General features: G+C 43.1%; 10 non-coding genes across 10 annotated transcripts; all 10 read left to right on the forward strand.

Moving 5' to 3' along the window:
• The first annotated feature begins 12,069 nt into the window (after nt 1–12,069).
• On the forward strand, nt 12,070–12,142 carry trnak-uuu (transfer RNA lysine (anticodon UUU)). The gene has a single exon. It is a non-coding gene; the product is annotated as a tRNA-Lys (tRNA).
• Nucleotides 12,143–13,860: 1,718 nt separating this feature from the next.
• On the forward strand, nt 13,861–13,933 carry trnak-uuu (transfer RNA lysine (anticodon UUU)). The gene has a single exon. It is a non-coding gene; the product is annotated as a tRNA-Lys (tRNA).
• A 1,705-nt stretch (nt 13,934–15,638) lies between these two features.
• On the forward strand, nt 15,639–15,711 carry trnak-uuu (transfer RNA lysine (anticodon UUU)). The gene has a single exon. It is a non-coding gene; the product is annotated as a tRNA-Lys (tRNA).
• Nucleotides 15,712–17,430: 1,719 nt separating this feature from the next.
• Nucleotides 17,431–17,503, forward strand: trnak-uuu (transfer RNA lysine (anticodon UUU)). Its single transcript has one exon. It is a non-coding gene; the product is annotated as a tRNA-Lys (tRNA).
• Nucleotides 17,504–19,222: 1,719 nt separating this feature from the next.
• Nucleotides 19,223–19,295, forward strand: trnak-uuu (transfer RNA lysine (anticodon UUU)). The gene has a single exon. It is a non-coding gene; the product is annotated as a tRNA-Lys (tRNA).
• A 1,719-nt stretch (nt 19,296–21,014) lies between these two features.
• trnak-uuu (transfer RNA lysine (anticodon UUU)) lies at nt 21,015–21,087 on the forward strand. The gene has a single exon. It is a non-coding gene; the product is annotated as a tRNA-Lys (tRNA).
• Nucleotides 21,088–22,806: 1,719 nt separating this feature from the next.
• On the forward strand, nt 22,807–22,879 carry trnak-uuu (transfer RNA lysine (anticodon UUU)). Its single transcript has one exon. It is a non-coding gene; the product is annotated as a tRNA-Lys (tRNA).
• Nucleotides 22,880–24,598: 1,719 nt separating this feature from the next.
• Nucleotides 24,599–24,671, forward strand: trnak-uuu (transfer RNA lysine (anticodon UUU)). Its single transcript has one exon. It is a non-coding gene; the product is annotated as a tRNA-Lys (tRNA).
• Nucleotides 24,672–26,390: 1,719 nt separating this feature from the next.
• trnak-uuu (transfer RNA lysine (anticodon UUU)) lies at nt 26,391–26,463 on the forward strand. The gene has a single exon. It is a non-coding gene; the product is annotated as a tRNA-Lys (tRNA).
• A 1,711-nt stretch (nt 26,464–28,174) lies between these two features.
• trnak-uuu (transfer RNA lysine (anticodon UUU)) lies at nt 28,175–28,247 on the forward strand. The gene has a single exon. It is a non-coding gene; the product is annotated as a tRNA-Lys (tRNA).
• Nucleotides 28,248–72,089: the final 43,842 nt, after the last annotated feature.

A 72,089-nucleotide genomic window follows, 5' to 3' on the forward strand; every position in this document is an offset into this window, starting at 1 on the left:
TGGCCAGTGGGGTACCACAGGGATCGGTGCTGGGTCTCTTGCTGTTTGTGGTCTACATTAATGACTTGGATATGAATGTAAAAGGTATGATCAGTAAGTTCACGGATGATACAAAAATTGGTAGGGTGGTAAATAGCGAGGAGGGTAGCCTCAGTCTGCAGGACGATATAGATGGGTTGGTCAGATGGGCGGAACAGTGGCAAATGGAATTTAACCCGGAAAAGTGCGAGGTGATGCACTTTGGGGGGACTAACAAGGAAAGGGAATAAACAATGAATGGAAAGGCCCTAGGCAAGACGGAGGGTCAGAGGGATCTGAGTGTGCAAGTACACAGATCCCTGAAGGCGGCGGAACAGGTGGATAAGTTGGTAAAAAAGGCATATGGGATACTTGCCTTCATTAGCCGAGGCATTGAATATAAGAGCAAGGAGGTTATGATGGAGCTGTATAAAACACTGGTTAGGCCACAGCTGGAATACTGTGTGCAGTTCTGGTCGCCACACTACAGGAAGGATGTGATCGCGTTAGAGAGGGTGCAGAGGAGGTTCACCAGGATGTTACCAGGGCTGGAGCGCTTCAGCTATGAAGAGAGACTGGGCAGATTGGGTTTGTTTTCCTTGGAGCAGAGGAGGCTGTGGGGGGACATGATTGAGGTGTACAAAATTATGAGGGGCATAGATAGGATGGATGCTGAGGAGCTTTTTCCCTTAGTAGAGGGGTCAATAACTAGGGGGCATAGATTCAAGGTAAAGGGCGGGAGGTTTAGAGGGGAATTGAGAAAGATATTTTTCACCCAGAGGGTGGTTGGAGTCTGGAACTCACTGCCTGAAAGGATTGTGGAGGCAGGAACACTCACAACATTTAAGAAGCATTTGGATGAGCACTTGAAATGTCATAGCATACAAGGCTACGGACCAAATGCTGGAATATGGGATTAGATTAGACAGGGCTTGATGGCCGGCGCGGACACGATGGTCCGAAGGGCCTCTATCCGTGCTGTATTACTCTATGACCATGTCTAGGCACACGTGCTCTATCTGTGACAATACTCCTCTGGTAAATTTATTTTAAAGCTGAAATTAAAGAATAGAATGATTATAACCGGACAACTGAATTCGTTATTACTCAAGTGGACAAAGAGAACTTTGTTGAAGTCAACAATTTTTCAATTGACATGGTGTGTGCTTCTGTCAAGCTACTTTGAGTTCTTTATCCTGGAGCTTCAGCAAATCTTATAGCCGTCTGGAAAATTGTGGAATAAGCCCACCCACGCAAAATAGATCGCAAGGCTGTCATAGCAGCAGGCAGGGGCAGTCACTTGCTCACGTCTACTTTATGTTGATCAAGGCTGCGTCGTTCATCCGTGTTGTTAATACCGAGAAAGGGAACAACAGGTTGCAGGTAGTTTGTCTTTCGAGTGTTAATTTCAAGACCAGCCTCTGTCAGCAGCTGCAACAACTAAGAGCAGAAAGAACAGGAGCAGATCTCGGCCATTCGGCCCCTCGAGCCTGCTCCTCCATTCAATAAATCAGGGGGGAACCTCTACATCAAATTTCTTAAAGAAACAGATTGGTGTATAAGAGTAAAGAAGTATTACTGCAATTATGTAGGGCCGTGGTGAGACAACACCTGGGGTAATGTGTACAGCTTTGGTCTCCTTAACTAAAAATAGATACACTTGCCTTAGTGGAAGTGCAGCAAATGTTCGCTGAACTGATTCCTGGGATGAGATGATTTTCCTATGCGGTGATATTTTGTAGAATAGGACTATATTCCATACAGTTTAAAAGAATGAGAGGTGATCTCATTGTAATATATAAAATAATTAATTGCTTGACAGGGTGATGCTGCGAGTATGATTCCCCTAGCTGGCGAGTCAAGAAGCAGGGGTCACAGTCTCATGATAAGCGGATGACCATTTAGCCATGGTGTGGAGATGCCGGAGTTGGACTGGGGTGGACAAATGTAAGAAATCACACAACACCAGGTTATAGTCCAACAGCTTTATTTGAAATCACAAGCTTTCGGAGCGCTGCTCCTTCTTCAGGTGAAGTGGAGAAATGCATAAAGACACAGCTTATATAGTCAGGGAATCATGTCAGGTGTTTACAGGTAACCTTTCCAACTGCCATTTATCACACCTCGGCAGAGAGATAATCACAGCACTCAAAGGTTTTGACCCCTTGTGACCCCACCTCATTGTTCTTTCATGTAATGTTTCCCTGACTGACCTGTTTGGACAACATTCACACCTTTGACTGCTGTGATTATCTCTCTGCCGAGGTGTGATAAATGGCAGTTGGAAAGGTTACCTGTAAACATCTGACATGATTCTCTGACTATATAAGCTGTGTCTTTATGCATTTCTCCACTTCACCTGAAGAAGGAGCAGCGCTCCGAAAGCTTGTGATTTCAAATAAAGCTGTTGGACTTTAACCTGGTGTTGTTTGATTTCTTACAGATGGCCATTTAGGACTAAGCTGAGAAGAAAGTTCTTCAATCACACGATTGTGAATCTTTGGAATTCGCTTACCCAGAGGGCTGTGGAAGCTTAGTTGTTGAGCATATTCAAGACTGGGATCGATAGACTTAGGGGACAAAAGAAATCTAGAGAGATCACGATAGGGCAGGAAAGTTGAGTTGATGTAAAAGTTCAACCATGACATTATTTAATTTCAGAGCATAATCTAGGGGTCGTCTGGACTGCAGCTCGTATTCTTTATGTTCTGATGAGAGGAACAGAGAGTTAGAGAGACAGACAAGGAAAGGTCGAGAGACAAGGGGACGGAAATGGAAAAGGAGAAAGACAGAGGAACAGACATGGATAGAGCGAGATACAGTGGGACAGAAATGAAGAGAGTGAGAGAGAAATGAGATATAGGGACAGACGTGCTATGGGAGAAAGAGAATAACAGGGACAGATATGTACGCTACATTCATCCTCCCTAACAAACCACCCCAATCAATTCACTCCATTTAGTTGCTCCTGGGGAAGACGAGGGAAAGGGAATTGGGATGAGATGGCAGGGAGGGAACGGGAGGGCAATGAGGGGGGTGATGGATCTGGAAGGAGTGCGTTCTATGTCCACACTTTGCTCCTTCCAGCTCCAGCGTGCGTGTTTGGTGTGCACTGTGGTTCCAATCGATGTTATTCACTGGGGCATGTTCTTTGCCCCCAAGGGGCTGAAGTGACTAGTTTCTGGGGAACAGTGCGATCAGTGTTTTTTAACTTTTTAGAACAGCAAGGATGCTCACAACAAGGAATTAGAGAGCATCGAAAGTGTATGAAATCAGCAAAAACAAGTCAGTGGGAATATGTCACGTCCCAGCAAAGAGGGACCATGATTTTCTGGACAATTCAGTTCTGATCCCCCATGGGAAGCCTTGGTTATCATTACTCTGAGCGGGACCCTTCCCATGCAGTAGAGAAGGCAACCAGATTGAACCCAACCTGGACAAAGACTCAGGGAAGAAGCTCTAGCCTGCAGTCTACAAGCTGCTCACCTGGGAGAGGCAGGGTACATCAAGTCCCAAACACGTCCCCTTTCTCTCCAGTGAGGGGGCACATCTCCCTCAGACTGTGGTTTTCATTATGTGCTCAGGATCTTTCTTTCTCTCTCAACTTGGCTCTCTCTGTCCTCTGTACATTCTTTGTTTTGTTGTATAGCTGCGATTTGTTTGTACATGCTGTTGCGAAGAGATTCGCCATGTAACCGACTGAGAGTGAGGGATCCAGTATCTCGCTGTTGTTTTTAAGTACTTTGATTTTTTTTGTCCATTTTTTTTCTCCCATTCCTGAAGAATTTTATTTTGTCGAAATGCTGCTATTACACGATGCAGAGAGAGATGAATCGTTGGACGAGGAATCACTAGATAAGAAGTTTTCTCTCCATCGTAGACTGGCCGAGGCCATCCCCACAGGCTGCACCAAACATGCACACCTGAGTTTTGTCTCTTTATTTACACTGGTCCTAGTTTTCTCTCTGGAGCCTGGCTTCGGGGCTTTGGTTAAAATGTTCTTGTTAGACTATAATTTCTCGAACTATTAATAAAAGCGCTGGATTTTCTGTTGGGTATGACGGTGTATGCCATAGTGTGAGGGGGCACCCGAATTGAAAAAACAATGCTTTTCTTAATTAAAAGATATCCATGAACATTAAAAGATTTAATGAGAAGAAATCCTACAGATTTTTTTCTATAAATAAAGTATATATTTCACAACATTCAGCACAGTGTGCAGTATTGCAGTAATTTAAATGAATGAATGAAAATCAGTGTTCTGATTGGAGAACCAGGCCCAGGTGATCCCAGGTAAGCTTCCGCACAGGCTGAGTACCTGGGATCTGTGGGCCATTCATTACCCTCCTACTCACAGCGTCAATGCGCAAGTTTAAGCAGGAGGCCCGGCATCAGGTAGATGCCTATACTTTTCGGAGGTAGACCGCCCACCACCAGTTCAATTCAATTACAATTTCAATTCAATTTTATTTGTCATATATGCAGCAGACGTGTGTACTGCAAAATGAAATGTTCATTTTTACAAGTCCTCCCAACATTGGAATAAATATGGCATAACAATGATAAAATACTAATAGAAATACAGTAATAATAAAAGAAAACAACAGTAACAAAAAATAATAAATTACACGTTCATGAGTCTTATGGCCAGAGGCTAGAAGCTGTTTCGAAACCTGCTGGTGCGAGACCATACGCTTCGGTATCTCTTACCGGATGGGAGCAGGGCGAAGTGGTTGTGGCTTTGGTGGCTCGTGAATGTATTTATTCTAAGGGCCTTCCTCCAGCTCCTCTTGGGGTAGATATTCTGGACAGCAGGTAGATTAATTCCTATAGTATGTTGTGCAGCTTTCACCACCATCTGTAGAGCCCTGCGGTCTGTGGCAGTGCAGTTGCCATGCCAGATAGTGATGCAGCCGGACAGTATACTTTTGATTGTGCACCGGTTGAAGTTGGTGATAATCTGGGGTGTCATTCCAAATTTCTTCAGTCTCCTGAGGAAGAACAGGCATTGGCATGCCTTCTTCGTTACGACGTCGATGTGATTTGACCATGTTAAGTCCTCCGTAATTAATACACCCAGAAATTTAAAGCTGCTGACCCTCTCCACCTCAGCCCCTTCGATGTAAATTGGGGTGTGTCCCTCCCCCTGCCGCTTCCTGTAGTCCACGATCATCTCCTTTGTTTTGCTGATGTTGAGGGAGAGGTTGTTGTATTTGCATCATTCTGCTAGAGCTCTTACCTCCTCCCTGTAGCCTGTCTCGTCTCCATCTGTGATCAGGCCTACAACGGTAGTATCATCAGCAAACTTGATGATGGAGTTGGATTTTTAGCCCATAATATGTTTCAGGGACGTAGCGAAATTTGTGGGGGGTGGGGACAGGTTCCTGGAGCTCCAATTTTCTCCACCCCCACCATCCACCACAGGCTCTTGTGATTGAAACAAGTTAAAGCCTGAGTTTAAAGCAGCATGGTCTGCAATTTTGTAAAAACACGGTAAACAGCACTTTACAAACAGGGGCCGTGAGCTCTTTGAACTCCTAAACGTGATCCCGTATAAAGGCTCCGCTATAGTTTCAAAATAAAGCTTGTGTTTCCGGGCAGTTTGTCATCTGGTGGAGAAAGTGCGACCATTTTCTGTCAGTGTCTGGGTCGCCCTTTTGTTCTGCATCACTTACTGGAACGCCAGTTTCAGTAAGACACTGGGAGATCATTTTGTTTCGTGTAATAGTGGGATGCCATTTCGATTAAGTTCCTGAGCCGTCATTTCCTTTTGTGGTAGGTAGTGGGACGTCATTTTGCTACATTAATTAGGAAACCATTTTGTTTAAGATACTGCGCCACCATTTTGTATCATGCCGTGTATTGGGACACCATTTTGATTTGTTTCAGATAATAGGACGTTATTTTGAGACCTAGATCTATAAACGGATCATCCGGGTTTAGGAGACAAATTAGAGGAAAACGTATTCAAAATCTGAAAAGCATAACACCAGTTCTAAACAAGAACGAGATCAGGACATAGCTGAACCAAGCTGTCACATTTTATATACACAGCACAGGGCCACGTGTTACAGCGACCGGCCCCTCACTGCGAGAGACACACACTGTATACAGGGACACATAATTACAGAATCTGACTCCTCACTGGGAGAGGCACACACTGTACACAGGGACAGATATTTACAGAGTCCGACTCCACACTGGGAGAAGCACACTCTGTAATCAGGGACACATATTTCAGAGTACAACTCCACACTGGGAAAGACACACACTGTACACAGGGACAGATATTTACAGAGTACAACTCCACACTGGGAGAGGCACACTCTGTACACAGGGACACATATTTCAGAGTACAACTCCACACTGGGAAAGACACACACTGTAGTCAGGTCCAACTGTTAAAGAATCCGACTCCTCACTGGGAGACACAGACGGTACACAGGAAGACTTGTTACAAAGTCCACCTCCTCACTGGGAGAGACACACACTGTACACATGATTACTTGTTACAGAGTCCGACACCTCACTGGGAGACACTGATTGTACGTAGGAATATTTGTTACAGTGTCCGACTTCACATTGGGAGAGACACAAATTGAAGACAGCGACACTTCTTACACAGTCCGATTCCACACTGGGAGACATGCATACTGTAGACAGGATCATTTGTTACACAGTCCGACTCCTCACTGGGAGAGATACACACTGTACGCAGGAACATTGGTACAGAGTCCGACTCCACACTGGGATAGATACATATTGTACACAGGTAATTTGGTACAGAGTCCGACTCCACACTGGAAGAGATACACACTGTACACAGGGACATTGGTACAGAATCCGACTCCACACTGGATGAGACCAAAACTGTACACAGGGGCACTTGCAATACAGTAGGACTCTTCACTGGGACAGATGCACACTTTACAATGGAACACGTGTTACTTACTCCGTGTCCACACTGGGAGAGCAGCATAAGATACAGAAGAACACTTCTACATATTTCGATTCGTCACTGGGGCAGACACATTCTGTACAGAGGGACTCCAGTGACAAGAGAGCAGAGAGAAAGTCAGAGAGAGAGCCGTCACCTTCAATCTGTGTGCCGACCTTCTTTGTCTCTCTTTAGTTATCAGGTAGACAGCCCACCCCGATTTTAACAGTGCCTGACCAGTGAGTATGGATGATCGTAAAATGCGATGAACTCGCAGTCTAATCTCTTACATCTCCTGACCGCTCCGTGACCAGAATTCACCGATTCGCCTAACCCGGGGGTTTAGACAGAGCTGTGATTTGAAGTGTTATCTCTCTGTTTGCGCTCACAAGGCCAAGCAATGAAGCAGTCTGATTATTTTTTGTACAAGTAGAGTGTTATTTTCTCGACACTGTTCTACTTCTGGACTTGTGGAGAGATGGGCTGGATTCTGTCGTCTCTGCACTGAAGGAGGGTTCTGATCTTTCACCTTCCCTACATACTCTTGGAACCCGAGGAGTTTAGAGGGGAAACTGGAGTTTGAATCTTTGCTAAGTTCCAAAATGGGAGACAGGCAGCGAGGTTCCCTGGGTTGAATATGCACAAATCTTCTCACGATCGTCCAATGTAACCCCCGTATCTGCCTCTCTACATCTTCAACTCGTTCCTCTTACTGCTTCCTCCATAGCGTTATCTACATCCCCAACTCTCTGCTTCCACAACTCCGTCTATCTCTCAGCATTTACATCTTTCTACATCACTCACTAACTCTTCTTCCACCCCTCTCTATCAGTTCCTTCATCTCTCTCTACCTTTCCCTCCATCTCTCTCTACAACTTCATCCATCTCTCTCTACCTCTTCCTCCATCTCTCTCTACTTCTCCTTCCTTCTCTCACTACCTCTCCCTCCATGATTCCCTAATCCTGCCTCCATCTCTCTCTACCTCTGTCTCCATCTCTCTCTACCTCTCCCGCCATCGCTCTCACCATATAACTCTACCTCTTTCTGCATCATTATCTAGCACATCCTCCATCTCTCTCTACCAATTTCTCCATCTACCTCTAGCTCTCTCTCCATCGCTATCTACCTCTTCTACCAGCTCGCACTATATCTTTATCCGCCTGTTTATCCTCTCCATCCATTTCCCTCTACATCTTCCTCCACCTCTCTCTATCTTTTTCTCCACCTATCTCTACCTCTTTCTCCATCTCTCTATACCACTCCCGCCATCTCTCTCTACCTCTTCCTCCATCTACTTCTTCCTCTTTCTCCATCGCTATCTATCTCTTCCTCCATCTCTGTCCAACTGTTCCTCCACCTGGATCTACCACTGTGTCCATCTCTCTAACTCTTCATTCACCGTTCTGTAACGCTTTGTCCATCTTTCTCTACATCTCCTTCCATCTCTCTTTACCTCACCCTCCATCTCTCTCTACCTCTGTTTCCATCTCCCTCTACCTCTTCATCCATCTTTCTGTACCTCTACTTTCTCTCTCTCTATCTTTTACTTAATTTCTCTCAACGTCTCCCTCCATCTCTCTCTAAATTTCTCTCCATCTCTCTCTACCTCTGCCGCATCTATCTCTACCTCTGTTGCCATCTCTCTCTACCTCAGTTATTGAACCCTCTAATAAGGCGAAATGTTAATTTCTATCTGCCCTATCTATGCCCCTTAAATTTGGTACACCTCAATCAGCTGCACCCTCAGCCTTCTCTGCTCTAAGGAAAACAACCCTAGCCTGTCCAGTCTCTCTTCATAGCTGAAGCTCTCCAGCCCAGGTAACATCCTGGTTAATCTCCTCTGCCCCTTTCCGAAGTAATCACATCCTTCCTTTAGTGTGGCGACTAGAACTGCAAAGAGTCTTCCAGCTGTGGCCTAACTAGTGTTTTGTACAGCTCCATCATAACCTCCCTGCTCTTATATTCTATGCCTCGGCTAATGTAAGCTAGTTTCCCATAGTCCTTTTTAACCACCATATTTACCTGTCCTGCAGCCTTCCGGGATGTATGTACATGCACACCAAGGTCTCTCTGATCCTCTGTCCTTCTAAGTGTCCTACCATTCATTGTATACTCAATTGCTTTGTTAGTCCGCCCAAAATTCATCACCTCACACTTTTCAGTGTTAAATTACATTTGCCAATGTTTTGACCATCTAACCAACTCATCCTGTAGCCTGAGGCTTCCCTCCTCGCTATTTATCACTCCACCAATTCTCGTCTAATCTGCAAACTTACTGATCATACCTCCTACATTCATATCTAAATCATGAATGTACAGTACAAACAGCAAAGGACCCAGCACCGATCCCTGTGTTACACCACTGGACACAGGCTTCCAGTCACAAAAGCAAACTTCGACCATCACCATCTGCCTCCTGCCACTAACCCAATTTTGTATCCAGTGTGCCAAACTGACGTGGATCGCATGGGCTCTTACTTTCTTTACCAGTCTCCCATGTGCGACTTGGTCAAAATCCTGACTTAAGCCCATGTAGAGTACTTCAGCTGCACTACCCTCATCCACACATCTATTCACTCCCTCGAGAATTTCAATCAACTTGGTTAGACATGATCTCTTCCTGACAATGCCATGCTGACTATTCTTGATTACTCCTTCCCTCTCCAAGTGGAGACTAATTCTGTCGCTCAGAATTTTTTCAATATTTTCTCCACCACTGATGTTAGGCTCACTGCCCTTTAATTCCCTGTTTTATCCCTACTAACCTTCTTGAATAATGGTAATACGTTATCTATTCTGCAGCCCTCTGGCACCTCTCCTGTGGGCAGAGAGGTTCTGAAAATTTGTGTCAGAGCCCCTGCAACTTCCTGCCTTGCCTCACACCGCAGCCTGGGATACAACTCGTCTGTACCTGGGGAATTAGCCACTTTTAAGGCCGCTAAAATCGCTCGATAATAATTTGTTCAAGTATATCACAATCCCACTGCCTGATAACTATGCCTACATCGATCATCTCCGTAATGAACACCGCTGCAAAATATTCATTTAAATGCTTACCTACATCTTCCGGCTCTACACACAGATTGGCACTTTGGTCCCTAATGGGGTCCTCTCTTTCCAGTTTACATCTTGCCATTAATATATTTATAAAACACCTTGGGATTGTCCTTTACTTTGCCCGCCAGTGTTGTTACATGTCCCCTCTTCGCTTTCCTAATTTATTTTTTAATTAGACCCCTGCCCCTTCTATATTCCTCTAGGGCTTCCATTGTTCTTAGTTCTTTGTACCTCCCAAAGGCCTCCCGTTTTTTCCTAATCCATACCTGTATATCCCTTGACATCCAGGGTTCCTTAGGATTCTTGGTCCCACCCTTGATCTTTACGGGAACTTTTTGGCGTTGTACTCTCTCTATTTACTTTCTGAAATACTCCCACTGCTCTGATGTGGATTTTCCTACAAGTAGCTGATCCCAGTCCACTTTTGCCAGATGCTGCTTTATCTCATTAAAAATGGGCCTTCCCCCAATTTGGAACTTATATTTCTGGTCCATCTTTGTCCTTTTCCATGACTACCTTAAATCTCACCGAATTATGGTCACTGTCACCAACATGCCCTCCTACTTGCACTTCTAACATTTGCCCGGCTACATTCCCTAGAATTAGGTCCAGTGCCGCCCCCTCTTTTGTAGAACTTTCTACATGCTGGCTCAAAAAGCTGTACTGGATGCACTTTAAGAATTCTGCACCCTCTAAGCCTTTCATATTCTGACTATCCCAGTTAATATTCGGGAAGTTGAAATCCCCTACTATTATTATCCTATTATTTCTACACTTCTCTGAGATTTGCCTACATATCTGTTACTGTATCTCCCCCTGACTGTTTGGGGGCCTGGAGTACATTCCAGCAAAGTGCTTGACCCTTTTTCTTTTTAAGTTCTACCAATATGGCCTAATTGCAGGAAACTGCTAACTCGTCATCAATCCATACAGCAGTAATTGAATCATTGGTTAATATTGCAACACCCCCTCCTCTTTTACTCCCCCCTCTGTCTCGCCTGAAGATTCTATACCCTGCAATATTGAGCTGCCATTCCTGCCCCTCCCTCAAACATGTCTCTGTGATAGCAACAACTTCAATTCATCTGCCTTACTCGCAAGACTCCTTGCATTAAAATAAATGACATCCAGCCTTGCCATACTCCGTTGTGCTGTTACATATTACTTCTGCCTTCCGGGCTCACTTGTTTTTTCCTCTATATTTGTCTGTACATCACACCCTACTATAGTTCCACTCAGTATCCCATCCCCGTGACTCTCAATCCCATCAAGTAAGTCGTTAATGAAATCGGTGATTAGTTGAGTTCCCAAAAGTGATCAATCAGAGACACCACGCGTCATAATCTGCCAATTAATGTACCTGATCATCATCTGCAAACTTTGTCTCCTGCCGTTCCACCAATTTCCTAACCAGGTTAATAATTTGCCTTCAATTACATGCGTTTCAAATTTAGCCCAATGTCCCATATGCGGGACTTTTTCAAATGTCTTTGCTCCATGTCTACAAGCAAATAATAATTTGTGAACTGGGACTCATAAACCTCTTTGCTCCTCAACAGTTAATAGCTTCCCATTATTTAGAAAATACTCAGAACTATCTTACTTTGTTCCAAAGTGGCTGGTGTCACACTTGCGTACATTGAACTCGATTTGCCTTTGTTTTGCCGGCTTACTGTGTCTGTCTCTGTCCGTTTGGTTACGTCCATTTCCCAACTGCACTACAAGCGGACCGTCTAACTTAGTGCGATCTTCAAAATATGATGTACAGTGCTCCATTGCTCCATCCAAGTCAGTCATAAATACGGTGAACATTTGATGATCTAATACAGATATCTGGGGGACGGCACTTGTCACATCTGACTCCGCTGCTAACGAGCGTGTCTTTTGTGGGTGGGTTAATATTTCTGAAGTGATGGTGGTCTGATGCAGTCAATCCGGATTTGTGGGAGAAATGTGCTGTACAGGTTGGTTTATGGACAAGTAAACTGAATTTGTCGGAGATGCAATGATGCACTGCAGCCAATGAAAGTACTTTTGTGAGCTTGGCATTGCAAGAGCCCGGATAGCTCAGTCGGTAGAGCATCATACTTTTAATCTGAGGGTCCAGGGTTCAAGTCCCTGTTCAGGCGCTGCTTTTAAATCGCGATACTCAACTTTACATTCGCACTTTGATCATTTAACAAAGAAAATAACAACAGGAGCAGGCCATTTCATGCCTGGAGCCTTTCTGTCATTTAATTAAATCATCGATCGATATCCGTTTGCATTCCTTTGCTCCAGATCCCTTAATACCTTTGGTTAACAAACATCTCTCAATCTCAAGTTTAAAATTGACAATTGGCCCAGCTTTAATTACTGTCTGCGGAAGTGTGTTACAAATTTCTGTCACATAAACTCCTCTCCTGAAACGCTTGGATCTAATGTTGAGGCTATGGCCCCTTCTCCCAGATGGGTCAAATATCAGAAATAGCTTCTCGCTATCTACACTAGCATTTCCTCTTAATATCGTGAATACTTCAATCAAATCACCACTTAAGCTTCTAAATTCCAGGAAAAAGAAACCGAGTTTGTGCAATATCCCGTTGTAATTTGTCCCTTGGACTCTATGTCTCCTTCACTTTTTAAGCCTAATAATACATTCCCAAGCTGTGATGCCGAGAATTGAACACAGTACCGCAGCTGTGGCCTAACCAGTGCTTTGTATAGCTGTGGCATCATTTCACCCTCTTATATTGTAATCCTGCAGATATAAGTATCACTTTTCAATTAGCTTTTTGATTCATTTCTGTACCTGTCCATGACCATTTAATGATATATGTACAGGGACACAAGTCTATTTGGATATCAACTGTTTCCAGCTTAACATTATAAGGAGTGTATTCTAAATACTCCTATAAAGATCGGTAGTGAATCACGTCACACTTGCTAATATTTAAATCAATTTGCCAGAAAATTACACATTCACTTAATCTATGAATATCTGGTCAAATGTCTTGCTTCCATCTCAACTGATTTTCATGCCGCCTATCTTTTTTGTCATCCTCAAACTTGGATGTGTGGCTCTCAATCCCATCAAGTAAGTCGTTAATGAAATCGGTGATTAGTTGAGTTCCCAAAAGTGATCAATCAGAGACACCACTCGTCATAATCTGCCAATTAATATACCTGATCATCATCTGCAAACTTTGTCTCCTGCCGTGCCACCAATTTCCTAACCAGGTTAATAATTTGCCTTCAATTACATGCGTTTCAAATTTAGCCCAATGTCCCATATGCGGGACTTTTTCAAATGTCTTTGCTCCATGTCTACAAGCAAATAATAATTTGTGAACTGGGACTCATAAACCTCTTTGCTCCTCAACAGTTAATAGCTTCCCATTATTTCGAAAATACTCAGAACTATCTTACTTTGTTCCAAAGTGGCTGGTGTCACACTTGCGTACATTGAACTCGATTTGCCTTTGTTTTGCCGGCTTACTGTCTCTGTCCATTTGGTTACCTCCATTTCCCAACTGCACTACAAGCGGACCGTCTAACTTAGTGCGATCTTCAAAATATGATGTACATTGCTCCATCCAAGTCAGTCATAAATACGGTGAACATTTGATGATCTAATACAGATATCTGGGGGACGGCACTTGTCACATCTGACTCCGCTGCTAACGAGCGTGTCTTTTGTGGGTGGGTTAATATTTCTTAAGTGATGGTGGTCTGAGGCAGTCAATCCGGATTTGTGGGAGAAATGTGCTGTGCAGGTTGGATTATGGACAAGTAAATTGAATTTGTCGGAGATGCAATGATGCACTGCAGCCAATGAAAGTACTTTTGTGAGCTTGGCATTGCAAGAGCCCGGATAGCTCAGTCAGTAGAGCATCAGACTTTTAATCTGAGGGTCCAGGGTTCAAGTCCCTGTTCGGGCGCGATACTCAACTTTACATTCGCACTTTGATCATTTAACAAAGAAAATAACAACAGGAGCAGGCCATTTCATGCCTGGAGCCTTTCTGCCATTTAATTAAATCATCGATCGATAATCCGTTTGCATTCCTTTGCTCCAGATCCCTTAATACCTTTGGTTAACAAACATCTCTCAATCTCAAGTTTAAAATTGACAATTGGCCCAGCTTTAATTACTGTCTGCGGAAGTGTGTTACAAATTTCTGTCACACAAACTTCTCTCCTGAAACGCTTGGATCTAATGTTGAGGCTATGGCCCCTTCTCCCAGATGGGTCAATCATCAGAAATAGCTTCTCGCTATCTACACTAGCATTTCCTCTTAATATCGTGAATACTTCAATCAAATCACCACTTAAGCTTCTAAATTCCAGGAAAAAAAAACCGAGTTTGTGCAATATCCCGTTGTAATTTGTCCCTTGGACTCTATGTCTCCTTCACTTTTTAAGCCTAATAATACATTCCCAAGCTGTGATGCCGAGAATTGAACACAGTACCGCAGCTGTGGCCTAACCAGTGCTTTGTATAGCTGTGGCATCATTTCACCCTCTTATATTGTAATCCTGCAGATATAAGTATCACTTTTCAATTAGCTTTTTGATTCATTTCTGTACCTGTCCATGACCATTTAATGATATATGTACAGGGACACAAGTCTATTTGGATATCAACTGTTTCCAGCTTAACATTATAAGGAGTGTATTCTAAATACTCCTATAAAGATCGGTAGTGAATCACGTCACACTTGCTAATATTTAAATCAATTTGCCAGAAAATTACACATTCACTTAATCTATGAATATCTGGTCAAATGTCTTGCTTCCATCTCAACTGATTTTCATGCCGCCTATCTTTTTTGTCATCCTCAAACTTGGATGTGTGGCTCTCAATCCCATCAAGTAAGTCGTTAATGAAATCGGTGATTAGTTGAGTTCCCAAAAGTGATCAATCAGAGACACCACTCGTCATAATCTGCCAATTAATATACCTGATCATCATCTGCAAACTTTGTCTCCTGCCGTGCCACCAATTTCCTAACCAGGTTAATAATTTGCCTTCAATTACATGCGTTTCAAATTTAGCCCAATGTCCCATATGCGGGACTTTTTCAAATGTCTTTGCTCCATGTCTACAAGCAAATAATAATTTGTGAACTGGGACTCATAAACCTCTTTGCTCCTCAACAGTTAATAGCTTCCCATTATTTAGAAAATACTCAGAACTATCTTACTTTGTTCCAAAGTGGCTGGTGTCACACTTGCGTACATTGAACTCGATTTGCCTTTGTTTTGCCGGCATACTGTCTCTGTCCGTTTGGTTACCTCCATTTCCCAACTGCACTACAAGCGGACCGTCTAACTTAGTGCGATCTTCAAAATATGATGTACATTGCTCCATCCAAGTCAGTCATAAATACGGTGAACATTTGATGATCTAATACAGATATCTGGGGGACGGCACTTGTCACATCTGACTCCGCTGCTAACGAGCGTGTCTTTTGTGGGTGGGTTAATATTTCTGAAGTGATGGTGGTCTGAGGCAGTCAATCCGGATTTGTGGGAGAAATGTGCTGTACAGGTTGGATTATGGACAAGTAAATTGAATTTGTCGGAGATGCAATGATGCACTGCAGCCAATGAAAGTACTTTTGTGAGCTTGGCATTGCAAGAGCCCGGATAGCTCAGTCGGTAGAGCATCAGACTTTTAATCTGAGGGTCCAGGGTTCAAGTCCCTGTTCGGGCGCTGCTTTTAAATCGCGATACTCAACTTTACATTCGCACTTTGATCATTTAACAAAGAAAATAACAACAGGAGCAGGCCATTTCATGCCTGGAGCCTTTCTGCCATTTAATTAAATCATCGATCGATATCCGTTTGCATTCCTTTGCTCCAGATCCCTTAATACCTTTGGTAAACAAATATCTCTCAATCTCAAGTTTAAAATTGACAATTGGCCCAGCTTTAATTACTGTCTGCGGAAGTGTGTTACAAATTTCTGTCACACAAACTTCTCTCCTGAAACGCTTGGATCGAATGTTGAGGCTATGGCCCCTTCTCCCAGATGGGTCAATCATCAGAAATAGCTTCTCGCTATCTACACTAGCATTTCCTCTTAATATCGTGAATACTTCAATCAAATCACCACTTAAGCTTCTAAATTCCAGGAAAAAAAAGAAACGAGTTTGTGCAATATCCCGTTGTAATTTGTCCCTTGGACTCTATGTCTCCTTCACTTTTTAAGCCTAATAATACATTCCCAAGCTGTGATGCCGAGAATTGAACACAGTACCGCAGCTGTGGCCTAACCAGTGCTTTGTATAGCTGTGGCATCATTTCACCCTCTTATATTGTAATCCTACAGACATAAGTATCACTTTTCAATTAGCTTTTTGATTCATTTCTGTACCTGTCCATGACCATTTAATGATATATGTACAGGGACACAAGTCTATTTGGATATCAACTGTTTCCAGCTTAACATTATAAGGAGTGTATTCTAAATACTCCTATAAAGATCGGTAGTGAATCACGTCACACTTGCTAATATTTAAATCAATTTGCCAGAAAATTACACATTCACTTAATCTATGAATATCTGGTCAAATGTCTTGCTTCCATCTCAACTGATTTTCATGCCGCCTATCTTTTTTGTCATCCTCAAACTTGGATGTGTGGCTCTCAAGTAAGTCGTTAATGAAATCGGTGATTAGTTGAGTTCCCAAAAGTGATCAATCAGAGACACCACTCGTCATATTCTGCCAATTAGTGTACCTGATCATCATCTGCAAACTTTGTCTCCTGCCGTGCCACCAATTTCCTAACCAGGTTAATAATTTGCCTTCAATTACATGCATTTCAAATTTAGCCCAATGTCCCATATGCGGGACTTTTTCAAATGTCTTTGCTCCATGTCTACAAGCAAATAATAATTTGTGAACTGGGACTCATAAACCTCTTTGCTCCTCAACAGTTAATAGCTTCCCATTATTTAGAAAATACTCAGAACTATCTTACTTTGTTCCAAAGTGGCTGGTGTCACACTTGCGTACATTGAACTCGATTTGCCTTTGTTTTGCCGGCTTACTGTCTCTGTCCGTTTGGTTACCTCCATTTCCCAACTGCACTACAAGCGGACCGTCTAACTTAGTGCGATCTTCAAAATATGATGTACAGTGCTCCATTGCTCCATCCAAGTCAGTCATAAATACGGTGAACATTTGATGATCTAATACAGATATCTGGGGGACGGCACTTGTCACATCTGACTCCGCTGCTAACGAGCGTGTCTTTTGTGGGTGGGTTAATATTTCTTAAGTGATGGTGGTCTGAGGCAGTCAATCCGGATTTGTGGGAGAAATGTGCTGTGCAGGTTGGATTATGGACAAGTAAATTGAATTTGTCGGAGATGCAATGATGCACTGCAGCCAATGAAAGTACTTTTGTGAGCTTGGCATTGCAAGAGCCCGGATAGCTCAGTCGGTAGAGCATCAGACTTTTAATCTGAGGGTCCAGGGTTCAAGTCCCTGTTCGGGCGCTGCTTTTAAATCGCGATACTCAACTTTACATTCGCACTTTGATCATTTAACAAAGAAAATAACAACAGGAGCAGGCCATTTCATGCCTGGAGCCTTTCTGCCATTTAATTAAATCATCGATCGATATCCGTTTGCATTCCTTTGCTCCAGATCCCTTAATACCTTTGGTAAACAAATATCTCTCAATCTCAAGTTTAAAATTGACAATTGGCCCAGCTTTAATTACTGTCTGCGGAAGTGTGTTACAAATTTCTGTCACACAAACTTCTCTCCTGAAACGCTTGGATCGAATGTTGAGGCTATGGCCCCTTCTCCCAGATGGGTCAATCATCAGAAATAGCTTCTCGCTATCTACACTAGCAATTCCTCTTAATATCGTGAATACTTCAATCAAATCACCACTTAAGCTTCTAAATTCCAGGAAAAAAAAGAAACGAGTTTGTGCAATATCCCGTTGTAATTTGTCCCTTGGACTCTATGTCTCCTTCACTTTTTAAGCCTAATAATACATTCCCAAGCTGTGATGCCGAGAATTGAACACAGTACCGCAGCTGTGGCCTAACCAGTGCTTTGTATAGCTGTGGCATCATTTCACCCTCTTATATTGTAATCCTACAGACATAAGTATCACTTTTCAATTAGCTTTTTGATTCATTTCTGTACCTGTCCATGACCATTTAATGATATATGTACAGGGACACAAGTCTATTTGGATATCAACTGTTTCCAGCTTAACATTATAAGGAGTGTATTCTAAATACTCCTATAAAGATCGGTAGTGAATCACGTCACACTTGCTAATATTTAAATCAATTTGCCAGAAAATTACACATTCACTTAATCTATGAATATCTGGTCAAATGTCTTGCTTCCATCTCAACTGATTTTCATGCCGCCTATCTTTTTTGTCATCCTCAAACTTGGATGTGTGGCTCTCAAGTAAGTCGTTAATGAAATCGGTGATTAGTTGAGTTCCCAAAAGTGATCAATCAGAGACACCACTCGTCATATTCTGCCAATTAGTGTACCTGATCATCATCTGCAAACTTTGTCTCCTGCCGTGCCACCAATTTCCTAACCAGGTTAATAATTTGCCTTCAATTACATGCATTTCAAATTTAGCCCAATGTCCCATATGCGGGACTTTTTCAAATGTCTTTGCTCCATGTCTACAAGCAAATAATAATTTGTGAACTGGGACTCATAAACCTCTTTGCTCCTCAACAGTTAATAGCTTCCCATTATTTAGAAAATACTCAGAACTATCTTACTTTGTTCCAAAGTGGCTGGTGTCACACTTGCGTACATTGAACTCGATTTGCCTTTGTTTTGCCGGCTTACTGTCTCTGTCCGTTTGGTTACCTCCATTTCCCAACTGCACTACAAGCGGACCGTCTAACTTAGTGCGATCTTCAAAATATGATGTACAGTGCTCCATTGCTCCATCCAAGTCAGTCATAAATACGGTGAACATTTGATGATCTAATACAGATATCTGGGGGACGGCACTTGTCACATCTGACTCCGCTGCTAACGAGCGTGTCTTTTGTGGGTGGGTTAATATTTCTTAAGTGATGGTGGTCTGAGGCAGTCAATCCGGATTTGTGGGAGAAATGTGCTGTGCAGGTTGGATTATGGACAAGTAAATTGAATTTGTCGGAGATGCAATGATGCACTGCAGCCAATGAAAGTACTTTTGTGAGCTTGGCATTGCAAGAGCCCGGATAGCTCAGTCGGTAGAGCATCAGACTTTTAATCTGAGGGTCCAGGGTTCAAGTCCCTGTTCGGGCGCTGCTTTTAAATCGCGATACTCAACTTTACATTCGCACTTTGATCATTTAACAAAGAAAATAACAACAGGAGCAGGCCATTTCATGCCTGGAGCCTTTCTGCCATTTAATTAAATCATCGATCGATATCCGTTTGCATTCCTTTGCTCCAGATCCCTTAATACCTTTGGTAAACAAATATCTCTCAATCTCAAGTTTAAAATTGACAATTGGCCCAGCTTTAATTACTGTCTGCGGAAGTGTGTTACAAATTTCTGTCACACAAACTTCTCTCCTGAAACGCTTGGATCGAATGTTGAGGCTATGGCCCCTTCTCCCAGATGGGTCAATCATCAGAAATAGCTTCTCGCTATCTACACTAGCATTTCCTCTTAATATCGTGAATACTTCAATCAAATCACCACTTAAGCTTCTAAATTCCAGGAAAAAAAAGAAACGAGTTTGTGCAATATCCCGTTGTAATTTGTCCCTTGGACTCTATGTCTCCTTCACTTTTTAAGCCTAATAATACATTCCCAAGCTGTGATGCCGAGAATTGAACACAGTACCGCAGCTGTGGCCTAACCAGTGCTTTGTATAGCTGTGGCATCATTTCACCCTCTTATATTGTAATCCTACAGACATAAGTATCACTTTTCAATTAGCTTTTTGATTCATTTCTGTACCTGTCCATGACCATTTAATGATATATGTACAGGGACACAAGTCTATTTGGATATCAACTGTTTCCAGCTTAACATTATAAGGAGTGTATTCTAAATACTCCTATAAAGATCGGTAGTGAATCACGTCACACTTGCTAATATTTAAATCAATTTGCCAGAAAATTACACATTCACTTAATCTATGAATATCTGGTCAAATGTCTTGCTTCCATCTCAACTGATTTTCATGCCGCCTATCTTTTTTGTCATCCTCAAACTTGGATGTGTGGCTCTCAAGTAAGTCGTTAATGAAATCGGTGATTAGTTGAGTTCCCAAAAGTGATCAATCAGAGACACCACTCGTCATATTCTGCCAATTAGTGTACCTGATCATCATCTGCAAACTTTGTCTCCTGCCGTGCCACCAATTTCCTAACCAGGTTAATAATTTGCCTTCAATTACATGCATTTCAAATTTAGCCCAATGTCCCATATGCGGGACTTTTTCAAATGTCTTTGCTCCATGTCTACAAGCAAATAATAATTTGTGAACTGGGACTCATAAACCTCTTTGCTCCTCAACAGTTAATAGCTTCCCATTATTTAGAAAATACTCAGAACTATCTTACTTTGTTCCAAAGTGGCTGGTGTCACACTTGCGTACATTGAACTCGATTTGCCTTTGTTTTGCCGGCTTACTGTCTCTGTCCGTTTGGTTACCTCCATTTCCCAACTGCACTACAAGCGGACCGTCTAACTTAGTGCGATCTTCAAAATATGATGTACAGTGCTCCATTGCTCCATCCAAGTCAGTCATAAATACGGTGAACATTTGATGATCTAATACAGATATCTGGGGGACGGCACTTGTCACATCTGACTCCGCTGCTAACGAGCGTGTCTTTTGTGGGTGGGTTAATATTTCTTAAGTGATGGTGGTCTGAGGCAGTCAATCCGGATTTGTGGGAGAAATGTGCTGTGCAGGTTGGATTATGGACAAGTAAATTGAATTTGTCGGAGATGCAATGATGCACTGCAGCCAATGAAAGTACTTTTGTGAGCTTGGCATTGCAAGAGCCCGGATAGCTCAGTCGGTAGAGCATCAGACTTTTAATCTGAGGGTCCAGGGTTCAAGTCCCTGTTCGGGCGCTGCTTTTAAATCGCGATACTCAACTTTACATTCGCACTTTGATCATTTAACAAAGAAAATAACAACAGGAGCAGGCCATTTCATGCCTGGAGCCTTTCTGCCATTTAATTAAATCATCGATCGATAATCCGTTTGCATTCCTTTGCTCCAGATCCCTTAATACCTTTGGTTAACAAACATCTCTCAATCTCAAGTTTAAAATTGACAATTGGCCCAGCTTTAATTACTGTCTGCGGAAGTGTGTTACAAATTTCTGTCACACAAACTTCTCTCCTGAAACGCTTGGATCTAATGTTGAGGCTATGGCCCCTTCTCCCAGATGGGTCAATCATCAGAAATAGCTTCTCGCTATCTACACTAGCATTTCCTCTTAATATCGTGAATACTTCAATCAAATCACCACTTAAGCTTCTAAATTCCAGGAAAAAAAAACCGAGTTTGTGCAATATCCCGTTGTAATTTGTCCCTTGGACTCTATGTCTCCTTCACTTTTTAAGCCTAATAATACATTCCCAAGCTGTGATGCCGAGAATTGAACACAGTACCGCAGCTGTGGCCTAACCAGTGCTTTGTATAGCTGTGGCATCATTTCACCCTCTTATATTGTAATCCTGCAGATATAAGTATCACTTTTCAATTAGCTTTTTGATTCATTTCTGTACCTGTCCATGACCATTTAATGATATATGTACAGGGACACAAGTCTATTTGGATATCAACTGTTTCCAGCTTAACATTATAAGGAGTGTATTCTAAATACTCCTATAAAGATCGGTAGTGAATCACGTCACACTTGCTAATATTTAAATCAATTTGCCAGAAAATTACACATTCACTTAATCTATGAATATCTGGTCAAATGTCTTGCTTCCATCTCAACTGATTTTCATGCCGCCTATCTTTTTTGTCATCCTCAAACTTGGATGTGTGGCTCTCAATCCCATCAAGTAAGTCGTTAATGAAATCGGTGATTAGTTGAGTTCCCAAAAGTGATCAATCAGAGACACCACTCGTCATAATCTGCCAATTAATATACCTGATCATCATCTGCAAACTTTGTCTCCTGCCGTGCCACCAATTTCCTAACCAGGTTAATAATTTGCCTTCAATTACATGCGTTTCAAATTTAGCCCAATGTCCCATATGCGGGACTTTTTCAAATGTCTTTGCTCCATGTCTACAAGCAAATAATAATTTGTGAACTGGGACTCATAAACCTCTTTGCTCCTCAACAGTTAATAGCTTCCCATTATTTCGAAAATACTCAGAACTATCTTACTTTGTTCCAAAGTGGCTGGTGTCACACTTGCGTACATTGAACTCGATTTGCCTTTGTTTTGCCGGCATACTGTCTCTGTCCGTTTGGTTACCTCCATTTCCCAACTGCACTACAAGCGGACCGTCTAACTTAGTGCGATCTTCAAAATATGATGTACATTGCTCCATCCAAGTCAGTCATAAATACGGTGAACATTTGATGATCTAATACAGATATCTGGGGGACGGCACTTGTCACATCTGACTCCGCTGCTAACGAGCGTGTCTTTTGTGGGTGGGTTAATATTTCTGAAGTGATGGTGGTCTGAGGCAGTCAATCCGGATTTGTGGGAGAAATGTGCTGTACAGGTTGGATTATGGACAAGTAAATTGAATTTGTCGGAGATGCAATGATGCACTGCAGCCAATGAAAGTACTTTTGTGAGCTTGGCATTGCAAGAGCCCGGATAGCTCAGTCGGTAGAGCATCAGACTTTTAATCTGAGGGTCCAGGGTTCAAGTCCCTGTTCGGGCGCTGCTTTTAAATCGCGATACTCAACTTTACATTCGCACTTTGATCATTTAACAAAGAAAATAACAACAGGAGCAGGCCATTTCATGCCTGGAGCCTTTCTGCCATTTAATTAAATCATCGATCGATATCCGTTTGCATTCCTTTGCTCCAGAGCCCTTAATACCTTTGGTAAACAAATATCTCTCAATCTCAAGTTTAAAATTGACAATTGGCCCAGCTTTAATTACTGTCTGCGGAAGTGTGTTACAAATTTCTGTCACACAAACTTCTCTCCTGAAACGCTTGGATCGAATGTTGAGGCTATGGCCCCTTCTCCCAGATGGGTCAATCATCAGAAATAGCTTCTCGCTATCTACACTAGCAATTCCTCTTAATATCGTGAATACTTCAATCAAATCACCACTTAAGCTTCTAAATTCCAGGAAAAAAAAGAAACGAGTTTGTGCAATATCCCGTTGTAATTTGTCCCTTGGACTCTATGTCTCCTTCACTTTTTAAGCCTAATAATACATTCCCAAGCTGTGATGCCGAGAATTGAACACAGTACCGCAGCTGTGGCCTAACCAGTGCTTTGTATAGCTGTGGCATCATTTCACCCTCTTATATTGTAATCCTACAGACATAAGTATCACTTTTCAATTAGCTTTTTGATTCATTTCTGTACCTGTCCATGACCATTTAATGATATATGTACAGGGACACAAGTCTATTTGGATATCAACTGTTTCCAGCTTAACATTATAAGGAGTGTATTCTAAATACTCCTATAAAGATCGGTAGTGAATCACGTCACACTTGCTAATATTTAAATCAATTTGCCAGAAAATTACACATTCACTTAATCTATGAATATCTGGTCAAATGTCTTGCTTCCATCTCAACTGATTTTCATGCCGCCTATCTTTTTTGTCATCCTCAAACTTGGATGTGTGGCTCTCAAGTAAGTCGTTAATGAAATCGGTGATTAGTTGAGTTCCCAAAAGTGATCAATCAGAGACACCACTCGTCATATTCTGCCAATTAGTGTACCTGATCATCATCTGCAAACTTTGTCTCCTGCCGTGCCACCAATTTCCTAACCAGGTTAATAATTTGCCTTCAATTACATGCATTTCAAATTTAGCCCAATGTCCCATATGCGGGACTTTTTCAAATGTCTTTGCTCCATGTCTACAAGCAAATAATAATTTGTGAACTGGGACTCATAAACCTCTTTGCTCCTCAACAGTTAATAGCTTCCCATTATTTAGAAAATACTCAGAACTATCTTACTTTGTTCCAAAGTGGCTGGTGTCACACTTGCGTACATTGAACTCGATTTGCCTTTGTTTTGCCGGCTTACTGTCTCTGTCCGTTTGGTTACCTCCATTTCCCAACTGCACTACAAGCGGACCGTCTAACTTAGTGCGATCTTCAAAATATGATGTACAGTGCTCCATTGCTCCATCCAAGTCAGTCATAAATACGGTGAACATTTGATGATCTAATACAGATATCTGGGGGACGGCACTTGTCACATCTGACTCCGCTGCTAACGAGCGTGTCTTTTGTGGGTGGGTTAATATTTCTTAAGTGATGGTGGTCTGAGGCAGTCAATCCGGATTTGTGGGAGAAATGTGCTGTGCAGGTTGGATTATGGACAAGTAAATTGAATTTGTCGGAGATGCAATGATGCACTGCAGCCAATGAAAGTACTTTTGTGAGCTTGGCATTGCAAGAGCCCGGATAGCTCAGTCGGTAGAGCATCAGACTTTTAATCTGAGGGTCCAGGGTTCAAGTCCCTGTTCGGGCGCTGCTTTTAAATCGCGATACTCAACTTTACATTCGCACTTTGATCATTTAACAAAGAAAATAACAACAGGAGCAGGCCATTTCATGCCTGGAGCCTTTCTGCCATTTAATTAAATCATCGATCGATAATCCGTTTGCATTCCTTTGCTCCAGATCCCTTAATACCTTTGGTTAACAAACATCTCTCAATCTCAAGTTTAAAATTGACAATTGGCCCAGCTTTAATTACTGTCTGCGGAAGTGTGTTACAAATTTCTGTCACACAAACTTCTCTCCTGAAACGCTTGGATCTAATGTTGAGGCTATGGCCCCTTCTCCCAGATGGGTCAATCATCAGAAATAGCTTCTCGCTATCTACACTAGCATTTCCTCTTAATATCGTGAATACTTCAATCAAATCACCACTTAAGCTTCTAAATTCCAGGAAAAAAAAACCGAGTTTGTGCAATATCCCGTTGTAATTTGTCCCTTGGACTCTATGTCTCCTTCACTTTTTAAGCCTAATAATACATTCCCAAGCTGTGATGCCGAGAATTGAACACAGTACCGCAGCTGTGGCCTAACCAGTGCTTTGTATAGCTGTGGCATCATTTCACCCTCTTATATTGTAATCCTGCAGATATAAGTATCACTTTTCAATTAGCTTTTTGATTCATTTCTGTACCTGTCCATGACCATTTAATGATATATGTACAGGGACACAAGTCTATTTGGATATCAACTGTTTCCAGCTTAACATTATAAGGAGTGTATTCTAAATACTCCTATAAAGATCGGTAGTGAATCACGTCACACTTGCTAATATTTAAATCAATTTGCCAGAAAATTACACATTCACTTAATCTATGAATATCTGGTCAAATGTCTTGCTTCCATCTCAACTGATTTTCATGCCGCCTATCTTTTTTGTCATCCTCAAACTTGGATGTGTGGCTCTCAATCCCATCAAGTAAGTCGTTAATGAAATCGGTGATTAGTTGAGTTCCCAAAAGTGATCAATCAGAGACACCACTCGTCATAATCTGCCAATTAATATACCTGATCATCATCTGCAAACTTTGTCTCCTGCCGTGCCACCAATTTCCTAACCAGGTTAATAATTTGCCTTCAATTACATGCGTTTCAAATTTAGCCCAATGTCCCATATGCGGGACTTTTTCAAATGTCTTTGCTCCATGTCTACAAGCAAATAATAATTTGTGAACTGGGACTCATAAACCTCTTTGCTCCTCAACAGTTAATAGCTTCCCATTATTTCGAAAATACTCAGAACTATCTTACTTTGTTCCAAAGTGGCTGGTGTCACACTTGCGTACATTGAACTCGATTTGCCTTTGTTTTGCCGGCATACTGTCTCTGTCCGTTTGGTTACCTCCATTTCCCAACTGCACTACAAGCGGACCGTCTAACTTAGTGCGATCTTCAAAATATGATGTACATTGCTCCATCCAAGTCAGTCATAAATACGGTGAACATTTGATGATCTAATACAGATATCTGGGGGACGGCACTTGTCACATCTGACTCCGCTGCTAACGAGCGTGTCTTTTGTGGGTGGGTTAATATTTCTGAAGTGATGGTGGTCTGAGGCAGTCAATCCGGATTTGTGGGAGAAATGTGCTGTACAGGTTGGATTATGGACAAGTAAATTGAATTTGTCGGAGATGCAATGATGCACTGCAGCCAATGAAAGTACTTTTGTGAGCTTGGCATTGCAAGAGCCCGGATAGCTCAGTCGGTAGAGCATCAGACTTTTAATCTGAGGGTCCAGGGTTCAAGTCCCTGTTCGGGCGCTGCTTTTAAATCGCGATACTCAACTTTACATTCGCACTTTGATCATTTAACAAAGAAAATAACAACAGGAGCAGGCCATTTCATGCCTGGAGCCTTTCTGCCATTTAATTAAATCATCGATCGATATCCGTTTGCATTCCTTTGCTCCAGAGCCCTTAATACCTTTGGTAAACAAATATCTCTCAATCTCAAGTTTAAAATTGACAATTGGCCCAGCTTTAATTACTGTCTGCGGAAGTGTGTTACAAATTTCTGTCACACAAACTTCTCTCCTGAAACGCTTGGATCGAATGTTGAGGCTATGGCCCCTTCTCCCAGATGGGTCAATCATCAGAAATAGCTTCTCGCTATCTACACTAGCAATTCCTCTTAATATCGTGAATACTTCAATCAAATCACCACTTAAGCTTCTAAATTCCAGGAAAAAAAAGAAACGAGTTTGTGCAATATCCCGTTGTAATTTGTCCCTTGGACTCTATGTCTCCTTCACTTTTTAAGCCTAATAATACATTCCCAAGCTGTGATGCCGAGAATTGAACACAGTACCGCAGCTGTGGCCTAACCAGTGCTTTGTATAGCTGTGGCATCATTTCACCCTCTTATATTGTAATCCTACAGACATAAGTATCACTTTTCAATTAGCTTTTTGATTCATTTCTGTACCTGTCCATGACCATTTAATGATATATGTACAGGGACACAAGTCTATTTGGATATCAACTGTTTCCAGCTTAACATTATAAGGAGTGTATTCTAAATACTCCTATAAAGATCGGTAGTGAATCACGTCACACTTGCTAATATTTAAATCAATTTGCCAGAAAATTACACATTCACTTAATCTATGAATATCTGGTCAAATGTCTTGCTTCCATCTCAACTGATTTTCATGCCGCCTATCTTTTTTGTCATCCTCAAACTTGGATGTGTGGCTCTCAAGTAAGTCGTTAATGAAATCGGTGATTAGTTGAGTTCCCAAAAGTGATCAATCAGAGACACCACTCGTCATATTCTGCCAATTAGTGTACCTGATCATCATCTGCAAACTTTGTCTCCTGCCGTGCCACCAATTTCCTAACCAGGTTAATAATTTGCCTTCAATTACATGCGTTTCAAATTTAGCCCAATGTCCCATATGCGCGACTTTTTCAAATGTCTTTGCTCCATGTCTACAAGCAAATAATAATTTGTGAACTGGGACTCATAAACCTCTTTGCTCCTCAACAGTTAATAGCTTCCCATTATTTAGAAAATACTCAGAACTATCTTACTTTGTTCCAAAGTGGCTGGTGTCACACTTGCGTACATTGAACTCGATTTGCCTTTGTTTTGCCGGCTTACTGTCTCTGTCCGTTTGGTTACCTCCATTTCCCAACTGCACTACAAGCGGACCGTCTAACTTAGTGCGATCTTCAAAATATGATGTACAGTGCTCCATCCAAGTCAGTCATAAATACGGTGAACATTTGATGATCTAATACAGATATCTGGGGGACGGCACTTGTCACATCTGACTCCGCTGCTAACGAGCGTGTCTTTTGTGGGTGGGTTAATATTTCTTAAGTGATGGTGGTCTGAGGCAGTCAATCCGGATTTGTGGGAGAAATGTGCTGTGCAGGTTGGATTATGGACAAGTAAATTGAATTTGTCGGAGATGCAATGATGCACTGCAGCCAATGAAAGTACTTTTGTGAGCTTGGCATTGCAAGAGCCCGGATAGCTCAGTCGGTAGAGCATCAGACTTTTAATCTGAGGGTCCAGGGTTCAAGTCCCTGTTCGGGCGCTGCTTTTAAATCGCGATACTCAACTTTACATTCGCACTTTGATCATTTAACAAAGAAAATAATAACAACAGGAGCAGGCCATTTCATGCCTGGAGCCTTTCTGCCATTTAATTAAATCATCGATCGATATCCGTTTGCATTCCTTTGCTCCAGATCCCTTAATACCTTTGGTAAACAAACATCTCTCAATCTCAAGTTTAAAATTGACAATTGGCCCAGCTTTAATTACTGTCTGCGGAAGTGTGTTACAAATTCTGTCACACAAACTTCTCTCCTGAAACGCTTGGATCTAATGTTGAGGCTATGGCCCCTTCTCCCAGATGGGTCAATCATCAGAAATAGCTTCTCGCTATCTACACTAGCATTTCCTCTTAATATCGTGAATACTTCAATCAAATCACCACTTAAGCTTCTAAATTCCAGGAAAAAAAAACCGAGTTTGTGCAATATCCCGTTGTAATTTGTCCCTTGGACTCTATGTCTCCTTCACTTTTTAAGCCTAATAATACATTCCCAAGCTGTGATGCCGAGAATTGAACACAGTACCGCAGCTGTGGCCTAACCAGTGCTTTGTATAGCTGTGGCATCATTTCACCCTCTTATATTGTAATCCTGCAGATATAAGTATCACTTTTCAATTAGCTTTTTGATTCATTTCTGTACCTGTCCATGACCATTTAATGATATATGTACAGGGACACAAGTCTATTTGGATATCAACTGTTTCCAGCTTAACATTATAAGGAGTGTATTCTAAATACTCCTATAAAGATCGGTAGTGAATCACGTCACACTTGCTAATATTTAAATCAATTTGCCAGAAAATTACACATTCACTTAATCTATGAATATCTGGTCAAATGTCTTGCTTCCATCTCAACTGATTTTCATGCCGCCTATCTTTTTTGTCATCCTCAAACTTGGATGTGTGGCTCTCAAGTAAGTCGTTAATGAAATCGGTGATTAGTTGAGTTCCCAAAAGTGATCAATCAGAGACACCACTCGTCATAATCTGCCAATTAATGTACCTGATCATCATCTGCAAACTTTGTCTCCTGCCGTGCCACCAATTTCCTAACCAGGTTAATAATTAGCCTTCAATTACATGCGTTTCAAATTTAGCCCAATGTCCCATATGCGGGACTTTTTCAAATGTCTTTTGCTCCATGTCAACAAGCTAATAATAATTTGTGAACTGGGACTCATAAACCTCATTGCTCCTCAAAAGTTAATAGCTTCCCATTATTTCGAAAATAATCAGAACTATCTTACTTTGTTCCAAAGTGGATGGTGTCACACTTGCGTGCAGTGAACTCGATTTGCCTTTGTTTAGCCGGCTTACTGTGTCTGTCTCTGTCCATTTGGTTTCCTCCATTTCCCAACTGCACTACGAGCGGACCGTCTAACTTAGTGCGATCTTCAAAATACGATCTACAGTGCTGCATTGCTCCACCCAAGTCAATCATAAATACGGTGAACAGTTGATGATCTAATACAGATATCTGAGGGACGGCACTTGTCACATCTGACGCCGCTGCTAACGAGCATGTCTTTTGTGGGTGGGTTAATATTTCTCAAGTGATGGTGTTCTGAGGCAGTCAGTCTGGATTTGTGGCAGAAATGTGCTGTGCAGGCTGGATTATAGACAAGTAAATTGAATTTGTCGGAGATGCAATGATGCACTGCAGCCAATGAAAGTATTTTTTGATCGTTGAATTGCAAGAGACCGGATAGCTCAGTCGGTAGAGCTTCAGACTTTTAATCTGAGGGTCCAGTATTCAAGTCCCTGTTCGGGTGCTACTTTCAAATCGCGATATTGAATTTTACAGTCGTGCTTTGATCCTATAACAACAGGAGCAGGCCCTTTACTGCCTGGAGCATTTCTGCCATTTAATTAAATCATCGATCGTCATCCGTTTGCATTCCTTTGCTCCAAATCCCTTAATACCTTTGGTTAACAAACATCTCTCAATCTCAAGTTTAAAATTGACAATTGGCCCAGCTTTAATTGCTGTTTGCGGAAGTGTGTTACAAATTTCTGTAACGCAAACTTCTCTCCTGAAAGGCTTGGATCTAACGTTGAGGCTGTGGCCCCTACTCCCAGATGGGTCAATCATCAGAAATAGCTTCTCGCTATCTACACTAGCATTTCCACTTAATATCGTGAATACTTCAATCAAATCACCACTTAAGCTTCTAAATTCCAGGGAAAAAAACCCGAGTTTGTGCAATATCCCGTTGTAATTTGCCCCTTGGACTCTATGTCTCCTTCTGGTAAATCTGCGCTTCACTTTTTAAGCCTAATACTGCATTCCTAAGCTGTGATGCCAAGAATTGAACACAGTACCGCAGCTGTGGTCTAACCAGTGCTTTGTATCGCTGTGGCATCATTTCACCCTCTTGTATTGTAATCCTACAGATATAAGTATCACTTTTCAATTAGCTTTTTGTATCTTTTCTGCAATGCATTAGTACATTGAGATGGTATATCACTTTGCAATGTAATAGACATTTGCAGTGCAAAAGCACTTTATACTGGAATATCACTTTCTAATATAATATTCCTTTGCAGTGCAATAGAACATTGCAATGGAATATCATTTTGCAATATACAATCATTAGTAATGCAATACGACATTACAATGGAATACCCCTTTAAAATATCGTAGTCATTTGCAATGCAATAGAACATTGCAATGGAATATCGCTTTGCCTTTGTGGTGATTATTCTTTATGTTTAGTAAGAAGTATTGTGATTGCTTGTTTGTTTCCTGCCTTGGGATATATGCTGTAATCTCATTGGTAGTTGATGTCATGTGATTTGTGGTGGCCATCTTAAATTCAGTTCTTTCCAGCCTTTAGTTGGGTCTGGGTGTTGAAGATGTGCTACCGGATTTTTAAGTTAATAAAGCCTAGATTAGAAAGGCAAATCTATTCTTTATTTCAATTTATTAACTTTATGTCAGAATGGAGCGATATCTTCAAACAGAACGATTCAATGCTGACCCTAATTCGGCAGGAGTGGATGATAAATGGAAACATTGGTATTGTACATTAAAAAACTTTTTGGGCGTGTTGGATTAAGAGTCTCTAAATAAGCTGAATATGCTGATCAACTACATTGCTCCGGATGTGTATAAGTATATTTTGGGCTGTAAAACTTACGAAGTGGCTATTTCTACATTGGAAAAGATTTTTGTTAAAGCAAAGAATGAGGTATTTGCACGTCACCTTCTATCTGCCCGTAGACAGCAGGTGGGAGAATCTTTGGATACTTATTTACAAGCACTTCGGTGCCTTAGTGTTAACTGTAATTATAAGGCTGTGACGGCTGAAGAATATAAGGAAGAATCGGTACGGGATGCTTTTTTTATTGGATTACTGTCTAGATCAATTCATCAGCGGTTGTTAGAAAATAAGACTTTGGATCTTAAGAGTGCTTTTGAGCAAGCTTCTACATTGGATGTGGCTCAGAGAAGTTCGGATTCTTTTGCTCTTTTTAATCAGCCTGTGACTGTGGTTTCGGCAGTTCCGGATGAAAAGGAATTATGTGAACTTAATAGGAGTGGTTTACTAGATTCTGAAATAGTTTCTACTTCAGCGGCTGTTGCCTCTAGGATTCAGAAGTGTTATTTTTGTGGGAACGTCCGGCACCCTCGTCTGAATTGTCCTGCTCGGGAGGCTGTGTGTAGTAAATGCAGCAAGAGAGGTCATTACGCACGTGTGTGTAAATCATCAGGTTCAATTACCTCCTCTGTGACTATTCAGCCTTTAGATAGGGCGTTTATTGCATCAATTTCTGCTGCATTTGCTCATGGCCTAAACAAAGCTATAGTTACGGCCCAAGTTAATGGGTTGGAAGTGAAGGCCCTTTTAGATACGGGCAGTACTGAGAGTTTTATAAGTCTTCAGTTTGCAAAGGAGAAGCATTTGAAAATTTCGCCTGTTTCCTATCAGGTGTGTATGGCTCAGACGACTCTCACTTCACAAGTAGCTGGTTGTTGCCTTGTGAAATTGATTCTTCTAGGTAATACGTATACTGATGTACGCCTATCTGTTTTGCCTAATCTCTGTGCAGATATTTTGATTGGTCATGATGTGCTTCAGTTACACGAGAGTCTCAGTCTTTCATTTGGAGGGACTAAGCCACCTTTATCTATTTGTGGATTAACCTCTTTATCCATTTCTCCATTATCACTTTTTTCCAATTTGATGCCGGATTGTAAGCCAATTGCTACCAAGTCAAGAAGGTATAGCAGTCAGGATAGAGAATTTATTAATTCTGAAGTTCAACGTCTCTTTTTGGAAGGAATCATTGAACCTAGTTGTTCGCCTTGGCGGGCACAGGTAGTTGTCACGACTAACGAGAGACATAAGAAACGAATGGTAATAGACTATTCCCAAACTATTAATAGGTATACTCAATTAGATGCGTACCCTTTGCCTAAGATTGATGAGCTTATCAATAAAGTATCTCAGTATAAGGTTTTTAGCACTATTGACCTAAAGAGAGCTTATCATCAGATTCCTATTGTTAAGAAGGATCAACCATATCCGGCCTTTGAGGCTGGTGGAAAGCTGCATCAGTTTTGCCGAATACCATTTGGTGTTACTAATGGTGTTGCTTGTTTTCAACGGGCAATGGATGCTTTTATAAGTGATAACTCTCTCTCTGACACCTTTTCATATTTAGATGACATCACGGTGTGTGGCAAATGAAGGGTGGAGCATGATTCTAATTGAGAAAGATTCCTTCAAGCTGCGGAAAAAGTTGTTTTAACTTTCAATAAAGAGAAGTGTACCTTTTCGACCACTGAGGTAAATCTACTGGGGTACATTATCTCAGGAAACAAGATTAAACCAGACCCAGAACGTCTGCGACCATTGATTGATTTACCTTGTCCTACTAATTCTAAGGCTTTGCAACGAGTTGTTGGACTGTTTTCTTACTATTCTAATTGGATTGCAAATTTTTCACAGAAGATCCAGCCTCTTATTCGGGTTACGACATATCCTCTATCATGGGAGGCCAGGACGTGTTTTGATAATTTTAAAAAGGATATCCTTGGAGCAGTTGTGCATTCTATTGATGAGCAGGTTCCTTTTGTGATTGAGACAGACGGTTCTGATTTTGCAATTGGGGCTACTCTGAGATGCGCTATCAATTACTCATAAAAGACTGAGAGTTAAGAGAGTAACTAAAGGCTTTTATTAACAAAAGAATGAAGGTCTGCCTCGAGTGGTCGACCGGTCCAGAATACAAAGGGCTGGGGAGCAGTCACCTTTATACTAGGACTTGTGGGAGGACTCAGCCGAGGCATGTCCAGGCATGTACACAGTGGAATACAAACAGTGGTTTACCACATTCACCCCTTGTTTAAAATTGAGTCCGGCGGGGTGAAGTGTATTAAAAGTTAGTGTATTGGAGTCTCTCCAGAGGTCTTTTCTGCCGCTGTGATCGGCGTGGAGACGGCAGGGGTAGTGGAGCTTCCGGCGTCGAGTCCTGCGTAGGCTGTGGCACCGGCGTGTCGTCCTCGTAGATGTCGAGCGGGTCGCGGGGCCCAGGCCTGCCATCTGCTGGGGCTGGATATCGGATCGTGGGGGGGGTGGTAGTGAGTAGTGGGTTACTGCTGCCCGCGAGGGTGCAAGGTCTCTTATGGAGACTGTGTCCTCCCGCCCGTCCGGGTATGCAATGTAAGCATACTGGGGGTTGGCGTGGAGGAGCTCGACCCTCTCGACCAGGGGTTCCGTTTTATGGGTCCTCACGTGTCTTCTCAGTAGGACCGGCCCTGGGGACGTCAGCCACGGCCGTAGCGATGTCCCCGATGTGGACTTCCTTGGGAAGACAAACATTTTCTCATGAGGGGTGGCATTAGTGGCAGTGCAGAGCAGTGACCGAATAGAGTGGAGCACATCGGGGAGCACATCCTGCCAGCGGGAGGATGGAAGGCCCCTAGACTTTAAGGCTAGCAGGGCGGCCTTCCAAACTGTCGCATTTTCTCTTTCCACCTGTCCGTTCCCCTGGGGGTTGTAACTGGTGGTCCTGCTTGTGGCAATACCCCTAGTTAGCAGAAACCGACGGAGTTCGTCGCTCATAAACGATGAGCCCCGGTCGCTATGGATATAGCTGGGGAAACCGAACAGGGTGAAGAGGTCGTGCAGACATTTAATGACCGTGGCACTGTTCATGTCCGGGCAGGGGATGGCGAACGGGAAACGGTAGTACTCATCAATAATATTGAGGAAGTACACATTGCGGTCGGAGGAGGGGAGAGGCCCTTTAAAATCAACGCTCAGGCGCTCGAAGGGGCGAGTGGCTTTTATCAGGTGGGCCCTGTCTGGTCTATAAAAGTGCGGTTTGCACTCAGCGCAGACTTGGCAGTTCCTGGTCATGGTCCTGACCTCCTCAATAGAGTAAGGCAGGTTGCGGGCCTTGATGAAGTGGAAGAACCTGGTGACCCCCGGGTGGCAGAGGTCATTGTGAAGGGCCCGCAGTCTATCGATCTGCGTGCTGGCGCAGGTGCCACGCGATAGCGCATCCCATTGAGCTTCCCGGGCTGGTACAAGATCTCGTAATTGTAGGTGGAAAGTTCGATTCTCCACCTCAAGATCTTGTCATTTTTGATTTTGCCCCTCTGCTTGTTGTTAAACATGAAAGCAACTGAACGCTGGTCAGTGAGCAGGGTAAATCGTTTTCCGGCCAGGTAGTGCCTCCAATGATGCATAGCCTCCACAATCGCCTGGGCCTCCTTCTCAACAGCGGAGTGTCTGGTTGCCGGGCCTTGGAGTGTTCGTGAAAAGAAGGCCATGGGTCTCCCCGCCTGATTGAGGGTAGCGGCCAGGGCAAACTCGGATGCGTCGCTTTCCACCTGGAAGGGGATGGATTCATCCACTGCGTGCATGGTGGCTTTGGCAATGTCCTCCTTGATATGGTGGAAGGCTAAGCGGGCCTCTGCCATCAAGGGAAAAGAGGTGGACTTGATCAGCGGACGGGCCTTGTCCGCATAGTAGGGGACCCACTGGGCGTAATAGGAGAAAAACCCTAGGCACCTCTTCAGGGCCGTGAGGCAGTGGGGCAGTGGGAGTTCCATAAGGGGACGCATCCGATCGGGGTCGGGGCCGATGACTCCGTGTTCCACAACACAGCCAAGGATGGCGAGGCGGTTTGTGCGGAATATGCACTTCTCCTTGTTATATGTCAGGTTCAGGAGTTGGGCGGTGCGGAGGAATTTTTCGAGGTTTGCGTCATGGTCCTGCAAGTCACGGCCGCAGATGGTCACATTGTCCAGATATGGGAAAGTGGCCTGCAACGCATTTTGATCTACCATCCGGTCCATCTCCCTTTTGAAGACAGAGGGAACCCTAAGGAAGTGATAGAGGCGGCTTTTTGCCTCAAAGGCAATATACTGGCGGTCCTCAGGGCGGATAGGGAGCTGGTGGTACGCTGATTTCAGGTCAATGGTCGAGAAGACGCGGTACTGCGCGATCTGGTTGACCATATCAGCTATGCGGGGGAGTGGATAGGCGTCCAGCAGGGTGGAGCGATTTATTGTCTGGCTGTAGTCGATGACCAGGCGCTGCTTCTCGCCGGTCTTAACGACCATGACCTGGGCTCGCCAGGGGCTGGTGCTGCCCTCAATAATCCCTTCCTTCAGGAGCTGCTCCACTTCGGTTTTAATGAAAACACTGTCCCCGGCACTGTATCGCCTGCTCTTTGTGGCGATGGGCTTACAGTCGGGGGTGAGGTTAGCAAACAGTGGGGGAGGGGGGTGACTCTGAGTGTGGAGAGGTTGCACCTGGTGCGCGGCGGGCTATTTGGAAGCTGCTGGCTGCGGACTGTGAGTGGGGGTAGGGGTCCACCGTACGCCATCGTAACACTTTTAAGGTGGCACTGAAAGTCTAACCCCAGCAGGACAGCAGCGCAGAGGTCGGGCAGGACCAGAAGTTTAAAATGATCGTACACAGTCCCGTCTACTACGAGTGTCACCATGCAGTAGCCACCGATGTCCGCCGACTGGGACTCGGAGGCCATAGAAATCCGCTGGTGCGCAGGCAGGACTGGGAGAGAGCAACGCCGCACCGTGTTGGGGTGGATGAAGCTCTCCGAGCTCCCAGAGTCAAAAAGGCAGATTGTATCGTGACCATTCACCTTAATGTCCATTGTGGAACTGGCCAGCTGGTGCGGTCTCGCTTGGTCCAGTGTAATGGATGCCAGCGTAGGGGTCGGTGTATCAGATGAGGCGGTGTTGGGGGCCTGCTGCATTCCGGCTGTCATCCAAGATGGCGGTGTCCATGATCCCCATGTGGCTGGAGGCGTCCAAAATGGCTGCTGTACTGGTGGTTCGCACATGGCCGGGGAGGCCCAAGATGGCGGCCCGCATGGCCCACACGTGGTGTTGCTGGTGTTCGGGGTGGCTTTGGCCCTGCAGATGCTAGCGTAGTGTCCCTTCTTCCCGCAGCCCGAGCAGATCGCGTTTTTCGCCGGGCAGCGCTCTCTGGGGTGTTTTGCCTGGCCACAGAAGTAGCATTTCCGGCCTTGGGGCACTGCTGTCTGGCTTTGGGACACTGCTGCGGTAGTTGGGCCGTTGCTGGGGTGTGGCTGGGGTGGCACGGCGCTATGAGGCGGTCCTACCGTGTCCCAGGCTGTCATTCCCCGTGGCATCCACGGTGCAGAGGATTAGGCATCCATGCCCCGGTAGGCTGCATCCAATGATAGTGCGAGTTCAGAGGCCTTGTTGAGGTCGAGGTTACTCTGCTCCAACAGTCGCTGTCGTGTGTAATTGGATCTGTGGCCCGCTACAAAAGCGTCCCGGATAAGTTCCTCTGTGTACACGGCGGCCTTTACATCCTTACAACCACAGGCCCGGCCAAGCACAGACAGTGCCTGAATGTATTCCACGGTCGATTCCCCAGGTTGCTGTTTACGACTCCCCAGAAGGTGCCTGGCGTACACTTCGTTCACTGGGCGCGTGTACTGGTCTTTGAGGAGCTTGATAGCGTCTGCGTACGAGGTCGCATCTTGGATGACCGAGTACACTCGGTGGTTCACTTTGGAGGTCAGGACATCCAGTTTGTCCTCGTCCAATTTGATTGCTGCGGAGGCGGTCAGGAATTTTTCCAAACACTTAAGCCAGTGAGCAAACTTGGTGGATGAGTCCGCCTCCCGGTGATCTAAGTCCAGGCATGCTGGTGTGAGGATCTTCTCCATTATAAAAATTTTGTTAATAAAATTGATGCGCTATCAATTACTCATAAAAGACTGAGAGTTAAGAGAGTAACTAAAGGCTTTTATTAACAAAAGAATGAAGGTCTGCCTCGAGTGGTCGACCGGTCCAGAATACAAAGGGCTGGGGAGCAGTCACCTTTATATTAGGACTTGTGGGAGGAGTCAGCCGCGGCATGTCCAGGCATGTACACAGTGGAATACAAACAGTGGTTTACCACACTCTGAACCAAAATGGAAGACCTGTGGCCTTTTTCTCACTTACCTTGAACAATAGTGAAAAAAGACATTCTTCATTGGAGAAAGAGGCGTATGCAATAGTAGAAGCACTGCGTAAATGGAGACATTATTTATCGGTGCGACATTTTACGTTGGTAACTGATCAAAAGTCTGTGTCCTTTATGTTTGATGTCAAACATTTTGGAAAGATTAAGAATGATAAAATAATGAGGTGGAGGATTGAGTTGGCATGTTACCATTTTGATATAGTTTATCGTCCGGGGAAGGATAATGTTGCTGCTGATGCGCTGTCGAGGGCTTATTGTTCTGTGATTCACGGAGATACGCTTATTAATCTTCACAATGCCTTATGCCATCCTGGGGTTACGAGGATGATACACTTCGTACGCAGTAAGAATTTGCCCTTTTCAGTTGAAGACGTCAAGCGGATGACTTCATCATGTTCTATCTGTGCTCAGTGTAAACCGAATTTCTTTAAGCCTCAACAAGCTCATCTTATAAAGGCTACTTCTCCTTTTGAACGTTTGAGCGTCGATTTCAAGGGGCCTCTTCCTTCAACTACTCAAAACCGATATATATTTACTGTTGTGGATGAGTTTTCAAGGTTCCCTTTTGCTTTTCCTTGCGCAGATGTATCAGCTGCTACAGTTATCAAATGTCTGACTCAACTTTTTGTCATCTTTGGGATGCCTGCGTATATCCATTCGGATCAGTGAAGTTCTTTTATGTCTTCCCAGTTGAAGGAATTCCTCCAGAGTCGGGGAATTTCTACTAGCAGAACTACCCCGTATAATCCCCAGGGTAATGGACAGTGCGAATGATACAATGGGGTGATCTGGAAGGCAGTTATGTTGGCTTTGACATCCCGGAACCTTAAGAATACACAGTGGGAAATGGTACTGCCTGACGCCCTGCATTCCATTAGATCATTGCTTTCAATGGCTACTAATGTGACCCCCCATGAAAGGCTCTTTAACTATCCGCAGAGATCTACTACAGGATATTCGGTACCTTCATGGCTTACTATGCAGGGACCTGTGCTGCTTCGATGCCATGTTAGATTGTCAAAATATGATCCTTTAGTGGAGGAGGTGGAGCTGTTGGAGGCAAATTCCAAATATGCTCATATTCGATTCCAAGATGGGAAAGAAAGTACCGTTTCAATTGAAGACTTGGCTCCTTGTGGTGGCCAGCCCTCTTCTGAGGATATTAACAATAGTCATGATTCAGATAATGTGGATGCTGTTACAGATACTACGAATATTTCCAATCCGACTGCAGATAATTATACTTCTATTAGTCAGCCCTCGATGGATGTTCATGACCGTCCCAGTTTACCTCCTGATGGGATTTCTAATCCGGAAACCGTTGAAAATCGGGATATGGATAGCCTTCCTGCAGGAGATACTTCTGTGTCTCCTGGTGTGGGAGGGCAAGGAATTTCACCAAGGTTAAGAAGGTCGACACGAACAAGATATCCGGTCGACCAATTGAAAATGGACTTTTAAATTGATAGTAATGTTTTAAAATTGTTGAAATATTATATTATATTGTTTTAGTTGAGAGATACTTAATACTTATGTGCAATGTTATTATTTGTTGTTGCTCACTTAGTATTGTGTCATGTTGAATAGTTTTATTTTGTCTGTGCATAGTTTTAGTTGTAAATAATTAATTATAAATTGTAAAGGTTATTTAGGTTGGAGTATTTTTTAAAAGGAGTGGTGAATGTGATGATTATTCTTTATGTTTAGTAAGAAGTATTGTGATTGGTTGTTTGCTTCCTGCCTTGAGATATATGCTGTAATCTCATTGGTAGTTGATGTCATGTGATTTGTGGTGGCCATCTTAAATTCAGTTCTTTCCAGCCTTTAGTTGGGACTGGGTGTTGAAGATGTGCTACCGGATTTTTAAGTTAATAAAGCCTAGATTAGAAAGGCAAATCTATTCTTTATTTCAGCCATAGAATCATTATTTGCAACGCAATAGCACATTGCAATGGAATATCACTTTGCAATATAAAAGTCATTTGCAGTGGTACAGAACATTGCAATGGAATATCATTTTGCAATATGACGGTCATTCGCAATGCAATAGGACATTACAATGGAATAACACTTAACAATATCGTAGTCATTTGCAATGCAATAGAACATTGCAATGGAATATCATTTTGCAATATAATAGTGCTTTGTAGTGGAAACTTCCTTTGCAATGGAAGCAGGCTTTGCATTACAATAGTCATTTGCAATGAAATTGCACTTTGCAATGGAATATTCCTTCGTAATATATTATTCATTTGAGGTGCAATAGCAGAAAGCAATGTAATATCACCTTGCAATATAATAGTCGCTTGCAATGCAACAGAACATTGCAATGAAACATCATTTTGAATATTATTGTCATTTGCGATGCAACAGAACAATGCAATTGAATATCCCTTGGCAATATAATAGTGCTTTGGAGTGGAGTCTGCCTTTGCAATGGAATCTGACTTTGCTCTATGTTCGTCACATAACAATCACGTAATCCTTTGCAATGCAGCAAGACATTACAATGGAACATCAATTTTATTGTAATAGACATTTGCAATGCAATAGAACATAGAGATGGAAATTAACTTTGCAATATGATAGACATTTGCAATGCAATAGCACATTGCACTGGCATATCACTTTGCAATATAATTGTAATTTGCCATGCAACAGAACCTTGTAATGGAATCTCATTTTACAATACAACAATCATTAGGAATGCAGTAGGTTATTACAATGGAATACCACTCAAAAATATTGTAGTCATTTGCAATGCAATAGAACATTGCAATGGAATATCGCTTTGCAATAAAATCATCATTTGCGATGCAACAGCACTTTGCAATGGAATATAATAGTCATTTGCCGTGCAATGGAACATTGCAATGGAAAATCATTTTGCAATATAACAGTCATTAGCAATGAAATAGCACATTACAATGGAACACCACTTAACAATATCGTAGTCATTTGTAATGCAATAGAACATTGAAATGGATAATCAATTTACTATAACTGTCATTATCAATGCAACAGGACATTAGAATGGACTATCATTTTGCAATATAACAATCATTTGCAATGAAATAGGACATTACAATGGAACACCACTTGTAGTGTCCGAGTATCAATAATACACGGACTGCAGGAGAACAATGAAACAGGTATTTACTGAACAGAGGGTAAACTTAAGACTGACGTACAGAAGCCTGCTATGGCTTTTTATACAGGTGTGGTCACTGCCGGTATTGCAGTATAAATCAGTTCTTCTCTTAAAGGTACATACACAACACCACATAAAAATATCATAGTCATTTGTAATGCAATATTTCATTGCGATAGTTTATCACTTTGCAATACACTAGTCATTTTCAATGCAGTAGTACATTGCAATGGACTATTATTTTGCAATATAACAATCATTTGCAATGCAATGGGACATTACAATGGAATACCACTTAACAAAATGATAGTCATTTGCAATGCAATAGCACATTGCAATGGAATATCAGTTAGCAATATAATTTTCATTTGAAATGCAATAGCACATTGCAATGGAATATCATTTTGGAAAATAAAGTCATTGGCAAGCAGTAGAACATTGCAATGGAAAATCCCGTTATAAAATAATAATCATTTGCAATGCAATAGCACATTGTAATGGAATATCACTTTGCAATATAATCCTAATTTGCAAGGCAATAGATTATTAGGACGGAATATATATTTGCTACATAAAAGTCATTTGCAATGCAATACCACGTTACAATGGAATATCATTTTCAAATCAAATCAAATCAAAATCAAATCAACTTTTATTGTCATTTTATTGTCATTGTTAGTGCACAAGTGCAGTACAACGAAATGTAGGCTTGCAGCTCACGAGAGTCCTGAGAGTATCCCCAGTATATAATAGTCATTTGCAATGCAATAGAACCTTGGAATGAAATATCACACTGTAATATAAGAATCATTAGCAATGCAATAGGACAGCAAAGTGGCATAGTGGTTAGCCCTGTTGCCTCACAGCGCCAGGGACGCGGGTTCGAATCCTGCCTCGGGTGACTGTCTGTGTGAAGTTTGCACATTCTCCCCATGTTTGTGTGGGGTTTCTCCGGGTGCTCCGGTTTCTTCCCACAGTCCAAAGATGTGTGCATTAGGTTGATTGGCCATGATAAATTGACCATTAGTGTTAGGGAGATTAAAATATACGGGGATATGTGTTGGTGTAGGAGTTACGGGAATCGGGTGGGATATGGCTTGATGGGCCGAATTGGCCTCTATTTGCATTGTGGGGTTTCTGTGATTACAATGCAATACCATTTTAAGATATCGTAATCATTTGCAATGCAATAGCACGTTGCAATGGAATTTCATTTTGCAATACAATAGTCATTTGCAATGCGAAAAATATTGGAATGGAATATCTGTTGGCAATATCATAGTCATCTGCAATGCAATAGCACATTGTAATGGATTATCGCTACACAATATGATCATCATTTGCAATGCAATAGCACATTGCAATGGAATATCGCTTTGCAATATAACCGTCATATGCAATGCAATAGAATATTGCAATGGAATACCACTTAGCAATATAATTGTCATTTGAAAAGCAATAGAACGTTGAAATGGAATTTCATTTTGGAATATAATAGTCTATTTCAATGCAATAGAATATTGCAATGGAAATTCCCGTTATAATGTAATAGTCATTTGCAATGCAATATCACATTGTAATGTAATATCGCTTTGCAGTATAACCCCCATTTGCAATGCAATAGCACATTGTAATGGAATATCACTTTGCAATATAATCATAAGTTGCAATGCAATAGAATATTAGGATGTAATATTTCTTTGCTGTATATTGAGTTCTTTGCAGCCGAGAGCGAGAGTCCTGAAGGCTGTGTTGAATGCCCGGTGCTAGGGTTAAGGACATCTCCTCTGGACTGGAGAGAAACTTTGAGTGGGAGGGGGAGGATCCAGTTGTCGTGGTCCATGTTGATACCAACGACATAGATAGGAAAAGGAAGGAGGTTCTGCTGAGGGAGCTTCAGCAGCTAGGGGCCAAATTAAAAAGCAGAACCACAAGGGTAATAATCTCTTATTACCTGAGCCACGAGCGAATTTGGCTAGGACAAATAAAATTAGAGATTTAAATGCGTGGCTCAAAGACTGGTGTGGGAGAAATGGGTTTTGCTTCCTGGGACACTGGCACTAGTACTGGGGCAGGAGGGAACTGTTCCATTGGGATGGGCTTCACTTGGCCAATGCTGGGACTAGAGTCCTGGCGGATCATATAACTACGGCTGTAGAGAGGGCTTTAAACTAACTAGTGGGGGGGAGGTTCCTAGAGAGCAAATAATAAAAATGACAACAGAGAAGGTCATAGACTTAGGTAGTAGTGGGGAAATTAAAAACCAGAGCGTGTCAGGAAGGGGCAGAAGGTATGGAGTAAAAGGTAAGGTAATAAAAAGGGCAAAAGCAGGAACTAAGTGTCACAAAACATATTTGAAAGTTCTCTATCTGAATGCACGTAGCATTCGTAACAAAATAGACGAGTTAATGGCACAAATAACCACATATGGGTATGATCTTGTGGCCATTACAGAAAAATGGCTGCAGGTGACAATGCCTGGGATCTAAACATACCAGGTTATTTAACGATCAGGAAGGACAGGCAGGAAGGGAGGGGAGGTGGGGTGGCTATGTTAATAAAGGAAGGAATCACTGTAATACACAGAAATGATATTGGGTCAAAAGATCAGGATAATGAAACAGTTTGGGTGGAGGTAAGGAATAATAAGGGAAAAAAAAGCACTAGTGGGCGTAGTCTATAGGCCTTCGAACATTTGCAACTCTGTTGGACGGAGTATCAATCAGGAAATAGTTAAGGCTTGTAATAGGGGAGCATTTATAATTATGGGGTATTTTAACTATCATATTAATTGGACAAATCAAATTGGGCAGGGCTGCCTTGAGGATGAGTTCATTGAGTGTATTAGGGATGGGTTTCTTGAGCAGTATGTAACTGAACCGACCAGGGGGCAGGCAACCTTAGATCTGGTCCTGTGTAACGAGACAGGATTAAATAAAAATGTCCTAGTAAAGGATCCCCTTGGAATGAGTGACCATAACATGGTTGAATTCCATATTCAATTAGAGGGTGAAAAGGATGGATCTCAAACAAGCGTGCTAAGCTTGAATAAAGGAGATTATGAAGGTATGAGAGCGGAGTTGAGTCGAGTGGATTGGGAAAATAGATTAAAGGGTAAGACGATACATGATCAGTGGTGTACATTTAAGGAGTTATTTTACAACTTCCAAAAAATATATAATCCACTGAGAAGAAAAGGGAGTAAAAGAAAAGACAGCCATCCGTGGCTAAGTAAAGAAATTAAGGACAGTATTCGACTAAAAACAAGGGCATATAAGGTAGCCAAATCTAGTGGGAGGATAGAGGATTGGGAAAACTTTAAAAGACAGCAAGAAATAACAAAAAGATGGATTAAGAAAGGGAATATAGATAATGAAAGTAAATTAGCAAAAAATATAATAACAGATAGTAAGAGTTTTTATAGTTATATAAAAAGAAAAAGGGTGGCTAAAGTAAATGTTGGTCCCTTAGAGGATGAGACCGGGAAATTAATGGTGGGAAATATGGAGATGGCAAAAACACTGAATGAATATTTTATATCAGTCTTTACAGTAGAAGACACTAAGGATATCCCAACACTGGACAAACAGGGGGCTACAGGGGGGGAGGAGCTAAACACGATCAAAATCACTAAGGAAGTGGTACTCGGTAAAATAATGGGACTCAAGGCGGATAAATCACCTGGACCTGATGGCTTACATCCTAGGGTCTTGATGGAAGTGGCAGTAGGGATTGTGGATGCATTGGTAATAATTTTCCAAAACTCCCTGGACTCGGCAAAGGTCCCGGCAGACTGGAAAACTGCTAATGTAACACCCTTATTTAAAAAGGGCAGTAGACAGAAGGCTGGAATTTATAGACTGGTTAGCCTAACATTTGTGGTAGGTAAAATTTTGGAGTCCATTATTAAGGAGACAGTAACAGGACATTTGGATAATCATAATTTAATTGGACAAAGTCAGCATGGCTTTACGAAGGGGAAGTCATGTTTGACAAATTTGCTGGAGTTCTTTGAGGAAGTAACGTATAGGGTGGATAAAGGGGAACCAGTGGACGTAGTGTATTTAGTCTTCCAAAAGGCATTTGACAAGGTGCCACACAAAAGATTATTGCTTAAGATAAAAAATCACGGGATTGGGGGTAATATTCTGGCATGGATAGAGGATTGGCTATCTAACAGAAGGCAGAGAGTTGGGATAAATGGTTCATTCTCAGACTGGCAATCAGTAACTAGTGGTGTTCTGCAGGGGCCAGTGCTGGGTCCCCAACTCTTTACAATCTAATATAACGATTTGGAGGAGGGGACCGAGTGTAACATATAAAATTTGCAGATGATACTAAGATGGGAGTGAAAGTAGTGAGTGAGGAGGACATTAAAAACCTGCAAGGGGACATAGGCAGGCTAAGTAAGTGGGCAGAGATTTGGCAGATGGAATACAATGCTGGAAAGTGTGAGTTTTTGCACTTTGGCAGGAAAAATCGTAGAGCAAGTTATTATCTTAATGGCAAGAAACTGAAAGTACTGAAGTACAAAGGGATCTGGGGGTCCTGGTGCACGAAACTCAAAAGGTTAGTATGCAGGTACAGCAAGTGATTAAGAAGGCCAATGGAATGTTGGCTTTCATTGCTAGGGGGATAGAATATAAAAATAGGGAGGTATTGCTTCAGTTGTACAAGGTATTGGTGAGACCGCAACTGGAATACTGCGTACAGTTTTGGTGTCCATACTTAAGAAAGGACATACTTGCACTCGAGTCAGTACAAAGAAGGTTCACTCGGTTAATCCCGGGGATGAGGGGATGGACATATGAGGAGAGGTTGAGTAGATTGGGACTCTACTCATTGGAGTTCAGAAGAATGAGAAGCGATCTTATTGAAACATATAAGATTGTGACGGGGTTGGATCGGGTGGATGCGGGGAGGATGTTCCCGATGATGGGTGAAACTAGAACTAGGGGGCATAGTCTTAGAATAAGGGGCTGCTCTTTCAAAACTGAGATGAGGAGGAACTACTTCACTCAGAGGGTGGTAAGTCCATGGAATATGCTGCCCCAAATAGCTGTAGAAGCTACATCATTACATAAATTTAAAACAGAAATAGACAGTTTCCTAGAAGCAAAGGGAATTAAGGGTTACGGGGAGCGGGCAGGAATTTGGACAAGAGTCTAGGTTCGGATCGGTCATGGCCCTGTGGGTAGCGGAGCGGGCCCATGGGCTGTGTAGCCTGATCTGGATCCTAATTCGTGTGTCTAATTCTGTTAGATTCAGGAGATGTTTCTGTGATAGTGGATTGGCGGTTAGGATCAGATCAGCCATGATCTTATTGAAAGGCGGAGCAGGCTCGAGGGGCCGATTGGCCTACTCCTGCTCCTTTTTCTTATATTCTTCTTATGTTCTTATAATAGTCACATTGCAATGGAATATCATTTTGGAATATAATAGTAATTTGCAATGCAGTAGAACCTTGCAATGGAATATCACATTGCAATATAATAGTCATTTACAATGCTAAAGCACAATGCAATTGAATATCACACTGCAATATAACAATCATTAGCAAAGCAATAGAATATTACAATGGAATACCACTTTAAAATATCGTAATCAATTGCAATGCTTTAGCATATAGCAATGGAATATCATTTTGCAATGTAATAGTCATTTGCAATGCAATAGAATATTGCAATAGAATATCTCTTTGCATTATGATAGTCATATGCAATGCAATAGAAGAATGTAATGGGATATCTCTTTGCAATATAATCGTCATGTGCAATGCAATAGCACATTGCAATGGAATATCGCTTTGTAATATAATCGTCATTTGCAATGCAATAGAACATTGCAATGGAATCTCTCTTTGCAATATAATAGTCATTAGCAATGTAAAAGCACATTGCAATGGAATATCACTTAGCAATGTAATAGTCATTTGAAATGCAATTGCAAATTGCAATGGAATATCATAGTCATTTGCAATGCAATAGAACATTGCAATGGAATATCACTTTGAAATATAACAGTCATTAGCAATGCAATAGGACATTACAATGGAATACCACTTAATGGCCCAGAAATTCGGGTCTCCACGAGTGAGTACGCACGGGGTACTCACCCGTAGGCCCGATGGAAGTGCCAGTTTCCTGCATGCACTGAGCATGCGCGGGAAACCGGCACTTCCATTCCTCTGAAGGAAGGGGTTCAGAGGTCGAATGCGTGCGCGGGGGAGGCTGCGCGTGCGCATCAAACTTACGTTTTTTTACTCGTTTTCCCTGGGTCGAAAACCTACAGGATTTAAAAATGTAAAAAGTGGCATACGGCCTGCTTTTTAAAAGGTAAGTGATGAAAAATTATAATTAAACCTTTTTCCACAGGTTTATTATTTTTAAATACTTTAACGGAAGGTAAGTTTATATTTAGCTCCGTTAGAATATAAAATTACTTTTTCAAAAATTTAAATTATTGTTTAAAATAGTTATTTCATGTAATTTATAGTTTATTTAAAAAATGAGATGTTTTTTAAAAATGTATTTGAATGTTTAGTGCTATTTTGGCGGCATAGTATTTATAAGTCTTGACAGTTCTTCCTGTCAGATTATGAATGAAGCATTACCTGCTCCGATTGGCTGCCCATGGCCCACGTGATCCCAGGGGATGCATCGAACTAACTGCGACCCTGGGATACGCAAGCCCTGCGCACTGGCTGCTGGACCAGGCCCAGGATCGGAATTCCATGGGGACCCGCAGCTCAACAGCCGGCACACAAGGTAAGTGCACATCGGGGGCTTGCACCCGCGGGAAGCCTCTGACCCGAATTTCTGAGCCATTAATATATCGTAGTCATTTGCAATGCAATTGAACATTGTAATGGAATATTGCTTTGCAATATAAACGTCATTTGCAATGCAATAGTATATTATGATGGAATATATCTTTGCTATATAATAGTCATTTGCAATGCAATAGCACATTGGAATGTAATAAGATTTTGCAATACAACTGTCATTTGAAAAGCAATAGGACATAGCAATGGAATATCACTTTGCAATATCATAGTAATTTGCAATGCAATAGATTACTGCAATGGAATATCGCTTTGCAATTTAACCGTCATTTGAAATGCAATAGAACATTGCAATGGTATATCTCTTTGCAATTTAAATGTCATTTGCAATGCAAAAGCATATTGCAATGGAATATCACTTAGCAATGTAATAATCATTTGAAAAGCAATGGCACAATGCAATGGAATATTAATTTTGAATATAAAGTCATTTGTAGTGCAGTAGAACATTGCAATGGAATATCATTTTGCAATATAACAGTCATTAGCAATGGAATAGGACATTACAATGGAATACAACTTAATATATCGTAGTCATTTGCAATGCAGTAGCATATTGCAATGGAATATCACTTAGCAATATAATTGTCACTTAAAATGCAATAGCACATTGCAATGGAATATCATTTTGGAATAATATAGTCATTTGCAATGCAATAGAACATTGCAATGGAACATCATTTTGAAGTATAGCAGTCATTAGCAATGAAATAGCACATTACAATGGAATACCAGTTAAAAATATCGTAGTCATTTGTAATGCAATGGAACATAGCAGTGGAATATCACTTTGCAACATAATAGTCATTTGCAGTGCAAGAGAACATTACAATGCAATATCGATTTTTCAATAAAATCAGCATTGCAATTCAACAGCACATTGTAATGGAATATCACTTAGCAATATAATAGTCATTTGCAGTGCAATAGAACATTGCAATGGGATATCATTTTGCAATATAACAGTCATCAGCAATGCAATAGGACATTAGAATGGAATACCACTTAACAATACCGTAGTCATTTGTAATGAAATAGAGCATTGCGATGGAATATCAATTTGCAATATAATATTCATTTGCAGTGCAATAGGACATGGCAATGGAATGCCAATTAATAATATCGCAGTCATTTGCAATGCAATAGAAAATTTTAGTGGAATATCATTTTTCAATATAACAGTCATTAGCATTGCAATAGGACATCAGAATGGAATAGCACTAAACAATATCGTAGTAATTTGCAATGAAATATATAGCATTGCGATGAAATATCGGTGGCGTCGTGGTTATGTCACTAGATTTGGAAGCCATGAAACTCGATCAAATGCTTTGAGGCATATGGGTTCAAATCCCACCACGGCAGCTGGAGGAATTTAAATTTAATTCTGGAATTAAAATGTTAGACTTAGTAATGGCGACCATGATACCATTGTCGATTGTTGCAAAAACCCATCTGGTTCAGTAATGTCCTTTAGGGAAGGAAATCTGCCGTCCTTACCTGGTCTGCCCACATGTGACTCCACACCCACAGCAATGTGGTTGACTCTTAATGCCCTCTGAAATGGCCTAGCAAGCCACTCAGCTGTAAACAACTGCTACAAAAAAGAATAAGAATAAAACCGGTTGGACCACCCGGCATCGACTTCGGCACCGGAAACGACAATAACAACGGCAAACCCAGCCCTGTCGACCCTGCAAAGTCCTCCTTACCAACATCTGGGGGCTTGTGCCAAAATTGGGGAGAGCTGTCCCACAGACTAGTCAAGCAACAGCCTGACATAGTCATAATTACCGAATTTTACCTTAAAACCAATGTCCCAGACATCACCATCGCTGGGTATGCCCTGTCCCACTGGCAGGACAGACCCACCAGAGGTGGTGGCACAGTGGTATACAGTCGGGAGGGAGTAGCCCTGGGAGACCGCAACATTGACTCAGGACCCCATGAGGTCTCATGGCATCAATTCAAACATGGGCAAGGAAACCTCCTGCTAATTACCACCTAACACCCTCCCTCAGCTGATGAATCAGTACTCCTTCATGTTGAAAACCAATTGGAAGAAGGTCTGAGAGTGGCAAGGGCACAAAATATCCTCTGGGTGGGGGACTTCAAAGTCCATCACCAAGAGTGGCTCGGTAGCACCTCAACTGACTGAGCTGGCCGAATCCTAACGGATATAGCTGCCAGACTGGGTCTGCGACAGGTGGTGAGGGAACCAACAAGAGGGAAAAAGCTACTTGAACTCGTCCTCACCAATCAACCTGTTGCAGATGCATCTGTCCATGACAACATTGGTGGAAGTGACCACCGCACACTCCTTGTGGAGACGAAGCCCCGTCATCATGTTGAAGATACCCTCCACCGTGTTGTGTGGCACTACCACCGTGCTAAATGGGACAGATTTCGAACAGATCCGGCAACTCAAAACTGGGCATCCATGAGGCGCTGTTGGCCAGCAGCAGCAGCAGAATTGTAGTCAACCACAATCTGTAACCTCATGGCCCGGAATATCCCTCACTCTACCATTACCATCAAGCTGGGAGATCAACCCTGGTTTAACGAAGAGTGCAGGAGAGCATGCCGGGAAAATCACCAGGCACACCGAAAAATGAGGTTGCAACCTGGTGAGGCTACAACACTGGACTACCTGCATGCCCAACAACAGAAGCAACATGCGATAGAAAGAGCTAAGCGATCTCTCAACCTTCGGAACAAGTCAAAGCTCCACAGTCTTACCACATCCAGTCGTGAGTGGTGGTGGACAATTAAACAGTTAACAGGAGGAGGAGGCTCCAAAAATATCCCCATCCTCAATGATGGTGGAGCACAGCACGTGAGTGCAAAAGACAAGGCTGAAGCATTTGCAACTCTCTTCAGCCAGAAGTGCTGAGTGGATGATCCAACTCGGCCTCCTACTTAGGTCCCCAGCATCACAGATGCCAGTCTTCAGCCCATTCAATCCACTCCACGTGATATCAAGAAACGGCTGAAGACACTGGACACTGCAAAGGCTATGGGCCCTGACAACATTCCGGCAATAGTACTGAAGACTTGTGCTCCAGAACTAGCTGCGCCCCTAGCCAATCTGTTCCAGTACAGCTACAACACTGGCATCTACCCGGCAATGTGGAAAATTGCCCAAGTATGTCCTGTCTACAAAAAGCAGGACAAATCCGACCCGGCCAATTATCATCCCATCAGTCTACTCTCAATCATCAGCAAAGTGATGGAAGGTGTCGTCGAAAGTGCTATCAAGCGGCACTTACTCAGAAATAACCTGCTAACTGACGCCCAGTTTGGGTTCCGCCAGGGCCACTCAGCTCCTGACCTCATTACAGCCTTGGTCCAAACATGGACAAAAGAGCTGAACTCAAGAGGTAAGATGAGAGTGACTGCCCTTGACATCAAGGCAGCATTTGATCAAGTGTAGCATCAAGGAGCCCTAGCTAAACTGAAGTCAATGGGAATCATGGGGAAAACTTTCCATTGGTTGGAATCATACCTAGCACAAAGGAAGTTGGCTATGGTTGTTGGAGGTCATTCATCTCAATCACATGACATCACAGCAGGAGTTCCTCGGGGCAGTGTCCTAGGCCCAACCAACTTCAGCTTTTTCATTAATGACCTTCCCTCCATCATAAGGTCAGAAGTGGGGATGTTCGCTGATGATTGCACACTGTTCAGCACCATTCGAGACTCGTCAGATACTGATGCAGTCCGTGTCCATATGCAGCAAGACCTGGACAAAATTCAGACTTGGGCTGACAAGTGGCAAGTAACATTCGCACCACACAAGTGCCAGGCAATGACCATCTCCCCTTGACATTCAATGGCATTACCATTGCTGAATCCCCCCCTATCAACATCCTGGGGGTTACCATTGATCAGAAGCTGAACTGGACCAGCCATATAAATACTGTGGCTGCAAGAGCAGGCTAGAGGCTGGGAATTCTGCGTCGATGTCTCACCTTCTGACTCCCCAAAGCCTTTCCACCATCTGCAAGGCACAAGTCAGGAATGTGATGGAATACTCTCCACTTGCCTGGATGAGTGCAGCTCCAACAACACTCAAGAAGCTCGACACCATTCAGGATAAAGCAGCCCGCTTGATTGGCACTCCATCCACCACCTTCAAAATTCATCCCCTCCACCACCGGTGCACTGTGGCTGCAGTGTGTACCATCTACAAGATGCACTGCAGCAACACGCCAAAGCTCCTTCAACAGCACCTTCCAAACCCGCGACCTCTACCACTTAGAAGGACAAGGGCAGCAGACACATGGAAAGATCACCACCTACAAGCTCCCCTCCAAGCCACACACCATCCTGACTTGGACCTGTATCACCGTTCCTTCACTGTCGCTGGGCAAAATCCTGGAACTCCCTTCCTAACAGCATTGTGGTTGTACCTACACCATAAGGACTGCAGCGGTTCAAGAAGGCGGCTCACCACCATCTTCTCAAGGGCAATTAGGGATTGGCACTACATGCAGGCCTAGCCGGCCAGCGACGCCCACATCCCATCAATGAAATAAATTTAAAAAAGGGTAAACAGCCTGTCAGCATCCGCACAGTCAAGCCCTGAAAGAATATATATGTTCTTCCTTCGTACAGTCTGCTGATTTCATGTCACCACAGAAAACAATGTTTAACTGGATGGACAAGCTGCCACAGATTTCTTCTCCTCCCACATTCTCTGACACGCACGCGGCCGTATAAAGGGACAAAAGCAGCACACGAGAGAAAAGGCGATTAGACTCCCGTCCGTAGTGTCTAATTGCCTCAATTTGGCCGAACGCCATATGAAGCAGCAATTTGAATCAAACATTGCACTTCATTTCAGTCTCAAAACGTTAAGCGATCACACACTGAAAACCGCACGCAAAAGGAAAAGGACAAGGCCCGTGACAGTCACTAAAGTGCATTCAAACAGAGCAACCAAATCAGCTCGCTTCAAAGATTTTGTGATTAGAAATTCATACCTCTAGAATTTGGCTGAAAAGAAGAGATTGCAGGGGCTGCTCGCTTCTCGGCCGCAGCGCCGGCGATAGGAACAAATCATCCGCTCAAAACCGAGTCCTTCAACCTGCTGGAGCTGACGCTAACCGAGCGCTCAATCCTCAGGACCTGATTGGACACATTCAAATGGGGGCGTTCTTGCGCCGCTGTATGTGATTGGTTGGTTGTTGCCACGTGATCAGAGTGCGGAGCGATGCAAGGAAGCTGAAGTTGTCTGGCAATTGTTATTGTTTCAAGGTTTCCGTTCTAATCCATGTAAGTGTAAAACTGAGGAAAGTATACAAAAGTGTTTTCAGAATGGATTATCTACTGTGGCCGATATTCCTGCTGGATTTTCATGGCAAGAAATCTGCACTTGGAATATTGGTATAAGGGAAGTAGAATATCCAGGCTGCCTGGCAGAAGACGGATCGATGAAGCGATTGTTCCCATTGGAAGCAGGAAGGCAGCAGCAGCATGCTCACCACTGTTCCTTTCACGGAATCAAAGACTCCATTTTTATACAATAGATATATTTGTAAAAAGTAAAACCTGGTCACGTCTCTGGATGGGCTCGAGCCACCAATCTTTTAATTAACGGCCGAACGCACTGGCTTATTGCGCAACAGAGACAGATCAAAAGCGCTTTGCAATTGGAATTGGAATTACTTCACAGGAACCCAAGTGCTTATGGAACAGAGCATTCACAGCAGAGGCACCGATTTTGCAGCAAATGAGAAGGTGCTTGGGTCCAATCGACTATCGGGGTAGTCGAGGCCGAGTGGTTAATGCGATGGATTTAAAATCCATTGGGGTTTCCCTCTGCAGATTCGAATCCTGCCGACTACGGAAATGAGGACCTCTTCCCAAGTGACCCGTTTTTACTGCATTTTAACCGCTGCCTTTCGGTTCCTGAGACACATTCAAAGCTACAATCAAACAACGATTCAAGCAGAAAGTTAAACAAGCACTTCACCCCATTATTACATAAAGGCATCATGAGAGGCCTGGGCCACAAGAGAAATACTACATTGTTTAATTCTCTTGAAACCGTGAAAGCAATTTTAACCGTCGAAAATATTTATTTTGCAACCCATTGAAGAAAATGCACGTCGTCCGCGCAGCCATTATCCAGTTCATCCTACTACCTACTGCGATGATTATTAATGAACTAAGCCAGACCAACCACAGTTCTCAACCCCGCCGGCCAAAATCGGTTCTTTACAACATAAGAAAGAGGAGCAGGATTTGGCCATGCGGCACTCGATCCTGCTCCGCCATTCAATAAGATCATGGCTGATCCTCTACCTCAACTGAAAATTACCGACCTAGCCCCATATACCTTGATTTCCGTAATGAAAAATCCATCTCTGTTAGGAATGTACTCAGACTTCCACAGCCCACTGCGGTAGAAGATTCCAAAGACACTCAACCCTTAGAATGAAGCAATTTCTCCTCCTCTCAATCCTAAATGGCTGGCCCCTTATTCTGAAACTTTGACCCCTAGTTCAGGACTCCACAGCAAGGGTAAACAACCTCTAAGCATCGGCTAAGTCAAGCCTGGAAATAATTTACATGTTCTTCCTTCGTCGAGTCTGCTGATTTCATTTCACCACAGAAAACAATGTTTAACTGGATGGACAACCAGCAGGAAATACAATGCAGCCGCAGATCTTTTCTCCAACCACATTCCCTGACACGCACGCGGCCCTGTAAAGAGCAAAAGCAGCACACCAGAGGAAACGCGATTTAAATCCCGTTCGTAGTGTCGAATTGCCTTCATTTGACCAAACGCCATATGGAGCAACAATTTGAATCAGACAATGCATTAAATTTCAGTTTCAAAACGTTAAGCGATCACACAATGCAAACCGTACGCAAAAAGAAAAGCACAAGGCCGGTGCGACTCACTAAAACACATTCAAATACAGCAGCCAAATCAGTTGTCAAAGATTTTGTGATTACAAATTCATACCTCTAGCATTTGGCTGAAAACAAGAGATTGCAGGGGCTGCTCGCTTCTCGGTCGCGGCCCCAGCGACAGGAAGAAGTCATCCGCTCACAACCGAGTCCTCCAACGTACTGGAGCTGATTGTGACGGAGCAGCTCAATCCTCATGCCCTGATTGGACACACTCAAATGGGGGTGTTCTCTCGCCACTGTAAGAGATTGAATGGTTGTTGACACATGATCAGGGTGTGGGGCGATGCAAGGAAGCTGAAGTTGCCTGGCAATTGTTATTGCTTCAAGCTTTCCATTCTTGTCCATGTAAGTGTAAAACTGTGGAAAGTGTATAAAAGTGTTTTCAGAATGGATGATCTACTGTGGCCGAATTTCCAACTTGATTTTCATGGCAAGAACGCTGCACTTGGAATATTGGTGTAACCGAAGTAGAATATCCAGTCTGCCTGGCAGAAGACTGATCGCTGAAGCGATTGTTCCCATTGGAAGCAGGAAGGCAGCAGCAGTATGCTCACCACTGTCCATTTCACGGAATCAAAGACTCCATTTTTCTACAATAGATATGTTTGCAAAAATTAAAATACGCTTTCGTTCCTGGGTGGGCTCGAACCACCAACCTTTCTAGTTAACAGGCGAACAGCGCTGGCACCATTGCGCCACAGGGACAGACGAAAAATTCTTTGCAATTGGAATTATTCCACAGCCTCCCAAGTGATTATATGGCAGAGCGCTCACAGCAGAGGCACCTATTTTGCAGCAAATGAGAAGCTGCGTGGGTCCAATCCACCGTCAGCGTTCTCATGCCCGAGTGGTTAAGGCGATGAACTAAAAATCCAGTTGGGGTTTCCCCGCGCAGGTTCAAATTCTGCCGACTACGGCACCGTGGACGTCGTCCCAAATGATCCGTGTTTACTTAATTCTGTGCCGAGATTCAAAGCTATAATCAAACAACAATTCCAGCAGAAAGTATGGCAAGCACATCACGGCATCAATAGAGACCTCGGCCGCAGGCGAATACTATGTTGTTTAATGCTCTTGAAACCGTGAAAGCAATTTTAACCATCGAAAATATTTATTTTGCAACCCATTGAAGAAAATGCACGTCGTCCGCGCAGCCATCTTCCAGTTGAAGCTGCTTCCTACTGCGATGTTTATTTAATGAACTAAGCCAGACGAGCCACTGTTCTCAACCCCGCCGGCCAAGATCGGTACATTAGATCATAAGAAATAGGAGCAGGATTTGGCCATGCGGCACTCGATCCTGCTCCGCCATTCAATAAGATCATGGCTGATCCTCTACCTCAACTGAAAATTACGGACCTAGTCCCATATAGAATGATTTCCGTAATGTAAAAATCCATCTAGGTTAGGAATGTACTCTACGAATGAACAGCCACAGCTCTCTGCTGTAGAGAATCCCAAAGATACACAATCATTAAAATTAAGCAATTTCTCCTGAACTCAATCCTAAATGGCCGGCCCCTTATTCTGAAACTTTGTCCCCTAGATCAGGACCCCACAGCCAGGGTAAATAGCGTCTCAGCATCCGCTCAGTCAAGCACTGAAAGAATTAATATGTTCTTCCTTCGAACAGTTTGCTGATTTCATTTCACCACAGAAAACAATGTTTAAGTGGATGGACAACCAGCAGGAAATAGAATGCAGCCTCAGATTTATTCTCCAACCACATTCTCTGACACACACGCGGCCGTATAAAGGGACAAAAGCAGCACATGAGAGAAAAGGCGAGTTGAATCCAGTTCCTGGTGTCGAATTGCCTCAATTTTGCCGAACGCCATATGAAGCAGCAATTTGAATCAGGCATTGCACTTCGTTTCAGTCTCAAAACGTTAAGCGATCACACACTGCAAACCGCACGCAAAAAGAAAAGCACAAGGCCCGTGAGAGTCACTAAACCGCATTCGAACGTAGCAACCAAAACAGCTCGCTTCAAAGATTTTGTGATTAGAAATTCATACTTCTAGAATTCGGCTGAAAACAAGAGATTGCAGGGGCTGCTCGCTTCTCGGCCGCAGCGCCAGTGACAGGAACAAGTCATCTGCTCACAACCGAGTCCTCCAAACTACTGGAGCTGATTGTGACGGATCAGCTCAATCTTCAGGCCCTGATTGGACACATTCAAATAGGGAGTTCTCGAGCCGCTGTATGTGATTGGTTGGTTGTTGTCACGTGATCAGGGTGTGGAGCGATGCAAGGGAGCTGAAGTTGTCTGGCAATTGTTATTGTTTCAAGCTTTCCGTTCTAATCCATGTAAGTGTATAACTGAGGAAAGTATAGAAAAGTGTTTTCAGAATGGATTATCTACTGTGGCCGATTTTCCTGCTGGATTTTCATGACAAGAACTCTGCACTTGGAATACTGGTATAAGGGAAGTACAAAATCCAGGCTGCCTGGCAGAAGACTGATCGATGAAGCCATTGTTCCCATTGGAAGCAGGAAGGCAGCAGCAGTTTGCTCACCACTGTTCTTTTCACGGAATCAAAGACCCCATTTATATACAATAGATAGATATGTTTGCAAAAAGTAAAACCTGGTTACGTCTCTGGATGGGCTCGAGCCACCAACCTTTCAATTAACAGCCGAATGCGCTGGCCTATTGCGCCACAGGGACAGCTAAAAAAAACTTTTGCAATTGGAATTATTCCACAGGAACCCAAGTGATTATGTAACAGAGCGTTCACAGCAGAGGCACCGATTTTGCAGCAAAGGTGAAGGTGCGTGGGTCCAACTGCCTAACGCGGTAGTCGTGGCCGAGTGGTTAAGACGATGGACTTGCAAATCCATTGGTGTTTCCCCGCGGAGATTCGATTCTGTTCAACATATGGAAATGAGAACGTCGTCCCATATGACCCGTTTTTACTGCAATTTAACCGCTGCCTTTCGGTTCCCGAGACACAATCAAATCTACAATCAAACAAAGATTCAAGCAGAAAGTAAAACAAGCACTTCACCCCATTATTACATCACGGCATCACGAGAGGCCTGGACCACAGGTGAAATACTACATTGTTTAATGCTCTTGAAACCGTGATAGCAATTTTAACCGTCGAAAATATTTATTTGGTAACCCATTGAAGAAAATGCATGTCGTCCGAGCAGCCATTTTCCAGTTTATGCTACTTCCTACTGCGATGCGTATTAATGAACTAAGCCAGACCGGCCACAGTTCTCAACCCCGCCGGCCAAGATCGGTACATTAGATCAAAAGGAATAGGAGCAGGATTTGGCCATGCGGCCATCGATCCTGCTCCGCCTTTCAATAAGATCGTAGCTGATCCTCTACCTCAACTGAAAATTACCTACCGAACCCCATATACCTTGATTTCCGTAATGTACAAATCCATCTCGGTTATGAATGTACTCAACGACTGAAAAGCCAGAGCCTTCTGCGGTGGAAAATTCAAAAGATACACAACTCTTATAATGAAGCAATTTCTCCTCATCTCAATCCTAACCGGCCGGCCCCTTATTCTGAAACGTTGACCCCTAGTTCAGGACTCCACAGTCAGGGTACACAATCTCTCAGCATCCGCCCAGTCAAGCACTGAAATAATTTAACTGTTCTACCTTCGTACAATCTGCTGATTTCTTTTCACCACAGCAAACAATGTTTAACTGGATAGACAAGCAGCAGGAAATAGAATGCAGCCGCAGATTTATTCTCCAACCATATTCTCTGACAGGCACGTGGCCGTATAAAGGGACAAAAGCAGCACACGAGAGAAAAGGCAATTTGAATCCCATTCGTAGTGTCGAATTGCCTCAATTTGGCCGAACGCCATATGAAGCAGCAATTTGAATCAGACATTGCACTTCATTTCAGTCTCAAAACGTTAACCGATCACACACTGCAAAAAGAAAAGCACAAGGCCCGTGCGAGTCACTAAACCGCATTCAAACGCAGCAATCAAAGCAGCTCGCGTCAAAGATTTTGTGATTGGAAATTCATAACTCTAGCGTTTGGCTTAAAACAAGACATTGCCGCTTCTCGGCCGCGGCGCCAGCGACAGGAACAAGTCAACCGCTCACAACCGAGTCCTCCAACTTACTGGAGCTGATTGTGACGGAGCAGCTCATTCCTCAGGCCCTGAATGGACATATTCAAATGGGGGCGTTCTCGCGCCGCTGTTTTTGATTGAATGGGTGTTGTCACGTGATCAGGGTGCGGGGCGATGCAAGGAAGCTGAAGTTGTCTGGCAATTGCTATTGCTTCAAGCTTTCCGTTCTTATCCATGTAAGTGTAAAACTGAGGAAAGTGTAGAAAAGGTTTTTCAGAATGGATTATCTACTGTGGCCGATTTTCCAACTTGACTTTCATGGCAAGAACGCTGCACTAGTAATATTGGTATAAGGGAAGTAGAATATCCAGGCTGCCTGGCAGAAGACTGATCGATGAAGCGATTGTTCCCATTCTAAGCAGGAAGGCAGCAGCAGCAAGCTCACCACTGTTCCTTTCACGGAATCAAAGATTCCATTTTTATACAATAGATATGTTTGCGAAAATTAAAAGCTACTCACGTCCCTGGGTGGGCTCGAACCAACAACTTTTAAGTTAGCAGCCGAACGTGCTAGCCCACTCCGCCACAGAAACAGACGAGCAATACTTTGCAATTGGAATTATTCCACAGGAACCCACTGATTATATACCAGATCTTTCACAGCAGAGGCACCCATTTTGCAGCAAATGCGAAGCTGTGTGGCTCTAATCGATCGTCGGGGCTGTCGTGGCCGAGTGGTTCAGGAGATTGACTCATAAATCCGCTGGTACTTCCCCGCGCATGTTCGAATCCCGACCGACTTACCTTCTCACCTATAAGCAGCGAAAGGGCCATGATGGGAGAGTCTGTGCGACTTTTTCTCTCTCATGGGTGGAAATAAGGTCATGTGGGGGAGTTTGCTAGACTTACCATCTCACATGGGCCAACCACAAATTAGACTGTAGCAGAGTGAATTTAGGGACCCCCTCCGATCAGAAGCTTAACGGGCAGTTGAGCCAATAATAGCAGACTTATTACAAACCGGTATGGTGACAAAGACCAGCTCCCCGGTATGGCCAGTGCAGAAGCCACATGGATCCCGGAGAATGACCATTGATTATACGGCTCTAAATCGGGTCACGCCCAAGCTCCATGCCTTAGTGGGGAATCCCGCCACTTTTTTATAACGGCCTCCACCCAGCCCTGTCCATATTCGGCGCTGGACATCCGAAACGGATTTAGGACATGTCCGTTGGCTCCTGGATCCCAAGAGTGTTTCACTTTCACTGTACGGTCCATTCAATATACATGGACCTGTTTGCCTCAGGGATTTCACAATGCCCCTACTATTTTTCACGAGAGCCTGGAAAAGGCTCTCCAGCCGGCATTGGCTGATACCCAAATGCAAGATCCTGCCTGTCTTCAATAAGTAGATGACATTCTCATTGGTAGACCCTCGCCCACAGCGCCTCTGGACGCCCTGATACAATATAACAATAATACTTTATTTCAAATTAACCTATCCAGACAGTGAAAGTTATATTCAGGCAAGGATCAGAGAAGATCCCTTCTGTATAATTAGGTGTTGAGATGGGCTCTGTGTTCAGGATGAGTGTCATATGTGTTTCTATTCCATTAGTCTGAGAACGTGTGATTTGTAGGGCAAATATTCCCTATTATTCTCTGCTCTTATAATTATGCCAAATTTCAGGCTCAATGCGGCAGGAATAAGTCAGTTGAGAGAGAGCTAGCAGGAAGCTCAAAATGTGCCGCCTATCCTCAGAATTTTAATACCACAATTGGCTAATTTCTCAAATATTTTCATATGGAAATGATAATTTTTCATTTTTTCTACCGTTGTTTCTTTCTTCCCTCAGGCTCTCTTTCTCTGCTCTCACTGACTCTCTACCGTCGGTTCTCCACAGTTTATTTTTTGTCCTCTTGCACTGTTTTCCTCAGGCTCGCACGCTTTTCTCAGACTTGTATTGCCTTAGTGCCTTTCTCCACCTCAGGACGACCCACAGCGCTTTACAACCAATGAAGTATTTTGAAGTGTTTTTATTTTGCAATGTTGGAAACGCCGCAGCCAATTTGCACAAAAAATCTCCCACAAGCAGCAATGTGATAATGATCAGCTCAACTGTTTTATTCGTGCTGTTGATTTTGGGATAAGTTATGAATTAAGTTTACAATCTTTGTGCTCCGGTGTTGCCCGGTGAACACGTTGCTTCTTCTGATCGAGTGGGTTGCATCAGAAGAGATTTTGCCGTCTACTAATTTAAATTCCTTTTATTTCCCCTTTATTTATCAAGACAAAGACACAGTTCAATCATCAGTTACTAGTTTCAAAACCGCGGTTAGTTTATGTGGTAGCCTAGGCGAGCGGTTGAAGGAGCTGGATTCAGGTTTTTGTCCCTGCGGAAACATGGGTTCAAATCCCACCGCTGCTCGATATTGTGGCTTTTATAAATTTCGCTGCTTCATCCAGAGCAGTTAACCATGCAGACAGGGAGGTTTGTTCGTATCATGTCATTTCTTCATGACTGTCTTTTAGTGGTTGTTAGAAGGCAGATGCGATTTGAAGAATTTCCTCTGGTCCATAATTGGCCTGAGCCCAGCAGCGAACACTAGATACACCGTCACCCAAGAAACTGAATTCAGGCAGTTTTCTCACTCTTCTCCACACCTCACTTATTCAGATATACAGCACTTTTACATTTGTGTTTCTTCCATTTCTTGCAGTCAATCGACCGCGCCCCCCATTGCTGTCACTCTCACACCCACCATCTCTCTGTCATTTCCCCGTTCGCCCTTCAAAACGTTCAGCAGCACCTCCCATTTGCTCCTGTGCGCCAATCCGCTTAATATAACACGAATATATTCTTTCAATCTAACCTATCCAGACATTACATTAAGAAATGGTTAAAAGATGATCCATTCTTCAATGTAAAAAAACTTGGGGGGATCAGGACTCTGTGTTCAGGATGTTAGTCAGATGTGTTTTTCATACCATTAGTCTGAAACACTTGTGATTAGGAGGACAAATATTCCCTATTGCTCTCTCCTCTTATAATTATGGTAAATTTCAGGCTCAGTGCGGCAGGTATTTTTATCGCACTTTACGCTTTACTTACAGCAACTTCCTTCTTGCAATAAACACAATAACCTGCAACCCAAATTTCGAATCAATTTATATGCACCAACATAAGTTGCAAATGCTGCATACTTGCAGCAGCCTTGCCCTTCCTCTTTCTCTCCACGCATTCCTGCAGCGCCGCCTCTCCAGCACCAGATGGTGCTCTTGCCTTTACACAACAGGGAATAGCTTCACACAAGAGGGAACACCGTTACACAACACGGAGAACCTTTACATAACAGGAAACATATTACTCAATAGCGGACATCTTTACAAAGCAGACAACATCTCTAAACAACAGGGAAAACCGTTACACAACAGGGAACATTTTTACACAACAGAGAACACGTTTATATAACAGGGGACATCTTTACACAACAGGGAACTTCTTTACACCGCAGAAAGCACCTTCATGCAAGACTTCCTCTTCATCTCAGTCTCCGTTTCCCTGTCTGTCTACATCCCTCTCTGTTTCTCTCGCAGTCTCGGTCTTTCCCTCAGTCTCGGTCTCCCCCCCATGTTATTCAGTCTGTTTGTCTCTCTCTCCTTCTGGTTTCTTCGATGTCTTTCTCTGTCGCTCCCTCTGTGTGGCTAACAAGACCCTTGCTGGTTTCTGTGTCTGTCCCATTGTGGGTGGTGTAATTCTGAATGTCCTTGTGATATTGTGCAGCCATGTGAGGCTGCCAACACAGTTGCTGCGGGATCCGGGTCTCTGGGCTGTTTGCGGGCCAGGCTATACCTTTCAACACAGCCTGGATACTGTAATTTGTCTCGCTAACACACAGCACTGTGGAGCATCGGAACCTAAACACCAGCCAGGCTCCTGCACCAACCGCTAGCAGAGTGGCGCAGTGGATCATACTGGATTAAATTCCATTAGTCTGCGGAAATTGTGATTAGGAGGTCAAATATCCCATATTATTCTCTCCTCTTCTAATTATGGTAAATTTCAGGCTCAATGCGGCCGGAATAGTTCAGTTCAGAGAGAGCATTTGAGCAAAGATGAAAAGATGACGCCTTTACTCGGAAAGTTATTCCCACAATTGGCAAAATTCTCAAATATTTCCATATGGAATTGATTATTTTTCTTGCTTTCTACCGTTGGTTCTTTCTTCCCTCAGGCTCGTTCTGTCCGCTCTCGCTGACTCTCTGCCGCCGGTTCTCCCACTTTCATTTGTTGTCCTCTTTCACTGTTTCCCCTCAGGCCCGTACGCTCTGCTCAAACTTGTATTACTTTAGCGCCATTCACGACCTGAACACGGCCCAAAGCGCTGTACAGCCAAAGAAGTACTTTAAAGTGTAATTCCTGTTGTAATGCAGGAAAAGCCGCAGCCATTTTGCGCACAGCAAGCTCCGAAAGGCAACAACGTGTCAATGACCAGATATCTCTAGTTTTGTTCGTGCTGTTGCTTTCGGGATCAATTTTGAATTAAATTTGCAATTGGTGTGTTCAAACATCCATCTATTTATGGGTGTTGCCCTGTGAACAAGTAGTTTCGTCTGATCTAGTGTGTTGCAATATCAGAAGAGAGTTTGCCGTCGACTACTTGAATTTCCTTTGTTACCCTTTGAAACACAATGCCACTTTTGAATCACCAGTCACTAGTTTCAGACGCTAATACTGTCTCTCTGATAGCGTGGCCGAATGGTGTAACGAAATGGATTTTAAACTCTGATTTTTTCTGAGGCGAGGCTTCGAATCCCACCGCTGCCAGTTATTGCGGCATTTTTAAATTTTGTTGGTTCACAAAAAGCGTTATATTGTGCAGACTGGCTAGTTTTACCAATATCTATTTCACTTCTTAAACTTTCGATGCCATCATTTCTGTTCACTCTCACGTCTCCACGCGTGCTGCATCTCACTTACTCAGATTCCACCACTTTTATCATTTTGTTGCTCCTTGCTGCCACCATCTCACCGCCGCTTCCCTGTTCCCCCTTCCAAACTTACCGGTTCAACAGCACCTCCCATCTGCTCCTGCGCTCCATTCCGATTAATATATCAAGAATATATTCTCAAACTGACACAGAGGGAGTAATAGACTGGATTTTAGCGGTATTACTGTTCCAGAGAGCAGTAATGCGTTGCACTCTGGTGTTATAGGTGCTTACTCTCTGATCGCCTTCAAGAATGTTGGGAAAACACATGGCAGATGGAAGTTAAGGCAGAAAGGTGTGGCGTAGTATAATTTGTTAGGACGAATGAGGAGAGGCAATATGAATGAAAGCTTATGGGAAGTTGGCTTTATCAATAGAGGAATAGTGAAAAAAGTAAAGAAGTTACGCTAAATCTTCCTAAAACACTGGTTACACTCAGCGGGAGTAATTTGCTGAATTATCGGCATATATTTTGGGAAGGATGGCAAGGCCTTGGAGAGGATGCAGAGGAGATTCCTAGAATGGTACCAAGGTTAAGGGATTTAGTTATGTGGAGTGATTGGGGAACCTTGGATTGTTCTCCTTAAAGCAGATACGGTAAAGGGGAGGCTTAATAGAGATATTCAAAAACTTGAGGTGATTTGATAGAAAAGTAGGAAAACTATTTCCTCTGACAAGTGGAATGGTAACCAGAGGTCATAGATGTAATATATTTTGGCGCACAGACGCTTGTTAAGTGCAGGAACATATCACCTAAAAAGGTAGTGGAGTCAGATTCGAAGCAACTTCAAAAGGAAATTGGACATGTTTTTGAATGGAATTAATCTGCAGGCTCGTTGGAAAAACGCTGGGGTGTGAGATGAAATTGGACATCACTTTCAAAGGCATGACAGTCTATGATTTTAACCTCTCCTTAATGTCAAATGCCTACATGAGCTCTACTCTCAGTCTACATTTTTCCGAGAAGCAATAGGCCAAATAATTACCAAAGACTTCCATCTCATTTCACATTCCATTTTTCCTGGAGTGACGAGGCCAGAATTCTTCTCTTCACCCACAGTTGCATCAGGTGCTCCTTCTTCAGCACAGACATAGAAAACAAAGGAAGATTAGAAAGAAAAGGCAGCCAGGTCTTCTCTACTACATTACAACAAAGCATTAGTTCTGGATGTAGTTCAGTGGTTGAGCGCATGCTTCGCATGTATGAGGGTCCTGGGTTCAATTCCCAGTATTTCCAAATGTTGTTTCTCACAGCTTCCTTTTCGGCAAAATGTTGTTTTAGGCGTTCCAGAATCTGAGGCCCAGGTTAAACCTTTATTCCAGTCCTTATAATCTATCGACCGTGCCACGCTTGCTGCCACTCTTGCACCCAACATCTCACAGCCGCTTCCTCGTTCGCCCTTCCAAACTTCCCTGTTGAACAGCGGAGCTCACCTGCTGCCCCGGCCCAATCTGATTAGTATAACAAGAATATATTCTCAACCTGTCCGATCCAGACAGTGAACGTTACAATAAGACAACGATAAGAGAAGATCCATTCACTATAAACAGGTGGTGAGCTGGAACCTGTGTTCAGGATGAGGGTCAGATTTGTTTTTCATTCCATTTATCTGATGAACTTGTGATTAGGAGTGCAAATATACTCTATTATCTATTGTATAAAAATAGAGCCTTTGATTCCGTGAAATGAACGGTGGTGAGCATACTACTGTTGCCTTCCTGCTTCCAATGGGAACAATCGCTTCAGCGATCAGTCTCCTGCCAGGCAGCCGAGATTTTTTACTTCCCTTATACCAATATTCCAAGTGCAGCGTTCCACAGTTCAGCGTTTAGGGAGTTGATCACACCGCGGGTAAAGGCTGCACAGGCAGGAAGAGAATGGGTGACTTCCAGGCAGAGTAGTAGGCGCATTCAGTTAGTGCAGATGTCCCCTGTGACCAACCCCTTCTCAAAGAGATATGCCGCTTTGGATATTGTTGGGGAGGATGGCTTATTAGGGGAAGGAATCAGCAGCCAACTTCCTGGCACAGATGGTTCTGCTGCACAGGACGGGAGCAAAAAGAGGGGTAGAGCTATATTAATGGGGGATTCTAATTTAAGGCGAATAGAGAGGCGTTTCTGTGGCCGCAAACGTGACTCCGGGATGGTATGTTGCCTCCCTGGTGCAAGGGTCAAAGATGTCTCAGATTGGCTGCGGAACATTTTGGAAGGGGAGGATGAACAGCCAATTGTCGTGGAGCATATAGGTAACAATTTTATAGGTAAAAACGCGACGAGGTCCAAAAAGCTGAATATCGGGAGTTAGGAGGTAAATAAAAATTGAACCTCAAAGTTAGTAATCTCAGGATTGCTACCAGTGCCACGTGCTAATCAGAGTAGAAATAGAAGGATATTTCAGATGAATACGTTGCTAGAGGAATGGTGCAAGGGGGAGGGTTGCAAATTCCTGGGACATGGGAATCGGTTCTGGGGGAGGTTGGACCAGTACAAATCAGTACTATGGTCCACCATAGCAGCCCCGGGCATTAAAACAGAACCTGTAGCAGTCATACAAGAGGCTCGACTCTGTTACAATTATAATGCACCGGGCCACCTGGCTAAGGAATGCACCAGCCGAGAGATGGTTTACTAATTGCGGGCGGACAGTGCTTCAACAGGCCGACTGTTACCGACAGGGTGGAGGGAGAGAGGGGCAGAGATCGAACCGGCCCGCTTTAGGCCCCCCAGGGAATACCCAAGAGAGGCTTGTCTCACCAAGAGATGGAGGCGTTCCGAGCCCTCCTCGCCAGCTGCTAGGACGTGACGGTCTCCGCGGCCGGGGAATCGAAGTCCAAACGCCCGTGTCTAAATGTACTGTTAGGAGGCCGGCAGTACTGCGCCATTTTAGGCACGGGGGCATCGGTGTCGATAACTGACACAGAATTTGCCACCTTAGCTCAAAGCATTCAGATAACTGGGGTTAGTGGAGAAAGGGTGATCCTCCATCGGAGTGTTCCACTTCCCCGGCAACTGTCGCTATGAGTTCATACCTGGTGGGTCAAGGCAGAGTCCAAGCCCTCCACCCGGTTAAGTGCACATGGGCGGAGGAAGGACCATTGGGGAGAGTTTGCGAGGCTTACACACTTACATGGGCCACTCACAAATTAGACTGTGGTAGAGCAGTGATGGATCCAGTGAGGCTCCACGGTCCCTAACACGAGGCCCACCGACAATCCGCGCTCCGATCAGAAGTTCAACGGACACTAGTGGGTTTTGCCGTCACGAGGCCCAGTACGTGGTTCCTACATCGATTCAACATGCCCTGATACAATCTTACCACGAGCCCGTGCATTTCGGAGGTTATAAGTTATATTAGATTATAGCTGACACCTGGTGGTGGCCCAGCATCGCCAGAAAGTTCCACGAGTATGGGCGCCTATGTCTACCTTGCCTCCAAACGGGAATCGGGAGTCACATATGTATACGTAGGGGGCACGCCCGGTGTCCCAGGGGACCCTGGACGCAGTTACAAATGGATTTCAAAGGACCCCTACCCCCCAGCGGCGGGTATAACCATGTCCTTGTAGTCATCGATCTTTTTAACCGTTGGGCCGAGGCTTTCCCCACTAGGAGTAATATAGCCGAAGCAGCTGCGAAAATCCTAGCGATGGAAGACATTCCCCGATGGGGGGGTGCCTTACCAGATAGATTCCGACCAGGGAACCCACTTCACCGGCAAGGCCATGAAACAGGCTTTAGCCCTCCTGGGTGTTTGACAACTGGTCAACATCCCATCCACAATCCTCAGGAATGGTGGAACGGATGAGCCGCACTTTAATTCAGTCTGTGACGAAGGCCAATTTACAGACCAGAAAGTGGTGGCACGCAGTCCTCCCCGCCATTTTTTGTGGCTTACGAGCCACGCCAGCCAAAGGCACTGGCTTAACCGCGTTTGGACTAATGACAGGACGAGCTATGGTGTCACCACATGACGCACCTCGTCAGGGTACGGGGACACTTCCCAATTCCAGACAACTCTCCTGACATATCTATGCCTGATCAGTGAGGCAAATCATGCCACCCACTTTCGGGTTCAACACTTACAGGAGGCACATGATGCCAAAAGACAAAGGGGAATTTGGGAAGCGCCCCCTCGTGTAGGACAGTGGGTGATAGTTCAGCGACCGGTTCCAGGTACCTTTGAGCCACGGTGGGATCGGCCCTTCCAGAGCCTCCTAAGTACAGGATCCACCGTTTGCCTACAGCAAAAATTGGATGAAAAATGGAGACACTGGAGCCAGAGCAAGCCAGTGATGGAGCCCGGGGAAGAGATTTCCTCATCTCTTGGGGACCCTATGATTAAAAGGAAATAATAACGAGTATTGACCTCTCTTTTCTCCCCTATATTTGATCAGGGCCGGATTTCGAAGAACTAATTCGATTCTTCAGGTCGCTATTTTACCTGTCCCTTTCTTACAGATGAGCGGGCCCGACCTCAGTACTGCCACCACTTCCGGGGATGTCGACCTTTCTGCAGTCCAGTTTTTTGACTTAACCAGAGATCCTGCGAACTCTCACTACTATACGACTCTAACCTTCCTCGGAACTCACCCCTTCACTCTAGAGTTCCGATTATCTCCCTTTTCTCGTAGCACTACCGGACCCCTCGTTATACATCCCAACAGAACTCAGAATCTTTTATTTACCCTACCCCGCACAGAGGAGATAGACCGGTTCCGACACACAGCTGCTCTTTGGGAACTGCTGGTGTCGGGACTGGAGGACGTTCCCGAGGGGATATCCACTCCATTTTATAGGCCCTCCTGCCTCCGAAGGAGGGCAGTGCAACCTGTCTTCACACATTCCCGTCTGATGGCTGCTAACCCTCACCGAATTACGAAAAGTCAAGTAAGTTATATTGAGCCACTGTCACAACGCCACCGCCTCTGCCGCAATGCCAGGTATGCAGTAGCCTTAACACCGCTCTGAGCCTTGCGCCCACGGCTAATAGCAGGACAGACCGAAAGGGGCTTGGAGGCAGACAGAGGGTGAGAGAGGGAGAGCCTGTTAGTTACCACAAGCTAGTGCCGAGAATGCTAAATGAACTGGACTCCTTATGCATGGCGGTGGTATAGAATAACGATGGGGTGGCTTATCTTGGGAATGATAGGGTTACTGTTCAGCCAACAAACAACACCCTCCATGGTGCTGGGGTTCAGCGTCGACCGGCCGGGAGCCCCCTTTTTCTGCGAGATGACTACTGGTCCACACAAAACACACAAGGGGGTCTGTACCAGTAAAATCACAGGAAGGAAGGACAGGATATGCTGCCAGAATAATGCCGGGCGTTGGGACCCCTTATGTACGTACACCCTAGAAATGTGAAACTTTCAGGATTACAGAACAATACGAGGATCCCGGGAAACCTCCTGTGATTGAATGCTACTGGGGTGCCCCACCCACACCCCCACCCCCACTGGCTTCCGTGACACCATCCTCCCCGGAGCGCGAACCACTGACATGCCCCCCCCATGACAAAGGGACCTGCTAGTGGGCTGGTGTTCACTCGACCTGGGGATATATTGTATGATAACGTGCGTCCTGAATTAGTGTCAGTGGTGCTGAAGCTGGCCAACACCATCCTGCCTGCTTCGTGTTCACTACAAACTCAACAGTTATACCAGCGCCTTCTAACACAGGTATTGAAACAATGCGCGGATCGATATTCAAGGCGATATTCCATTTCAATATTCGATTATATTGCAAATGACTATTGTATAGCTAAGTGATGCTCCATTGCAAAGTCCTATTGCATTGCAAATGACGATGATATTGCCAAGCAATATTCCATTGCAATGTGCTTTTGCATTGCAAATGACGATCATATTGCAAAGTGATATTGAATTGCTATGTGCAATTGTATTGCAAATGTCTATTTTATTGGAAAGTGATATTCCATTGCAATGTGCAGTTGCATTGCAAATGACTGTTATACTGCAAAGTGACATTTCATTACAATGTTCTATTGAATTGCAAAATACATTAATATTGCAAACTAAAATTCCATTGCAATATACCATTGCACTGCAATGTCTATTCTGTTACAAAGAAATATTCTATTGCAATGTTCTATTGCATTGAAAATGACGATTGTTTTGCAGTGATATTTCATTGCAACGTTCTGTTGTTTTGCAAATGACTACTGTGTTGCCAACTGCACTTCCATTGCAATGTGCTATTGCATTGCAAATGAATATAATATTGCAAGTTAACATTCCATTGCAATGTCTATTGCATTGCAAATGAATATTATTTTGGAAAGTGCTATTCCATTGCAATGTTGTATTGCATTGCCAATGACGATCAAAGTACAAAGCAGTATTCCATTGCAATGTTCTATTGCATTGCAAATAACTATTATATTTCAAAACTATATTGCATTTCAATTATATTTTACATTAAATACTATTATATTGCAAAGTGATATTCCATTTGCAATAACTTTTTGCATTACAAATGAATATTATATTGGAGAGTGCTATTCCATTGCAATGTTCTATTGCATTGCAAATGTCAATTATATTGCAAAGTGATATTCTATTGCAATGTGCTATTGCATTGGAATTGAATTATATTGCAAAGTGATCTTGCAATGTGCTATTGCATTGCAAATGACTTATTATGTTGCAAAGCGATATTCCATTGCAATGTTCTACTACATTGAAATTGACGATTATGTTGCAGTGATATTCCATTGCAATGTTACATTGCATTGCAAATTACTATTAAATTGCAGAGCGATATTCCATTGCAATATTCTATTGCATTGCAAATTACTAATATATTGCAAACTGATATTCCATTGCAATGTTCTATTGCTTTGTAAATGACGTTCACATTGCAACGCAATATTCCATTGCAATGTGCTGTGGCATTGCAACTGATTAAAATATTGCAAGGTGATATTCCATGGCAATGTTCTGTTGCATTGCAGATAATGTTTATGTTGCAGTGATAGTCTATTCCATTGTGCTATTGCATTGCAAATGAAAATATTATAAGTTGATAGTCCATTGCAATGTTCCCTTGCATTGCAAATGACTCTTATATTGCAAGTTAATCGTCCACTACAATGTCCTATTGCATTGAAAATGACTATTATATTGCCTAAGTAATATTCCATTGCAATGTGGAATTGCCTTGCAAATGACTGTTATATTGCAAAGTGATATTACACTGCAATGATGTATTACATTGCAGATTATTATTATATTGCAAAGTGATATTCCATTGCAAAATTCTACTGCACTGCAAATATCTACTATATTGCCAAGCGATGTTCCATTGCAAAATACTACTGCATTGCAAATTACAATCATATTGCAAACTGATATTGCAATTTTGCATTGCATTGCAATAACTATTATATTGCGAAGATATTTTCCATTGCAATGTAATATTGCTTTGCACATGACGATTATATTGCAAACTGATATTCTGTTGCAATGTTCCATGACATTGCAATGACTATTGTATCGCAAATTAAAAATCCATACCAATGTTCTATCACACTGCAATTGACAATAACATTGCAGTCAAATTCCATTACAATGTTCTATTGCATTGCAAATTCCTATTATATTGCAAAGTGCTTTTCCATTGCAATGATTTGTCCATTGCAAATGATGATTAAGTGCAAGGCGATATTCCATGGCAATGTGCTAATGCATTGCAAGTAACTATTATATTGCGAGGTAATATTCCAGTGCAATGTTCTATTATGTTGCAAATGACTATTGTATTGCAAAGTGATGTTCCATTGCAAAGTCCTATTGCATTGCAAATGACAATCATATTGCTAAGGGATATTCCATTGCAATGTGCTATTTCATTGCAGATGAATATAATATTGCAGGTTAATTTTCCATTGCAATTTTCTATTGCATTGCAAATGACTATTACATTGCAAACTACTATGCTATTGCAATGTTCTATTGCATTGCAAATGACTATTATATTGTAAATTGATACTCCATTGCAATGTTCTATTGAATTGCAAATTACAATCACTTTGCAAGGCAAGATTCCCTATCAATGTGCTATTGTATTGCATCTGAATATTATATTGCCAAGCGATATTCCATTGCAATTTTCTGTTGCATTACAAAGGACTACTAAGTTGCAAAGTGATCTTCCATTGCAATGGCCTATTGCATTTCAAATGGCAATCATGTTGCAGTTTAGTATTCCATTGCAATGTGCTATTGTATTGCAAATGACTATTATATTGCAAGCTAATAGTCCATTGCAATGTTCTATTGCATTGCAAATGACGATTATATTGCAGTGCTATTCCATTGCAATGTGCAATTGCATTGCAAA

Source organism: Somniosus microcephalus, unplaced genomic scaffold (genome assembly GCF_052327205.1).
Source record: "Somniosus microcephalus isolate GS21.2 unplaced genomic scaffold, FLI_Smic_1.0 unresolved_chr5, whole genome shotgun sequence".
Lineage (NCBI taxonomy): Eukaryota > Metazoa > Chordata > Chondrichthyes > Squaliformes > Somniosidae > Somniosus > Somniosus microcephalus.